The 72,089-nt window shown below is 40.5% G+C and overlaps 5 protein-coding genes and 1 pseudogene across 5 annotated transcripts; 5 read left to right on the top strand and 1 right to left on the bottom strand.

Moving 5' to 3' along the window:
* Positions 1-27,010: 27,010 nt before the first annotated feature.
* Positions 27,011-27,947, top strand: LOC138441717 (olfactory receptor 7G1-like; annotated as a pseudogene).
* A 9,073-nt stretch (positions 27,948-37,020) lies between these two features.
* Positions 37,021-37,848, top strand: LOC138441716 (olfactory receptor 7G2-like). The gene has a single exon (XM_069592806.1). The coding sequence runs from the start codon at positions 37,021-37,023 to the stop codon at positions 37,846-37,848; it is 828 nt and encodes a 275-aa protein (XP_069448907.1).
* Positions 37,849-43,497: 5,649 nt separating this feature from the next.
* LOC138441714 (olfactory receptor 7G1-like) lies at positions 43,498-44,436 on the top strand. Its single transcript, XM_069592803.1, has one exon. The coding sequence runs from the start codon at positions 43,498-43,500 to the stop codon at positions 44,434-44,436; it is 939 nt and encodes a 312-aa protein (XP_069448904.1).
* Positions 44,437-49,214: 4,778 nt separating this feature from the next.
* Positions 49,215-50,153, top strand: LOC138441715 (olfactory receptor 7G1-like). Its single transcript, XM_069592804.1, has one exon. It carries the CDS (start codon positions 49,215-49,217, stop codon positions 50,151-50,153), a length of 939 nt encoding a protein of 312 aa, XP_069448905.1.
* Positions 50,154-57,130: 6,977 nt separating this feature from the next.
* Positions 57,131-58,084, top strand: LOC138441713 (olfactory receptor 7G1-like). Its single transcript, XM_069592802.1, has one exon. It carries the CDS (start codon positions 57,131-57,133, stop codon positions 58,082-58,084), a length of 954 nt encoding a protein of 317 aa, XP_069448903.1.
* An 8,537-nt stretch (positions 58,085-66,621) lies between these two features.
* Positions 66,622-71,697, bottom strand: LOC138441712 (olfactory receptor 7G3-like). Its single transcript, XM_069592801.1, has 2 exons — positions 71,680-71,697; positions 66,622-67,542 (listed from the first exon to the last, which is right to left on the bottom strand). The coding sequence occupies exon 2, from the start codon at positions 67,537-67,539 to the stop codon at positions 66,622-66,624; it is 918 nt and encodes a 305-aa protein (XP_069448902.1). The 5' UTR covers positions 67,540-67,542; positions 71,680-71,697.
* Between the last annotated feature and the right edge of the window lie 392 nt (positions 71,698-72,089).

Below are 72,089 nucleotides of genomic sequence, written 5' to 3'. Positions count from 1 at the left end.
CAAAAGCAAGTGCATGCTCTGATTGTCAAGGTATAAAATTAGAAAGATCTCTGGAATCTCACTGGCAATAAGCTTTTCATGATAAAATCACAGAAAAATTTCCATCTTGTATAAGGAATGACATTTCTGTAACTCAAATGTTTTAGATGGGCTGGAAAATGCATTCCTATTCACAGAAAACCCTATCATCCATAATATTCATACAATAAAAGCCCCTGAAAACCACTTAGTCCATTTGTTAATTCACAGATAAACTCACCAAATCCCCAAAAGAAGAAACCCATGGTTCTACTTCCATTTGATCACCTGGGACTACAGCAGGTTTCAGAAGAAAACAAGCAATCCACTCTGGTGGGACAGAGTCCTGGGACTGGAATTGGGAGGCCCTTGTCTAAGGCCCAAACCTTTCATACACTAAATATGGAGTGTGTGTAAATCTCCCTATCTCTCTGCAAAGGTATTCCTCACATTGAAGTCAGGCCAATAACACTCATTTGTTGGACATGTAGGGTGTCAAGGAAGGGGAAATGACCCTTCTGGAGTTCTTGTGGCTGGATTAATAATAAAATCAACACAGGGCACATTAACAGGAGAAAAGGGAATCAAATATTAATATTAATTTGTGAAGATCACGTAAAAATGGAACCTAACAAGTGGCCAAAGCAGGCAGCTTTTATCCTCTTTAGATAAAGAAACAAGACATTTGTAAGAAATTGACAGGACAAAGAAACTCAGGCTTTGAGTTGCTTCATTAGCGAAGAATCTAAACAGTTTGAGCTTGAGGTCGTGTATTGAAGAAATAATGAGTTTTGTTTAAACAGATTTCTGGGCCCTAAATTCCCTATGTCTGACAATAAGGATGTCCTTCTTCCCCTAGATAAAGCTTCCCAGGTGGGTCAGTGGTAAAGAATCCATCTGCCAAGGCAGAAGATGCAAGAGACACGGGTTTGATCCCTGAGTTGGGAAGATCCCCTGGTGAAAGAAAAGGCAACTCACTCCAGTATTCTTGCCTGGGAAATCTCTGATGGACTACAGTCCATGGAGTTACAGAGTCAGACGCAACTGAACTCACACCTCCCTCTAGATACAGGGAGTGCCCCTTTCATATGAGAGATTTTCCTCCTCAGGGAGACAGAGAAGGATCAGAATTTCCTTCTTGCATTGGCTGCTTCAGAACTAACTTCATTTCAAACTGATCAATACATCATTGCACTATGCTTTGTGGCAACCCATCCTGATCTCCGTTAGAGATATCTGAAGAGGTCAGCACTTAATAAATATTCTGTCATAGGTTTTGAATCAGAAGTTGAATCATTACTGGAGTAGTTGGATATTGATGAAACACAATCCTAATAAAATTTAATGATCTTATATTCTATTTTATATAGGAGAGGTAGAAGCCTATTGAAAAATTTACATGGCTCAAAATAGCCTGGAGTTAAAACTCCCCTCCAAGTCCTCCCCACTGTTCTATGCAAAACAAAGAACTCTCTCACCCGAAGAAAAGAGTGGACATTAAGGTTGATTACCCCCAGCTCCCAGCTGGTTCAGCCTCTGGCAGATCTCCAAAATTCCGTGCCCCAGCCGTTTAAGAGATAACTACTCTGAAAAACCTTGGTAAAGAGCAGACTCCCTTAAGACAGTAACTTTCCACATACGTGCCTATATATATTTACTCTTTTCTTGGATAAGTGCAGCAGCTCACTAATCTGACTGCTGCCCCTTCTTGCCTCATTAAAGGAGATCTGTTCCTGTAGAGTGCCGGTCTTGTTCTCTTTCAGAATCTCGCCTTCTCTAACTCCCTTACCCTACATTTTTGGTGCCAAAACCTGGGAGGTTGAGGTTCCTTCTCATTCTCCAGCCAGCTCTTCACAGCGTGGAAGCCTGCCGAGCTCACTTTCCCGCCTGGGCTTTCAAGACCTCCTCGGGAGGAGACGCCCTGTGCCTTCGTGAGCAGTACAAGTCCTGCGTAAGGGCTTTATTGGTTTTCCACGTAACCCAAGGAATATTGGTCTCTCTCTCTCTCTTCCTCTTTTCTCTGCACTTTCTTTTCCACGAGACCGACCAACTCCAGGACAGAGGCCTTTTGCCATTTGACCACTCTACGTGCAACACTCCACTCGAGCCGGCCCCTAGATTAAGGTAAGATCTGGACGGTGTTCTAGAGGCGTCCTGTAACCCAGTCCTCTCCAGGTCCCGGGGACCCAGAGTGGCCTAGGGCCACTCTGTAGATGACGGTGGGGGACGCTCCATCCCCGACTCGACACAGAGCCCTCGTCTCGTAACTGCTATTGCGACTACAGGTGACAACTTGAGCTCCCAATAGGAGCCTCCGCTCGCCTTTCAATTAGCCAATCTGTCCCCAAAGATTCCCCTCTGGCCCGTGTTCTCAAAAGTCTCAAACCACTCTCACTCACTGAACTCAAAGCTAACGGCGTAAAACAACTCTGTATACAGATCTGGCCTCAATACCAATTAGACAACCAAAACCTCTGGTCTGAGTTTGGGACTTTCGATTGCAGCATTTTATCAGATCTCACTAACTTCCTCAAACAGAATGGCAAATGATCGAAGGTCCCCTATATTCAAGCCTTCTGAGACCTTAAAAGCTGTCCTTCTCTCTACAAAGACTGTTCTACCTATGAAATCCTCCTCTGCTCTCTCTCCCCCTCCATTACAAAAGAAACCAAATCTAAAGCCCCTAAAAGGCCCCCTAAACCCTCAGCCCCCAATTTTGACATAGCAGATGAGCCTCCTCCCTACCGCCCCGGAGAAAAAGCTTCTGGAGATGAGACCCCATCCTCTAGCCCTTCCTCCTCCAAAACAGAAGGCGATGACTCCAGAACCCCCAAAGAGATTTCCAGCCCCCTCCATCAGCCAGGACCTGAAGCAAACACATTTCCTCTCAGAGAGGCAGTGGGACTGGAGGGCCCTACATGGGTTCATGTGCCTTTCTCAATTTCTGATATACGCCAAATCGAAGAAAAATTGGGATCCTTTTCAAAAAATCATACTAGATACAGAAACAATTCCTCCACCCTACACAAACATATCATTTAACCTAAAATGATCTTTATTACATCCTAAATGCCACTTTAGTTTAGTCAGTTCAGTTCAGTTGCTCAGTCGTGTCCGACTGCGACCCCATGAATCGCAGCACGCCAGGCCTCCCTGTCTATCACCAACTCCTGGAGTTCACTCAGACTCACGTCCATTGAGTCCGTGATGCCATCCAGCCATCTCATCCTTGGTCGTCCCCTTCTTCTCCTGCCCCCAATCCCTCCCAGCATCAGAGTCTTTTCCAATGAGTCAACTCTTCGCATGAGGTGGCCAAAGTACTGGAGTTTCAACTTTAGCATCATTCCCTCCAAAGAAATCCCAGGGTTGATCTCCTTCAGAATGGACTGGTTGGATCTGCTTGCAGTCCAAATGCCACTTTAAGCCCTGATGGAAAGAAACGGATATGACAGCCAGCCTGGACTCATGCTGATCAGCTCCATAACCAAGATAAGACTAATCCGGTGGTTGATGATATAGTCCCTTTAACTGAGCCACGGTGGACATATCAATCAGGCGATGCTGACATCCAGTACCTGCATCATATGATCACCTGTTTATTAGAAAAAAAATACTAAAAAGCTCTCACATTCATATTAACTATGATAATATTAGAGAAATGACTCAAGAAAAAGATTAAAATCCTGCCCTTTTTCTTTCACGGCTTACTGAGGCAGTCCAAAAACACACTAATCTAGATATTTCCACCCCTGCTGACTTCTGTACCTACATGTCCAGTTCATAAGCCAGTCAGCCCCTGATATTCACTGAAAACTACGCCAGCTAGAAAAGGGCCCTGAGACCCCCCCAAAGAGACCTTCTAGAAATAGCCTTCAAGATGTTCAGTTATAGAGACAAAGAGGTTAAGAGAAAAAAAGAGACCATGAGAGAAAAGCTAAATACGCCTTTTTGGCAGCAACAATCAAGATCAGCCCAGCTGAAGTCATCCCAGACTGGAACTTAAGACTCCCTCCTAGACCCTGCTTCTGATGCAACCAGTCAGGACACTGGACAAAAACATGCCCGAACCCGCAACTCCCCCAAAAAACATGCCCAACCTGTAGTCAGTGGGGACACTGAGAGGTAGACTGAGAGGTCCACACCTCCCAGACCTGGAGAGTGAAATGTCCACAGGGACGCCCCGGCACCCCTGGAGACATACCCACTTCTCCCCAAAACGCCAGCCCGACCCTACGAGAGTTGTTCCAATGACAGGGCCCGGGTTCCAGCCCCCCAGTCTGTGTCCCGGACATGAGCTTGGAACTTAGGGTAGACGGGGTAGTGGCCAAATAAAGACCTACTTTATAGTAGACACTGGAGCTGCTTTCTCTCGGTTAACTTCCTACTCTGGCCCAACTCAAGACTCAGAACTCACAATCAAGGGGGTCTCTGGAGTTCCCTTAAGGCCAAAAATCAGCCCTCCATTACTGTCAATTTAAAAAATCAACCCTCATACACTCATTCCTCATAATGTCTCAGTTCCCTATGAAACTCCTAAAGAGAGATTTGTTATCCAAATTGGAAGTCTTTATTAACATAACCCCCCCCCCCGAAACAATCTCTACATTCTGCATGCAGATGACATCTGCTGCTGCTGCTGCTAAGTCACTTCAGTCGTGTCCGACCCCATAGATGGCAGCCCACCAGGCTCCCCGATCCCTGGGATTCTCCATGCAAGAACACTGGAGTGGGTTGCCATTTCCTTCTCTAATGCATGAAAGTGAAAAGTGAAAGTGAAGTCGCTCAGTCATGTCCGACTCTTCGTGACCCCAGGGACTGCAACCCACCAGGCTCCTCTGTCCATGAGATTTTCCAGGCAAGAGTACTGGAGTGGGGTGCCATTGCCTTCTCCGGCAGATGACATCTAGATCGTTCCTATCCCTCATCCCTGACCTTCCCTTGGATCTACCCACCTTAGACCCCCAAGTCTGGGACACTGATCACCCATCCATAGCCAAACATCATCCCCCAGTCCACATTACCCTAAAAGACCCCTCGGCTATAATCCCCCAACAACAGTACTATCTCACCCTGGAGGCCCACAAGAGACTTAAGTCTATCAAAGACTGCCTTCCTCAAGCCTCTATCTTAATTCCTACCCATTCACCACACAACACGCCTATTCTGGCGGTAAAGAAGAGACCAAACTCTTGGAGACTGGTCCAGGATCTGCAAAAAATCAATGATGCCATCACGCTGACATTCCCAGTAGTCCCTAACCCTTACACCCTTCTGTCTGCCATACCCCCCGACTGAAACCCACTTCACGGTATTAGATCTCAAAGACGCCTTTTCCACCATCCCCCTCCACCCCCTCTCCCAACCCCTTTTTGCCTTCACCTGGCAAGACCCCAAGACTCATGTTTCCCAACAATTAACATGAACAGTTCTCCCCTCAAGGGTTCAGAGACAGCCCCCACTTTTTTGGACAGGCTTTATAAAAGGACCTACAGACACTCGACCTAGCCCCAAGTCATCTCCTCCAATATGTAGATGACCTCCTCCTTTGTAGCCCAACCCAAAAACTCTGCCTCCAACATTCTGCCAAACTCCCCGGGGCCCTGGGATCCTGCAATTATCGGGTGTCCCAATCCAAGGCCGAAGTAGTACAGACAAACATTACCTCCCTGGGGCTCTCCATATCCCACCAACAAAGAACTATTCCCCCAGATAGAATCCAGGCCTTAATTAACTGTCCACTTCCAAAAACAAAAAGGGAACTCCTGTATCCTTGGCCTCCTAAACTTTTTCCATATCTGGATCCCTAACTTCCCCCTCATTACAAAGCTGCTCTATGAGACAACTAAAGGATGTCTGGATGAGCCCCTCTTAAACCCTTCCTTGCTGGCCAATCCTATTCGCCAGCTCACCCAGAGCCTCCTCCGAGTGCCAACTCTCCACCTGCCAGATCACACCGGACCATTCTTTCTCTTTGCCCATTCCAACCAAGAACAGGCCCTGAGACTTCTATGTCAGCGGGCCAGAGACATCTGGGCTCCCACAGCTTATCTACCAAAAGAGCTTGACATGGTGACCAATTTGTTTATCTTTGGCTGTGCTAGGTCTTTGTTGCTGTGGACAGGCTTTCTTCAGCTGCAATAGGCAGGGGCTACTGTCTAGTTGCAGAAGACAATTTCTCACTGTGGTGGCTTCTCTTGTTCCAGAGCACGGGCTCTAGGGTATGCGGGCTTCAGTGGCTGCAGCGCACGGGCTCAGTAGTTGTGTCATGGGCACGAGGGGTCCTCCCAGACCAGGGATCAAACCTGTGTCCCCTGCATTGGCAAGCAGACTCTTGTCCACTACATCACCAGGAAAGTCTTCCTTCTTTCTTTCATTCTCTCTCTCTTTCTCTTCCTCTCTCTCTTTTTAATTTTTGTGAGTGACTATTTTTTTTAAAAAAATAATTGAATGTTGTAGATTCTATTAAATGGAAACTGATGAGTCCCTTAGAAAGTGACACAGAGGCATACAAGCACTGTTTCATCTTTTGTCTAGTCCAGCAAGACATTGCTGGAAGGAATGAAAAAACAATCAGGAAAATGCCCAGTGCGTGGAAGTTTTATTGCCCACACTCTGCTTCTGAGAACTAAGGAAGGGTCTGTCAGTATTCAACTGAGATTTTTGTTCTTGTAGCCTATTCTGGGTAAGGAAGGAAAGGCTCTGAGGAACCTAAAATAGGTAAGTCTCAGTTGTTTCCCTATAGGCAGTCAGAATCCACTAACATAAAAAAAAAAAAAAAAGTAATATGTTGTCTCTGGCTTCCCTGGTGGCTCACTGGTAAAGAATCTGCCTGCAACACTGGAGACATTTGATCCCTGAGCCGGGAAGATCCCCTGGAGGATGAAATGGCAACCCATTCCAGTATTCTTGCCTGGAGAATTCCATGGACAGTGGAGCCTGGTGGCTACAGTCCATAGGGTTGGAAAAGTCAGATAAGACTGAGCAACTAAACAACAACAAAATGTTCTCTCAGGATCTAGGGAAAGCTAAACCTCAGATCACCGGTTATTTTAGTTAAGTAACTGGTACTTAGCCTTAAGGAGAATATTAATAATAAAACTACCTAAAATGTACTTTGCTTTAACTGTAATGCCTCCATCACACATCCAGGCATGTGTTAGAATACATTTCCTTTCATTCTTTGTCAACACAGTTGTATCAACTGGATATCAATTTAGATGGCAACATTGAGGATCAGAGATGTTAAAGACTTGCTCAGTGTTGTTCAGATAATAAATAGACAAGATTCAAACTTAGATTGTGGGTCTCTGAGGTCCATGCTCTAAGCTTGTTTACTGTTTCCCCACACTTCAGAGAGTTTAGCACAGGATCAGAAGTCTCTTCCAAGCTTTCTAAAGTACACATTTCTTGTTTCCTGCCTCAGAATACAAACCAACACCCTGATGCCATACTCTCTTAGAGAGCAAGAAGGTATAAATTACAAGAATAAAAGAGCAAGTGGACAGGGAAGCAAAACCCAAGAACAGGGACAAGAGAGAGAACTGCCTTGAATTGTGTGAGCTCATCCTTCCTGGAATCCCCACTTCCACCTTCCTTCTGGTAGTTGTTAAGCAGGTACCACGACTGTGCTTTCCACTGTGTCTACCATGAACCCCTAAAGCCTAGTGAGCAGGACATCTCTGCCTGGGATGAAAAGGAAGAGAGTTTGCTTTTTGTTCTTTTTGTTTATAGTAGCTAAGAAAAGCATCTTAAAGATGTCTCAAATCCTAAAACCTTTCAAAAAGTTGATTTCTCATCAAATCCAACCCTCTTAAGAACAACTGATAAATTTAGGACCAAAGTCAGGTATCAAACTCTAAGCTGGCCTTCTTATACCAGCTTAGGAGTTTTTCAAGTCCGTATTTCTTTAGAGAGAGTTTGCATTTCTCCTATGTTTAGTCCTGAATGCAGGCTGTATTAGCAGAGGGGGATATTTTCTAGGTGCCTTATGTATAGCGCTTCATTGTCCTCATTCACATCTGTCTTTACCCCCATTTCCACTCCATGGCCTGATAAAAATTTCATACAAATATTGTGTTCCTATCCTCAACTGTAAAGTGATGCTCATGCACGTTGTGGGAGAGGAAATGCAGATAAAAGGAAACAAGCAATAGAAAAATTTAGCTTGGCTCCTGGCAGTTGGAATCCAAAGTAAAGGTTTGTGATACTGTGGTTCCTGATATCATTTTCATCACTATCATCTCCATGATCATCTGGAGTGCTTAAGCACGGTTTAGATGGACCTATTGAATGGAAGGACAGTAAGTGTGGGATGAAATAGAATCTTAAATAAACAATATTGTAGAGCAATTGTCCTTCAATTAAAAAAATAGAAATTAAAAAAAAAAGAATTTAAAATAAGAGTTCCATGGTCCCTAACACTCACAACAAATCAGCTTCATAAGCCTTTGACCTTATCTATGTATTCTGGTTCCCTCCCACTGGCTATCTCAACCGTCCCACTGCCTTGACGGTGATCAAACATGGCTCCTCCATCCTTCCTGCATTCAGTGTCTCCCACTGCACTTGGCACTCTCTGGGCTGTGCTATGTCTCTGCTGGACCAGGACTGAAGATTACAGATTGGCTGCCCCTCTCCTACCTGCTGTTGGATGGGGGCTGAGGCTGTGTCCTCAGGACTGGCAGCAAGGCAGACTCAGGAATGGAACTCCTGGGGCAGACCACAACTCTGGGAAGCTGAGATACACAGGTATGAGACTCACTGGAATAGAGCTGGCTATTTGAAGGGTTGGGAAGCACAGGCTAATTATTTACAGTGGTGCAGCCTCGAGGTCTCCATGCGCATAGCAGATAATTAGACAAATTGGTCCATGGTCTCTCAAACTCTAAGGATTTGCTAATTTAATGGAGGATGAAAATTTCAAAAGTAAGTATTAGTAAGGATCTAGATCCTTCCTCTTTTCACAAGGAAACTGACCTCTCTTCTTATCTCTGATGTCCAAGTTGTTTATCAAAAATTTCAAAATTTCCCTTTTAAATACATATAATTTTTCAGATTCTTTTTCATTATAGATTTTTATAAGACATTGAATATAGCTCCTATGCTATACAATAGGCTCTTGTTTATTTCACATACAATAGTGTGTATATGTTAATCCCAAACTTCCAATGTATCTCTCCCCTTCCTTACCCGTTTAGTAACCATCACTTTGTTTTCTGTGTCTGTGAGTGTGTTTTGGTTTAGTAAGTAAATTCATTTGCATCATTTTTTTTAGATCCTGCACATAAGTGATGTCATATGATACTTGTCTTTCTCTAACTAGCATACTTCACTTAGCATGATAATCTCTAGGTTCGTCCATGTTACTGTGAATGGCATTATCGCATCCTTTTCTTTGACTGAGTAATATTCCATTGTACATATGTACACGTGTTCTTTATCCATTCATCTATTGATCAGTATTCAGGTTGTTTCCATGTTTTTGCTAATGTAAATAGTGCTGCAATGAATATTGGAGTGGATGTATCTTTGGAACCATGATTTTCTCTGAATATAGGCCCAGAAGTAGAATAGTTGAATTACACATTAGCTCTATTTTTAGATTTTCTAAAAGAAAATTTTGGAGTATAATTGATTTATAATACTGTGTTCATTTCTGCCGTACAGCAAAGTGAATCAGTTATACATATGCATATATCCACTTTTGGAAAGATTTTTATCTATTTCCAAAGCAGGAATAGAGAAGCAAGTGGACACGGGGCGGGCGGGCAAGGGGAGGAGGGAGGGACAAACTGGAAGGTTGGAACTGACATATATACACTATCATGTGTAAAATAGATAGTAAGTGGGAACCTGCTATAAAGCACAGGAAGCTCAGCTCGGTGTGATGACCTAGATGGGTGGGATGGGGGTGGATGGCAGGCAGATCCAAGAGGGAGGTGATATATGTGTATATATATGGCTGATTTACTTCATTGCACAGCAGAAACACAACGTAAGCAATTATACCTCAATAAAAATAAAATTGATTCCAAAATGTTATTGTTATTTTCTTATACCATGTTAAAAACAGCTTTTAAAAATATTTATTTTTGACTGTGTTGGGTCTTCTTTGCTGTGTGGGCTTTCCTCCTACTGCAGCAAGCAGGAGCTACTCTCTGGTTGTGGTGCGCAGGCTTCCATTTCTGTGGCTCCTCTCATTGCAGAGCACGGGCTCAGCGCGCCTGGACTTCAGTAGTAGTTGCAGCACGCAGGCTCCGTAGTTGCAGTATGTGAGCTCTCGGGTCTGCTAGCTCCAATAATTGTGGCACACAGGCTTAATAATTGTGGTTCATGGCCCCTAGAGCACGTGGGCTTCAGTAGCTGCAGTTCACAGGCTCTAGCTCATGGGCTCAGTAGTTGTGGCTCATGGCCTTAATTGTTTTGCAGCACATGGAATCTTCCCAGAACGAGGATCGAACCTGTGTCCCTTGCATTGGCACGCAGATCTCATCCACTGTGCTACTAGGGAAGTCATCTACTTCTGTTTTGTAAATAAGTTCACTTGTACCCATTTTTTTTTTTTTTGGATTCCACATATAAGAGTTATCACATAATATTTGTTTTTCCGTGTCTGACTTACTTCACTCAATATGACAAACTCTAAATCCATCCATGTTATTTCAAATGGCTTTATATTGTTCTTTTTTATGGCTGAGTAACATTCCAATGTATATTTGTTCCACATCTTTATCCATTCCTCTGTTGATGGACAGTTAGGTTACTTCCATATCCTGGAAGGCATGCTTCCCTGGTAGCTCAGTCAGTAAAGAATCTGCCTGCAGTGCAGGAGACCTGGGTTTGATCCCTGGGTTGGGAAGGTCCCCTGGAGAAGGAAATGGCAACCCACTCCAGTAATCTGGAAAATTCTATGGACAGAGGAGCCTGGTGGGCTACAGCCCATGAGGTTGCAAGAGTCAGACACAACTTAGTAACTAAACCACCACCACCATATCCTGACTATTGTAAATAGCTCTGCAATGGATATTGGGGTGCTTATATCTTTTTGAATTACGATTTATCAGGGAATATGCCCAGGAGTAAGATTGCTGAGTCATACGGTAGTTCTATTTTTTTGTGTTTAAAGGACCCTTTATACTCTTCTCCATAGTGGCTGTATCAATTTACATTCCTACAAATAGTGCATGAGGCTTCCTTTATCTCCACACCCTCTCTGGCCTTTATTGTTCACAGATCTTGTTGATGATGGCCATTCTGGCCTGTGTGAAGTGATAACTCATTGTAGTTTTGACTTGCTTCGTCTAATAATTAGTGATGATAAGCATCTTTTCATGTGCGTTTCAATCATTGAGCTGTCGTTATATTTGGGAAATTAATCCCTTGTCTGTTGCTTCATTTGCAAATATTTTCTCCCATTCTGAGGGTTGTCTTATTGTTTTGTTTACGATTTCCTTTGATATGAAAAATCTTTTGAATTTACTTAGATCCCACTTATTTACTTTTTTTATTTGCATTACTCTAGAAGGCAGACGGAGAAGGCGATGGCACCCCACTCCAGTACTCTTGACTGGAAAATCCCATGGATGGAGAAGCCTGGTGGGCTGCAGTCCATGGGGTCGCGAAGAGTTGGACACGACTGAGCGACTTCACTTTCACTTTTCACTTTTATGCATTGGAGAAGGCAATGGCAACCCACTCCAGTGTTCTTGCCTAGAGAATCCCAGGGACGGGGGAGCCTGGTGGGCTGCCATCTATGGGGTCGCACAGAGTCGGACACGACGGAAACGACTTAGCAGCAGCAGCAGCAGCAGGAGGCAGATGAAAAAAGATCTTTCTGCAATTTCTGTCAAAGGACGTTCTGCCTATATTTTCCCCTAAAGAATTTTATTCCTGACTTACATTTAGGTCTTTAATCTGTTTTAGTGTATTCCTGTGTATGATGTTAGGAAGTGTCTTAATTTCATTCTTTTACATGTAGCTGTCCAGTTTTCCCAGAACCACTCACTGAAGAGACTTTCCTCCATTGTATATTCTTGCCTCCTTTGTCATAGATTAGGTGACCACAGAGGGTGTGGGTTTATCTCTGGGTTTTCTATCTTGTTCCCTTGATTTATAGTTCTATTTTTGTGCCAGTAACATACTGTCTTAATTACTGTAGCTTTATAGTATAGTATAGGCTGAAGTCAGAGATACCAATTCTTCCAGCTCCATTTTTCTTGCAGATTGCTTTAGTTATTTGGGGTCATTTGTGTTTCCATAAAAATTGCAAAATTATTTGTTCTATTTCTATGAAAAGTACCATTGATAATTTGATAAGAATTGCATTGAAACTATAGATTGCTTTGAGTAGTATAGTTATTTTCACAATATTGATTCAAGCCACACAACACAGCCAAAAAGAGCAAAAAAAGATGTGGGGAGGGGACACAAACAGACAAAACCTAAGATAAATGGCAGACAAAAACAAATAAGCAGCAGCAAAAGAGTTTAAAAAAAGAAAAAGAAAACAAATGGGCAAGCAAAGCCCAAGACAAATAGTAAAAGCAAAACTAAATAAACAAAAACAAAACCATATGACCCAGCAATGCCACTACTATGCATATACCCTGCTGCTGCTGCTAAGTCACTTCAGTCATGTCCGACTCTGTGCAACCCCATGGACTGCAGCCTGCCAGGCTCCTCTGCCCATGGGATTCTCCTGGCAAGAGTACTGGAGTGGGTTGCTATTTCCTTCTCCAGCATATACCCTGAGGAAACCAGAATTGGAAAAGATACATATCCCCAGTGTTCACTGCAACACTATTTACAACAGGTTACATGGAAGTAACCTAGAAGTCCATCAGCAGATGAATGAATAAGGAAGTTGTGGTACATATACACAATTGAATATTACTAAGCTATAAAAAAAGAATGCATTTGAGTCAGTTCTAATGAGGTGGATGAACCTAGGGCCTATTTTACAGAGTGAAGTAAATCATAAAGAGAAAGACAAATATTGTATATTAACACATATTATGGAATCTAGAAGGATGGTACCAATGATCTTACATGCAAGGCAGCAAAGGAGATACAGACATAAAAAACAAACTTTTGGACTCAGTGGGAGGAAGAGAGAGTAGGGTGATTTAAGAGAATAGCATTGAAACATATAAATTGCCATGTGTAAAATGGTCAGTGGGAGTTTGGTGTATAATGCAGGGCATCCTAAGCTGATGCTCTGTGACAACCTGGAGGGATGGGGTGGGGAGGGAGGTGGGAGAGAGCTTCAGGATGGAAGGGGCACATGTATGCTTATGGCCAATTCATATTGATATATGGCAAAAACCATCTTTAATATTGTAAAGTAATTATTCTTCAGTTAAAATAAGTAAGTTTATTTTAAAAACAAAGAAGCAAAGAATATATTGATTAATTAATAAAATTAATTAATAAAAACAAAGAAAATGAAAAAAAAACAAGAGAACAACAAAAGAACCCCAAAACAAAAAAGGGAAAAAACAACAAAGAAAAGAAAAATAGAAAAAATTAAAAATATTTTTAAATTTATTTAATTAAATAAGTAAAAATAAAACAATAAGAAAAACATAGACCAAAGCAAAATAATAATATTTTCCTGGCGTCTCAGCTGTCAGTGTCTTTGCCCGCACCAGGAGCCACAGCCAACCTCTGCCTCCCCTGGAGGCACCTCTAAGCAGGTCTCTAACACCTCTAAGTAGGTCTCTGGACCCACTGTGTGCACTGTGGGGGCAGCTCAGACTCTGACCTGGGCCAGCTCCCACATGTACTTGCCCCCAGATTCCACAGCTGCTACCACTACACAGGTCTCAGTTGCAAGAACACTCATAGTCTATTCAGACTTTTCATAGATGATCATAGGAATCTAATCTGCAATTGCAAGGAAAGATTTTTGTTCCTCTTTCTTAGTTGCCACACCCCTGGGGCTCAACTGTGGTTTTAGCCCCACTTCTGTGTATTTTCTCCTGAGGCTGCCCTGGAGCTTGAATCTGCCTATAAGGACAGGGCATGGTGGTGGCAGCATAGCTGCCAGGGTTGTGGGAACCCCAGCTACAAGTGCATGGGGAAGCCAGCAGCCACAGGCATGAAAGATTCAGCTCTAGTGGGAGCCTTTACTAGCACCTGGTGGCCGGCATGATAGAGTCCCCCAGCCCTGGTCAGAAAACATACCTTTTAATTCAATTTTTAAAAGATTAAGCCTTAGGAAAATTAATCTATATTTTTTTTTCAAATTTAGACAGAGTAGAGAAATTACCAAGAAAAATCCATGAAATTCTGTTTTAAAAATCAGAATACGAAGTTTTTCTTAGAGGAGTAGCAGATCACTATTAATATAGAATGTGGCAGACACTATTAGAATATTATTGCAGAATAATATTATCATTATTAAGTAGTAAGGATAATATTATTCTTATTAAAATAGAATAATGTGTTGATATTATTATCTTTTCCCAACTAAATTGAGGCACAATTGACCAATAATGGGCTTCCCTGGTGGCTCAGATGGTAAAGAATCTCCCTGCAATGCAGGAGACCTGGGTTCAATTCCTGGGTTTGAAAGATGCCCTGGAGAAGGAAATTGCAACCAACCCCACTATTCTTGATTCTTGTCTGGAGAATCCCATGGACAGAGGAGCCTGGTGGGCTATAGTTCTTGGGGTCGCAAAAAGTCGTACACCACTAACACTTTCGCCTACACTTTGACCAGTGATATTGTATAAGTTTAAGGTTCAGAATGTGATGATTTGATACAGTAAGAAACTTTCAGTTATAAAATACAGTACGGTTAACTAAAGTCATAATTCCGTACATTCGATCCCTGGAACTTATCATCTTATAACTGAAAGTTTGTATGCTTTGACCAGCAACTCTCTATTTCTCTACCTATAGCCTCTGGTAGCCACCATTCTACTCTCTGTTTCTGTGAATTGAGTTTTTTAGATTCCACATGTAAATGAGATCATGCAATACTTGTCTTTCTTTGAGTTATGGAAAATATGCATACTATTGCATTTCACTGACATTGTATTTTATCAAAACAATTAAAATGAAGAACCATAATTTAATTCAAAGTCTGCCTAAAGTGAAGCAAAAGATACATGTAATCTATTGTGGAGAAATTGGAAAAGATGGTTATGAGTCTAAAAAAGGAGCATGAACTCTCTCTCATTGAGAATAGTCACAACTGATTCTAGAAAATATAACAGTCTACTGTGCAAAAGATATAAAACAGAAATTAAGGTAAACATTCAATGACTCTAAAGGTGAAATACCCTTAAGTGCTTGAGTTTTACATTTAACTACAAATACATTATTTGTACCCAATAGATAAACTATGTTTCACACCTAAAATTGGAATCAAGTTTTCTAATATTAGCTAGAGCTATTTCTGCTTGTAACTTTTAAAAAGTCTGAAATTAATTAGAAAAGGAGTGTGTATATATGTGTGCAAGATATATGGAAAGGAGTTGAGATGGAACAGGTGGAGAGAGCTGGCTGATAACACCTGGTCTAACAGTGTCAGGGAATAGTCATCATTCATTCTTCTCCTCTATAATCTTGGTCTTTAAGGGTTTGCACAGCCCAGGGGTAAGAATGACACTAAAAATATTTGTCTAATGAGAAGCGCTGGATATTGATTCCCCAGGGATATAGCTCTTGTAAGCGGTCAGCCTGTGAAACCTCATTCAACAGCCATTGATGACTCAGGAAACGCACACCTGAGCCTCCTCCTAGAGACGATCCTTCTTGACCAAAAGCCCATTGTTTCACTTGTTCTCCCTGCCCTTCTTGACGACAGGACTATCTCCAATATCCAGGTGTCCTGTCAAGCATCATTCTACAATGATGCCAGCCAGGTAACTCAAAGTTCCTTCTCTAATCTTTTTGTAATGAGATCAGGTGTTTTACGAAAAAGTCATCTACAAGAAGCAACGAGCAGAGCACAGGCATGAAATGACCAGAACCAAGTGGCCTATGAGGCTCCAGCTGGTCTCCTTGTTGACAAGTTCTCATGTGTATATCAATGCCCACTCAGTTCTCAATCTTCTGGGTTTTCTCAATCTTCTGGTTTATTTTCTCTAAAAAAGATGAAAAAAAAATCACTATCTTCCTGAGCAGAAATCTGCCCCTTCTGAAACAAGGTAGTTCAGTTCAGTTCAGTTGCTCAGTTTTGTCGACTCTTTGCGACCCCATGAACTGCAGCACACCAGGCCCTCCCTCCCATCACCAACTCCCAGAGTTCACCCAAACCCATGTCCATCAAATCGGTGATACCATCCAACCATCTCATCCTCTGTCATCCCCTTTTCCTCCTGCCCTCAATCAGGGTCTTTTCAAATGAGTCAGCTCTCCGCATCAGGTGGTCAAAGTACTGGAGTTTCAGCTTCAACATCAGTCCCTCCAATGAACACCCAGGACTGATCTCCTTTAGGATGGACTGGTTGGATCTCCTTGCAGTCCAAGGGACTCTCAAGAGTCTTCTCCAACACCACAGTTCAAAAGCATCAATTCTTTGGCGCTCAGCTTTCTTTATAGTCCAACTCTCACATCCATACATGACTCCTGGAAAAAACCATAGCCTTGACTAGACAGACATTTGTTGGCAAAGTAATGTCTCTGCTTTTGAATATGCTGTCTAGGTTGGTCATAACTTTCCTTCCAAGGAGTAAGTGTCTTAATTTCATGGCTGTAATCACCATCAGCAGTGATTTTGGAGCCCAGAAAAATAAAGTCTGACAGTTTCCACTGTTTCCCCATCTATTTGCCATGAAGTGATAGGACCAGATATCATGATCTTAGTTTTGTGAATGTTGAGCTTTAAGCCAACTTTTTCACTCTCCTCTTTCACTTTCATCAAGAAGCTCTTTAATTCTTCATTTTCTGCCATAAGGTTGGTGTCATCTGCATATCTGTGGTTACTGATATTTCTCCTGGCAATCTTGATTCCAGCTTATGCTTCTTCCAGCCCAGCGTTTCTCATGATGTACTCTGCATAGAAGTTAAATAAGCAGGGTGACAATATACAGCTCACAGGTTTAGTTGCGTCCCAGAATGTGGGATCTTAGTTCCCCAGCTGGCGATTGTACCTGCATGCCCTGCATTGCAAGACATTCTTAACCACTGGACCACCATGGAAGTCCCAGACATTCTGATATGTTAACTTCAAGTCATTTAAAAATATATAAAGTAAAAAATAATAATACACATACAAAAGGTATCCCTTTTGTATCCCCCTCAGTTCTTGTCCCCTCTTCTTAGAGACAGTATCACCTTGAATGTGATGGTATCTCCCACGCATTGCTTTATATTGCATATATGTTCATAAATATATGTAAAATAAAGGCATTCATCATAATACCTATCAGTTAGGAAATAAAGAAATAAAACATGATGAAACAATATAGTGAAATACTCTCTGGTATTTAAAATTAATGAAGAGGGATTAACTATATCAACAAATCTGTTCAATCCCTTTTTCCATTACTTAGTCATGCTTTTGTTTATATTTTTATTTTTGAGCTGTAGGTGTTCATTGTAATTGTAGGATATTAAACTGTTATCATCTAATTACAAACTGGCTGAATTAATCACTTTTTTCATCATTGGATTGCATTTATTTTATTTAAGAGATGATTGAGATGATCGAGATTAAGAGATGATTATTTAAGAGATGATTGACAATAATTTCTATGGTCATTTCTACTGTTATTGTATAGATACACTAATTTCTATTCTCAGCACTATTTATTGAAAGGTCAGATCCTTTTTTTGCAATGCCACATTGTTTTGAAGAAAGTGTCCAATGCCTCCCCTGTCCTCAGTAAAATTTTAATACAAGTAAGAATTTGATTGATCCTCTTTTTCTATCTGTTCCAGAACCATGCCATTTTAGTTACTATTACTCCATATCTTGATATTTGGTAAGGCAAGTACTTCACTTTTTTTCCCATATGCTAGAAATGGCAACCCACTCCAGTATTCTTGCCTGGAGAATCCCAGGGATGGCGGATCCTGGTGAGCTGCCGTCTATGGGGTCGCACAGAGTTGGACATGACTGAAGCGACTTAGCAGCAGCAGCAGCAGTAAATATTCTTTCTCTATTCTTTCTCTATTGCTTTTTCATATAAAGTTTCATGTAAATTTTCATAATATCAGCCTCTCCAATAATAATAATATTTCAGGATTTACTTTAAATCTATAAGGAAATTTGAGGAAAGTTGACATGTCTATGTTGTGTATAGCTATCCAAAATTAGAATATTCTTTCCATTTTTTAGGTTTACTTTTTTATCCTTTTATAAAACATTACAGATTTTTCTATAATATGCTTTCACATCTTTTGTTAGAATATTTCCATGTATTTATCTGATGTTTTCTCAAAGATATCTTTTAGAAATCATGCTTTCTAAATAAATTTTACTTTGTAAAACATGTGATTAATATTTGTATAGTTATTTTCATTCCAGAAAACTTTCTACATTCTATTGTTCTTTCTAATAAATTACCTATAGGTTTTTTTTTTACATTCTCTACTTAGATGCTAATATTATTTGCCAATGGTTACATGTTTATTTGTCCTCAATAACTCAAACCTACACTATGTGTTTTTGAATGAAAGTGGCATTTTTTGGCACCTGTTCTGGATTTTCAAGGGAATGTTTTGGCAGAAATAGATTCATAGATTGAGAGAACAAACTGGTGGTTTTCAGAAAAGAAGGGATGTGGAATTGGGCAAAAAAGATGAAAGGGATTAAGCAGTACAAACTTCCAGTTATAAAATATGTCACAGGGATGTCATATACAGCATGGAGAAAATAGTCAATAATATTGTAATAACTTGTTACAGATAATAACCAAGACTTATGGTGGTCATTTCATAAGGTATGGACCTAACAGAAGCAGAAGATATTAAGAAGAGATGGCAAGGATACACAGAAGAACTGTACAAAAAAGATCTTCACGACTCAGATAATCACGATGGTGTGATCACTCATCTGGAGCCAGACATCCTGGAATGTGAAGTCAAGTGGGCCTTAGAAAGCATCACTACAAACAAAGCTAGGGGAGGTGATGGAATTCCAGTAGAGCTATTTCAAATCCTGAAAATGATGCTGTGAAAGTGCTGCACTCAATATGCCAGCAAATTTGGAAAACTCAGCAGTGGCCACAGGACTGGAAAAAGTCAGTTTTCATTCCAATCCCAAAGAAAGGAAATGCCAAAGAATGCTCAAACTACCACACAAATGCACTCATCTCACATGCTAGTAAAGTAATGCTCAAAATTCTCCAAGCCAGGCTTCAGCAATACGTGAACTGTGAACTTTCTGATGTTCAAGCTGGTTTTCGAAAAGGCAGGGGAACCAGAGATCACATTGCCAACATCCGCTGGATCATGGAAAAAGCAAGAGAGTTCCAGAAAAACATCTATTTCTGCTTCCTTGACTATCCCAAAGCCTTTGACTGTGTGGATCACAATCAACTGTGGAAAATTCTGAAAGAGATGGGAATACCAGACCACCTGACCTGCCTCTTGAGAAATCTGTATGCAGGTCAGGAAGCAACAGTTAGAACTAGACATGGAACAACAGACTGGTTCCAAATAGGAAAAGGAGTACATCAAGGCTATATATTGTCACCCTGCTTATTTAACTTCTATGCAGAGTACATCATGAGAAACGCTGGGCTGGAAGAAACACAAGCTGGAATCAAGATTGTAGGGAGAAATATCAATAACCTCAGATATGCAGATAACACCACCCTTATGGCAGAAAATGAAGAACTAAAGAGCCTCTTGATGAAAGTGAAAGAGGAGAGTGAAAAAGTTGGCTTAAAGCTCAACATTCAGAAAATGAAGATCATGGCATCTGGTCCCATCACTTCATGGGAAATAGACAGGGAAACAGTAGAAACAGTCTCAGACTTTAGTTTTGGGGGCTCCAAAATCACTGCAGATGGTGACTGTAGCCATGAAATTAAAAGACACTTACTCATTGGAAGAAAAGTTATGACCAACCTAGATAGCATATCCAAAAGCAGAGACATTACGTTGCTGACTAAGGTCCATCTAATCAAGGCTATGGTTTTTCCTGCGGTCATGTATGGATGTGAGAGTTGGACTGTGAAGAAGGCTGAGCACCGAAGAATTGATGCTTTTGAACTGTGGTGTTGGGGAAGATTCTTGAGAGTCCCTTGGACTGCAAGGAGATCCAACCAGTCCATTCTGAAGGAGATCAACCCTGGGATTTCTTTGGAATGAATGATGCTAAAGCTGAAACTCCAGTACTTTGGCCACCTCACGTGAAGAGTTGACTCATTGGAAAAGATTCTGATGCTGGGAGGGATTGGGGGCAGGAGAAGGGGCCGACAGAGGATGAGATGGCTGGATGGCATCACTGACTCGATGGACGTGAGTCTGAATGAACTCCGGGAGTTGGTGAGGGACAGGGAGGCCTGGCATGCTGCGATTCATGGGGTCGCAAAGAGTTGGACACGACTGAGCAACTGAACGGAACTGAACTGATGTTTTGGAAACTAATGCTGCATTGTATGTCAGTTATAAACAAATAAGACAATAGTAAAGGAAATGTTTTGAATATTCTACCATAAATATTTCATTTACTGCTGATTATCTGAAATACCCTTTTTTTGAGTTAAGGCCATTTCTTCTATATTTGTTTCACTATTCTTTTATGAGCATGGAGGGAAATTTCATTTGAATGTTTTTTCTCCATTTATAGAGCATAATTCTATGTCTATCTCTTTATAAGTGTATTCAAGAATTCTAATACACATATTTTTTCACTTATTCATTCATTCCTTCATCAAATGTTAATTTAGAACACACTGTTGCCAGACCCTTTTGTCATGCTGATGTAGAACAGTGCACAGTTGGAAGCCCAGTGCTCAGAGAGTGTTCATCCATGAGGGGAGGTGAAATTAATAAAAAGAAAGTCTCACTAAAACAGAATCAGGAGTCCAGAAAGGGGAGCTCTCATGCAATACCACTCATGGACCATTACCCGAAGGTCTGTCAATTACAGACCCTAGCAGAATAATCATCAGCAGTAAAGAATCGACAATCACTGACCCCCAAAGAAAAAATGTACCTTGGATCTCCCACAAGGAACCGACAACCCCATCAACTCAGTGAATGAGATGCTGTCATCACCCTGAAATTTTGCTTTTCTCCAGGGGACTTTGCATTCAAAACAATTGCTCCCAACGTCTTCCTTTTGGTCTGTAAAACAAACTTTTTTCCTTTGTTTGTTGATCTTGCCTGTTGTTTTTGCTATATCGTATTTGCCATAATTGCAATGCTCTGCTATTCTCAAACAAACTACTTTTTGCTGATAAATAACTCTTTTAAACTCAAAAGAGGAAACAGGTGACATACGAGGGATATTGTGGAGGACAATGTGATATATTGATCTTATCATCTTTTAGGAGGGAAGTAATCATTGCTCCAGTGGCAGAGTGTGCTGCTGGCAAACAGCCCTTCACTGTCAACTCCCTTTGGGGCAAACTTCAGAAGAAAGCCACTGCATCCAAAGTCATTCCCTTTTCCAGGGTTGCATCTAATAGCTGACTGCTGCTGCTGCTAAGTCGCTTCGGTCGTGTCCAACTCTGTGCGACCCCATAGACAGCAGCCCACTAGGCTCCTCTGTCCCTGGGATTCTCCAGGCACTGGGATGAACTAGAGGGATGGTACAGGGAGGGAGGTGGGAGGGGGGTTCAGGATGGGGAACACGTGTACACCCATGGTGGATTCATGTTGATGTATGGCAAAACCAATACAATATTGTAAAGTAATTAGTCTCCAATTAAAATAAATAATTTTTTTAAAAAAAAACCAACAGGAAAAAAAAGAATACTGGAGTGGGTTGCCATTTCCTTCTCCAATGCATGAAAGTGAAAAGTGAAAGTGAAGTCGCTCAGTCTTGCCCGACTCTTAGCGACCCCATGGACTGCAGCCTACCAGGCTCCTCTGTCCATGGGATTTTCCAGGCAAGAGTACTGGAGTGGGGTGCCATTGCCTTCTCCAATAGCTGACTAGTAAGTTATTAAAGGTATTTAAAGTCCTTGCTCTCTTGCATCAACTTGGAATAGCTCTGAAGGGATAGTCCAGGCTTAATCTTCCTGTAGGGTCTCTGGAGCCTGACTCTCGGACTCCATTGCACCTCACTCACTTTCTCTGCCCACTCTTATTTTCTTCCCTTCTCTTCCACAAGGGTTATATCTAGGAGCACTCCCCCCAAACTCCTGCATGATAATCCCTTCTCTGTGTCTACCTCTCAGTAATCTAATTCAATGCCATAAGAAAAATGTCGACTGACAGATGGTGAAAGGTGCTATGGAGAATAGACACTTGGAAGGAAAGTTATGACAAACCTAGACAGCATACTAAAAAGTAGAGACATCATTTTTCTGACAAAGGAGCATATAGTCAAAGCTATGGTCTTCCCAGTAGTCCTGTATGGATGTGAGAATTGGACCATAAAGAAGGTTGAGTGCTGAAGAATTGATGCTTTCAAATTGTGGCGTTGGAGAAGACTCTTGACAGTCCCTTGGACCACAAGGAAATCCAACCTATCAATCCTAAAGGAAATCAATGCTAAATATTCATTGGAAGGAGTGATGCTGAATCTGAAGCTCCAATACTTTGGCCACCTGATGGCAAGAGCCTACTCATTGGAAAAGACCCTGGTGCTGGGAAAGACTAAGGGCAAAAGGAAAAGGGTGATGGGACAGAAGATGGGATGGTTAGATAGCATCACTGACTGGACATGAATTTGAGCAAACTCCAGGAGGTGGTGAAGGACAGGCAAGCCTGGTGTGCTTCAATCCATAGGGCTGCAAAGAGTCAGACACAACTTAGCGACTGCACAACAACGAATAATGGTAAAAAGACAAGAATAAGTAAATGTGTGCAATTTTACACAGAAGGGCAAGAAAGCTTGCTGAGAAATTGACATTTTAATAAAGGCTTGAAAGAGGCATGGGAGAAAAAAACATGTCTTTGTGGAGCAAAAATCAACCTTGTATTCCTGGAGGCAAATTGGATTTTTCAGAATGCACTACCCATCTTTATTCTTTGTTAGATTTAATTTTGAAAAAACAAAAAGTGTTAGTAATTTTGCAGGAGTAAGAATGCCTTGTGATTTTCCATTCTTCTAAATCTGTGTGCTTCAGGTATCCAGGTTATTTTAGCCTTATGAAATGAGATAGGGGGTATCCTTTTCTCTATTTTCTAAACTCATACCTTTATTCTATTTTATTTTATTTTTTGTTGGGTGCAGTCTTTCTCTAGTTGCAGTGAGCAGGGGCTAGTTTTGTCGCAGTGCGTGGGCCGCTCATTGCCGTAACGTCTCTCATTGTGGAGCGCAAGCTCTAGGTTCACAGGCTGCAGGAGTTGCAGCACTTAGGCTCAGTAGCTGTGGCTCATGGGCTTAGTTCTCTGTGATGTGTGCAGTCTTTCTGGACCAGGGATCAAATTCTATGTCCTCTGCATTGGCAAGGGGGATTCTTATCCAATGGACCACCAGGAAAGTCCTTACCTTTATTCTGAATATTACCTCTTCCTTGATTGCTTAGAAGAACTTGCCTCAATTCTGCTTACTTAAGGTTGTATTTCCTCATTAGTTACACTATTGCACAATTTAATTAGCACAGTGCTTCCTCATAATCATTTTCCATTTTTATTCCCATAATTGATATCTAGTTTCATACGTGGTTGGAAAAGATGCTTGATATAGTTTCTACCTTCTTAAATTTGTTGAGACATGTTTTGTGACCTGGCTGGTGATATATCCTGGAGAATGTTCTATGTGCCCTTGAAAAGAATGTGTGTTATATCACTATGTATAAAATAGACAAACAATATAGACCCACTATATAGCACAGGGAACTCCACTCAGTATTCTGTAATAACTTGTATGGGAAAAGATCTGATAAAGAATGGATATATACGTATATGTATAAATAAATCAGTTTGCAATACGCCTGAAGCTAACACATTGTAAAACAACTATATCCCAATATAAAATAAAATAAGTTTTTTAAAGAATGTGTATTCTGTTGTTTTTGGATAGAATATCATATAGATACACATTGATTGCCACTAGTCTAATGTGTCATTTAAGACCACTATTTCCTAATTGCTTTTTCTGCGTGGATAATCTGTCCACTGATGTATGTGAAGTATTAAAGTCATCTACTATTATTGTTTTATTGTGAAATTCTCCCTTTATCTGTTATTGTTTGCTTTATATATTTAGATTCTTAATTATTAGGTGCATATATGTTAATGAGTATTATATCCTCTTCTTTACTGATTTTTTGTCTTTATAATGTCCTTATTTGTCTTTTATTATAGACTTACTTTAGTCCACTTTGTCTGATATGAATATTGCTATACTAGCTTTCTTTCAATTCTATTTTTATGAATATCTTTTCCATTCCCTCACTTTCAGTCTGTGTTCTTTAGCTCTGAAGGAGTCTCTTGTAAGCAACATATAGGTGGATCTTGTTATGTTATCCAGTATGCCACCCTGTGTCTTTTGATTGGTGTATTTAGTTCATTGACATTTAAAGCTATTGATAGGTATGTAGCTGTTGTTTAGTAGCTAAGTCATGTCTGAGTCTTTTATAACCCCATGGATGATAGCCTGTCAGGCTCCTCCATTCAGGGGGGTTCCCAGGCAAGAATACTGGAGTGGGTTGCCATTCCTTCTCCAGGGGATGTTCCTAAGCTACTTGGGAACCCCTTTGATATGGATGTACTTATTGTCATTTTGTTACTTGCTTTCTGGTTGTTTTTGTAGTTCTCTATTCTTTTCATATTCTCTAAGTTTCTTCCCTTTTGGGGTGATGTTTTCATTTAGTATATGCTTGTGTTCCTATCTATTTTTTGGTATCAATAATCCAGCCACCAAGCCATCACGTAGCTTGGTTCAGTTCTGTCTGGGAGGCTTCTTTTGAAACGTTCTGTTGCTCTAAGCTCACAGTCATGGTTTCAAACAGTGTCCATAACTCTTATGTTCACTCTCATTTCTCAATAACAAATCTCCACTTCTGCTTTAGTTTCTATAAATTTTATATCTCTTTTGTTTTTCTGTTATTTTATGTGTTTGAAGGAAGTGAGGTTAAAGTAGTAAGGGATGAAGTTACAACAATATCTTGTTTCCTGTTGGTTTTACTATATCCAGAAAATTGTAGGTTAACACATTTCATACAGTAGCAGTGAACAATAGAGGAAATAAATTGATGTGTGCATGTTAAGTTGCTTCACTCGTGTCTGATTCTTTTCAACCCTATGGACTGTAGTTTGCAGGCTCCTCTGTCCATGGGATTCCCCAAACAAGAATACTGGAATGTTTGCCATGCCCTCCTCCAGGGGATCTTTATGACCCAGGGATTGAACCCATGTCTCCTATGTCTCCTGCATTGGCAGGCAGTTTCACAAGCACATGAAAATATTGAATTCTTTAAAGATGAAAGATAATTTAATTAATATTAATATGGAATACCAACCCCACTTATTACATAATGGGTAAAATCTAACTAAATGAACTGAGAGTATGCTTGCATACTAGTGTTTTGCCTTGATCTTGTAACCTCTTACAATTCTATGAAAAACTTAGAAATGGACACGAGCAGAAAAGTAGACAGTGTACAGTTGACCTCAGAGTCAGGAAAGCAGCCATCCTGAATTTTCCCATGTAGAATCTTAAGTATTTGCACTCTCATGGGATCACAGCAACATTAAATTGCTTGGTTAACAAGGAGCTTTGGAAATTGAATCTCTAGGGTCCAAGACTGCAATCTATCTGCTATCACTTCTATCCACAGTCCTTTCATTGGATATAAGCAGCAAACAGACTCCTACCATAGATGACCCTTCCTGCCCAGGAGCTGGTGATTCACTCAGACCCTTTTCTTCCTAAGGACAGATCTTTGGTTTGGTGTATCACAGATGTCAGACATCATTCCACTGCGATGCCAGCCAGGTAACCTAATGATCCTTAGTGAATGTTTGGAAATGAGGACAGGTGTTTGGGTACAAGTTTATCTTGAAAAAGCTTTAAAAAGAGTAAATACCCCAGATTTCCCTGGTGGCTCAGATGGTAAAGCGTTTGTCTACAATGCCAGAGACCCAGGTTCGATCCCTGGGAAGGGAAGATCCCCTGGAGAAAGAAATGGCAGCCCATTCCAGTACTATTGCCTGGAAAATCCAATGGACAGAGGAGCCTGGTAGGCTACAGTCCATGGGGTCGCAGAGAGTCGAACACGACTGAGCGACTCCACTTTCCACTTTCCACCCCAGATGATTAGAACCAAGCCACTTTTCATAACTTATATCATCTTCACACTTCTTTTTTATTCTGTACCAATAATTAAGCATCTCTGATTTATGAATACCAATAAATATTTTTAAAAACCAACCAAGGGGTAGGTAACCTTTTCTAGAACTGTTTATGCTCTGCTGTCATCAGCTTTGGATATTTTTATTGTTACTCAATCACTTAGTCATGTCTAACTCTGCAACCCCATGGACTGCATCATGACAGCTTCCTCTGTCCTCCACTATCTCCTGAAGTTTGCTCAAATTCATGTCCACTGAGTCAGTGATGCTATCTAACCATCTCATCCTCTGCCACCCTCTTCTCCTTTAGCCTTCAATCTTTCCCAGCATCAGGTTCTTTTCCAATGAGTCAGCTCTTTGCATCACATGGCCAAAGCACTGGAGCTTCAGCATCAGTCCTTCCAGTGAATATTCAGGATTGATTTCCTTTAGGATTTTTTTTTTTACATAACACATAAATATGCATGCAGAAGGCTTTCCTTCCCCTCCCCACTCCTTTAGTCTCTTTCCATTCCCAAGATGGTTTATGCTTCCTGTGACACCACTGCTGCTTCCCTAGTGACGACACATTTTATTGTCTTGTCACCACACCTTATTCATCAGATTCATCAACATCATGGGACCCAGAAACCAAACAGCTGTTTCTGAATTTCTTCTCATGAGACTGACAGAGAATGAAAACCTGAAGACCATCTTATTCAACCTGTTCCTGTCCATGTACCTGGTCACTGTCCTGGGAAATCTGCTCATCATCCTGGCTGTCATCTCTGACTCCCACCTCCACACCCCCATGTACTTCTTTCTCTCCCACCTGTCCTTTACAGACATTGGTTTAAGCACAACCATGATCCCAAAGATCCTGGTGAACATTCAAGCACAGAGTCCAAGCATCACTTACACGGGTTGCCTCACTCAGATCTGCTTTGTCCTGATTTTGGTTTGTTGGGAAAGTTTCCTCCTTGGAGCAATGGCCTATGACCGCTATGTGGCTATTTGTCACCCACTGAGGTACACAGTCATCATGAACCCCCACCTCCGTGTTATGCTGACTCCACTCTCCTTGTTCATTAGCATTGGGAATGCCCTGCTCCACACTCTGATGGTGCTGCCACTATTCTTCTGCAAGGAACTGGGAATCTCCCTCTTCTTCTGTGAAGTTGTTCAGGTCATCAAGCTTGCCTGCTCTGATACTCTCTTTAATAATATTCTTCTTTATTTTGCAATTAGCCTATTAGGTGGCATTCCTGTTTTTGGACTCATTTTCTCTTATACTCAAATAGTCTCCTCTATTTTGAGAGTCATCAGCGGGTGGAAAGTATAAAACCTTTTCTACCTGTGGGTCTCACCTCTCAGTTGTGTTCTTATTCTATGGGACAGGTTTTGGAGTGTACCTTTGTTCTCCAGTTCCTGACTTTTCCAGGAAAACTGCAGTGGCTTCATTGATGTACACCGTGGTCACTCCCACAATGAACCCCTTCATCTACAGTCTGAGGAACAGAGACATGAAGGGAGCTTTCAGGAAACTCTTCAGTAGAGTACCTTCTATTCTATGATTGTGTCATCTTCTAGCTCTCTGATGTTTAACATAAACTTTCCATTCTCTAATAAAATTGGTTAGAGCCAATAGAAGCTGACTCTGAGGCAGAGGTTCATGGTATAGTAATTTTGTGGGGAATGTTCCCAGCATGAGGGAAGTGGGAAGAGGTGGGTAGGTCAAGGAAAGAATTTAAACAAGTCTGTAGTCATGCAGAAATAGATTCTTCCTGATTCCTTGGATGACACCATGTAAATTGTACCCCAGAGTAAAGCATATTTACAAGACATTGTGGTTGATCTTTCACACCTCAGTTCAGGAATCTTTAAGACCAGTCACTCGTAAATTGGACATATGTTAGACAACATTAGCATCCATAACACTACTTCATTATCCATAAAATTTTGTGATTAGATTGTCTCAGCAGTTTGAAATGATTGTGGAATATTTGAAATTGAACAGTGAGGAAAATTTTCTTTCTAATAAAAGAAAGAAATCCTGACTCTTAATATGCTCAAACAATAAAGATAATTATCTTTCATCACAAGGATTTCAGAGGCAGGAAATGTGCAGGATCAGGAAATTAGAGGTTCATTCATTCCTCCATGAAGAAGCTTCATATTAGGCTGATTCCCCTCATGGACTCAGATGGCTGAAATAGATGCAGGCATATCTAGACATGATTACTGGAGACAAATAAAACTGACTGTCCTTCAGTGAGTCTGTTGTTAATTGAAGTTCTATTTATAATAGATATTTCCATGCTTCACCCATAAGGTATTACCTTCAAACTTATCACTGAGAAATGGATCATATGCCACCTACTTAATCCAATTCCTGATATTGGAAATTGATTATTCTTGAGCCTTATGCTTGCCATTTGTAGTCTAATTACTGCTGGAAAGTTAATCTCTATAAGAACAATAAACACTTAGGATGATGCCTCAATAAAATTTAATTAGTGTTATTGTGTCTCATAAGTTTCCTATACACTTGAGTCCTTGTATTTTTTCCATTGCTTCAGCAATTTGATTTTTAAAAATTTTTACTTTTTATTGTGGACCACTTTTAAAGTCTTTACTGAATCCATTACAATATTGCTTCTGTTTTATGCTTTTGTTTTTTTTTTTTTTTGGCCACAGTGCATTTGGGATCTTATCCCCTCAAGCAAGTATTGAATCTCCATCACCTGCATAATTCTTAACCACTGGGCTTCCAGGGAAGTCTTTGATTTGTTTTCTTTTATTCTTATATTTATCAGGTCTTCCCTGAAAAAATATTTGAGTATTGTTTTGTAGGCAGGGAAAATGTTTTTAATCTTCCTCTGGCATCTTATTTGCTTTGAAACTTTTTCATTGGCTTCTTCCTAAGAATGTATGTTTTCACTTCTCTTTTAGTCATCTTTTTATTTTTAGTTTTTAATTTTAATTTATTAATTTTTTAAATTGAAAGAATTGCTTTATAGAATTTTATTGTTTTCTGTCAAACATCAATAAGAATCAGTCATAGGTATACATATGTCCCCTCCCTCTCAAATCTCCCTCTCATCTCCCTCCCCATCCCACACCTCTAAATTGTTACATAGCCCCTGTTTGAGTTATTGCTGTGTTTCTTACACATTCTGGTAGAGTCAACACAGAGGAACATCATTGAATAAGTTTAACTGTGTCATGGATGTCTTAGCGTATTGGGTTCAGTCTTAGGGCTTTCATGGAAAACTTTTTCATGTGTCTCTATGAGGAAAGTTACTCTATGAAGAACTACTTGCCTTTGACAAAGAGATGTTGAGAGTAAGACAAGAGAGGAGAAAAGGGAAATAGAGAAGATCAGTGAGATCACCTTCTCAGAAGGACAAAAATTCGAGGCCATCAGTCAGAACCACATGTGGGTGAGGGGACAGAAACAGTGGAACTATCAAGGGAGAGTCCATGGAGTGGTGAAGAACTTTAAAAAGGTGAAGATTGTGTTCACTGTAGGTTGTGCTTAGTTGCGTCTGACTCTTTGTAACCCTTCTGATTGCGGTGCACTAGTCTCCTCTGTCCTTGGGATTTTTTAGGCGAGAATACTGGAGTGGGTTGCCATTCCTCCTCCAGGAGAATCTTCCCGACCCAGGAATCAAGCCTGTGTTTCCTCAGTCTTCTGCGCTGCAGGCAGATATCCTTACCCATTGAGCCAGTGGGGAAGGCAGAGGAGCAGTTTTACTTTCAGCACCACATCTGGGGAACAGCTCCCTGCTCGGCACTTGTTATCTCCAGACTTCATTGAGGTCCGCACAAGTTAAATGAAGGAAGTGACTCAGTCGCGTCCGACTCTTTGTGACCCCGTGGACTGTAGCCTACCGGGCTCCTCCATCCACGGGATTTTCCAGGCAAGAATACTGCAGTGGGTTGCCATTTCCTTCTCCAGGGGAGCTTCCTGACCCAGGGATCGAACCCAGGTCTCCCACACTATAGGCAGACGCTTTACTGTCTGAGCCACAAGGGAAGCAGAACAGTTGCAGGTTTGAATAACCTTAGAGGAAATGGCAACTGAGCGACTTCACTTTGACTTTTCACCTTCATGCATTGGAGAAGGAAATGGCAACCCACTCCAGCGTTCTTGTCTAGAGAATCCCAGAGACGGGGGAGCCTGGTGGGCTGCCGTCTATGGGGTGGCACAGAGTCGGACACGACTGAAGTGACTTAGCAGCAGCAGACCTTAGTTCAGACTTAGTTCATACCTTAGTTTCTTGATCTTTAGCAAGAACTGTGGATTTTGAGCCTCAGGGGAATGGGGCATATGAAGGATGAAAGAATTTTTAATAAACACTTGGTGAGATTATGATGACCTGAGATGCAGAACTTTCATATGAGGACATGGGGAAATATATTATCATTACATTTAGAATTAGGAATATGGAAGGATCTTTCCTCAGTTTTACTCATTAAAGTAGCATATGCAAAGTGGAGCTTAAAGTCTATGTGTAGCTCTGCGAGAATGGTTACATAATAGCCATGCATGTACCTACCCTATCCTGGAGTTAAATAAATAAAACAATCCCTTAATTATAGAATGCAATTTTTCTGCCACCTACATCACACTCTCCCCTCCCAGCGACAAACAAAATCTTGACTTTTTAATTCTTTTTCTTTCATTTGATCTTCCGTTAGGTTGACTCCTATGAATTATTGCCATTATTTGATCATGTTTGCACCATAAAACTGGCAATAGGATGAACTATCACTGCCTTATCACCTCTGTATGTATTCCTTTGCAATTTATAACTTAATGACTCAGTAAAATTTAATTGTTATGTTTTAATCTTTTATCTTGATTTTTTTTCTCATTGTTGCACTTGGGAGATTTCATTGTTATCTTGGAGTGTATCAGTAAATAATTAATTTGCAATATTCTGTATATTTACATTGTGTTTGGAGACTTCGAAATAGGTATTTTTTATTATATTGATGGAAATTTTGTAGCTAATTTTATGCTGTTATGAGTAAATCTGAGTATTCTTTTCTATTTCTCATGGCAGCATGAGGGGATCCATATAGTCATCAATGCCTAATGTAAAAATTATTTCATCAACAGACATACCTCTTATTATTACATAACTGAGAGGCTTTTGATGCATTAATTTTCTTTCAAATATCTAATTGTGATAGACCTACTGAGTTGTTCATAATTTTCTCATTAGTTCACATGAGCTTTTTTTTTTTACACAATCAAGTTGTTAGTGTTAGTTATACAAAATCAACCCTGACTATTCATTGGAAGGACTGATGCTAAAGCTGAAGCTCCAATGCTTTGGCCACCTGATGCGAAGAGCCAGCTCATCAGAAAAGACCCCTGATCCTGGTAAAGACTGAAAGCAAAAGGAGAAAAATGAGGCAGAGGATGAGATTGTTAGATAGCCACACCAACTCAATGGACATGAACTTGGGCAAACTCCAGGAGATAGTGGAAGAGAGAGGAGCCTGGTGTGCTGCAGTCCTTGGGGTCGCAAAGGGTCGAACGTAACTTAGCAGCTGAACAACAAAAACCATACCCACTGCAAAATTATTTCTTAAGTGTATGACTTCTTTTTGGATATCCTGTACAGTTTTGTTTTGTATGAACACAAGTGCTTCGTTTTAGTTACATAGTTAATAGCTGTTAATACTTTACATAATGGCATTACTTAACCGGTCTTATTTATGAAAACAACAGCTGGTAAAGAATCTGCCTGCAATGCAGGAGACCCTTGTTTGATTCATGGGTCAATAAGATTCCCTGGAGAAGGGATAGGCTACCCACTCCAGTATTCTTGGGCTTCCCTAGTGGCTCAGCTGGTAAAGAATCCACCTGCAATGCAGGAGACTTGGGTTCGAATGAAAACAATAGTACTTCAGTCTGAAGAATTCCCAGTATTGGCTTTTACATTTGAAATATTAATTTAGTTTTCCCTTTGATGTTAAGCAGGATCCAAACTCATTTTTATGTACCTGTATAAATTGCCCACTTATGTATAGATTTCTTTATGAATTCTATTTTCCAGTTGCTAGGTCTTCTATTTACCCCTGAGCCAATATAAAACATTTTAATTATTCTAGCTCACTAGACTACTAAAAATAAATTTATTGTGGTAACAGAGAAGCTTCAGACTCTGTTGATTACAATCACAAGGTACATTGTGTCAAGGTAACTTGAGTGCTTCTCTGATAACTTATGATGCAGTGTAAAAACACTGGTAATCAAGGACCAGAATTTCAATGGGTGGTTCATTATAATGAGGTCAGAATATTTAATCTACTACTTTGAAATTGGGAAAATTGATACTGAAATTCTATAAAAGGAATTGAAAATGCCTATTACATGCTCAGTCTATTTTTAAAATTTTAGTAAAATATATAACATAAAATTTCCAATCTTAATGATTTTTAAGTGTGCAGTTTTGTGGTATAATTGCATTCACCATGTTATGCTGTCAGCACCAAGATTTGTTTCCACGTGTTTTTCATCACCTCAAACTCTCCCCGACCTCAGTCCCTGGCAAACCGTAGTCTAATTTCTGTTTCTATAAGTGTTTCTATTCTAGCCATTGCATATAAATGGAATGATACAATAAATGTCTTTTTGAAAACTATTTTTTAAAAGTCTTTATTGGATTTGTTACAATATTGCTTCTCTTTTTTTAATGTTTTGGTTTTTTGGCTGTGAAGAATGTAGAATCTTAGCTTCCCAACCAGGGATTGAACCCATAACTACTGAACCATAAAGGAAGTCTGTCTTTTTCAATTTCTTACTGTGAAGTTTTTCAAACATACAGAAAAGTTGAAAAAATGATATAATGAACACCAATTTGCCCATCACCTACACTGAATAATGTTTTGCGATATTTGCTTTATTGATCTATGTACAATATTTTTTCTTTTTTGTTGTGTTTAAATACACATAACATAAAATTTACCACCTGAACCATTTCTCACAGTTTAGTAGTGTTAAGCATAAGAACATTTTAGTCTTGCAAATCAGAAACTCTATACTCTTAAAACAAGAATTCTCCTTTTCTGCCTCTTCACAGACCTAGATAACTACTGTTCTATTTTCTACTTGTATGAACTTCAATGCTTCAGATGGTTCATATAAATGAAATCTGTCTTTTTGTGACTGGCTTGTTCCACTTAGCCTAATATTCTCAATTCTCATCCATATTGTTGCATATGGCAAAATTTCTTCCCTTTCCAAGACTGAATAATTTTCCACTGTCTGTATATAGCACATTTTGTTTATCCATTCATCCATTGGGTCGCTCCCACCTCCTGATTATTATAAATTGTGTGACTATGGATGCTCAGCTGGTAAAGAATCTGATTGCAATGCAGGAGACCCCGGTTCGATTCCTGGGTTGGAAAAATCCGCTGGAGAATGGACAGGCTATCCACTCCAGTATTCTTGGGCTTCCCTGATGGTAAAGCTGGTATAGCTGGTAAAGCTGCAAAAGAATCTGCCTGCCATATGGGAGACCTGAGTTTGATCCCTGGATTGAGAAGATCCCCTGGAGAAGGAAACAGTTACCCATTCCAGTATCCTGGCCTGGAGAATTCCACGGACAGTACAGTACAGTACAGGGGGTTGCAAAGAGCCGGACACAACTGAGCCACTTTCACTTTCATGAACAAGCTCAGTTCGGTTCAGTCACTCAGTCCTGTCTGACTCTTTTTGGGTGTATGTGTGAGTTAAGGTTTATTTGGGACAAAATGAGAAGTATAGCCCAAAAGGCAGCATTTCAGATAGCTGAGAAACTGCTCCAAAGAGGTAGAGGGGAAGGTCAGTGTTACATATGATTTTAGAGAAGAGGGTACATGCAGTCAGGCATACGTTCTGGCAGAGGCTTGCGGCTAGTCTCACGTGTGACTTTACAACCCCATGGACTGCAGCACTCCAGGCTTCCCTGTCCACCACCAACTGCCAGAGCTTACTCAAACTCATGTCCAAAGTTGTGGAAATATCTCTTAGAATCTTAATTTGAAATTTTTAAAGAATCATTATTTTTTAAGTCTTTATTGAATTTATTACAGTATTGCTTCTGTTTTATGTTTTGGCTTTTTTTGGCTATGAGGCATGTTGGATCTCCATGAGAGATGGAGACCATGAGGTCTATGGAAAAGATAAGGATTTGATTCCTGTGGTAAGATCCCTGGTCGGGGAGCAAAGATTCCCCCCCATGCCTTGCAGTCAAAAAAACAAAAACATAAAAACAGAAGCAATATTGTATCAATAGCAAATTTCCACCTGGGCCCTTGGCAGCTAAAATTTTAAATATTTATATCATTTGCATTTTTCTGTTATTTTATGTGTTTGAAGCAAATGATGTTAAGAAGGTAAGGGATGACATTACCAATGCCATCTTTTCTCTTGTTAGTTTTAATATATCAATAAAATTGTAGGTTAGCATAGGCCATATTGTAGCAGTGATAAATCCATAGATACCTGAAAATATTGAATTCCTTAAAGATGAAAAATAGTTTAATCAATATTAATGTGGAGTACCACCTCCACCTATTAGATAATGGATAAATATAAATAAATGTACTCAGATTATACTTGCCCACTATTGTTTTACCATGACTTTTTAACTGCTTATGAGCCTATGAAAAATTAAGGAATGGACATGAGCAGGTACAGATGTTGAAAAGTGGGTAGTCTGTACTTAGCCTGAATTTCTCCAGTGTAGAGTCTTTTTATTTACTTGTTTGTTTGCTTATGATTTCACAGAGTCTTCATTGCTGCACGCAGTCTTTCTCTAGTGGCGAGCAGGAGCTCTTCTTTGTTGCAGCGCGCAGGCTTCTCATTGCGGTGGCTTCTCTTGCTGCAGACAGTCTCTGGGCGCATGGGCTTCAGTAGTTGTGGCTCATGGGCTCTAGAGCACAGGCTCAGCAGTTATGGTGCATGGACTTAGTTGCTCAGCGGCATGTGGGACTGTACCAGGTCAGAGATCTAACCTGAGTCCCCCACGTTGGCAGACAGATTATCCATCATACCACCAGGGAAGTCCCAGTGTCGAGTCTTGACCTACAGGTTTGCACTGTCCTGGGATCACAATGACAATAAATTGACTGGTTAATGAGGAGCTTTGGAAATTGAATCTCCGGAGTTCCAGACTGCAATCTGCCTGTGACCATCTCAATCGACAGTTCTTTCTCAGAAAAGAAACAGCACACCTGAGACGCCTCATAACAGATCCCTCTTGTCCAGGAGCTGGTGACTCACTCAGACCTTCTGTTCTTTCTAAGGACAGCTCTTCTGTACCAGACACGTGAAGCATCGTTCCACTGTGATGTCAGCCAGGTAACCTAACCTCCCTCTGTCAATGTTTGGAAATTATAGCCAGCATTTGCAATAGGTTCATCCAGGAGAAGCTGTGAAGAGCGTGCATATATTAGATGATCACAACTAAGTTATCCATGGGTCTCCTGCTGAACTGTGTCATCGTCTTCAATATTCCCTTGTACTTTGCATGAGTACTCAAAAACCTTTCATTTATTAATATTTTACTGACTCTCTGCTATGACAAGGACCATTTCTTCCTGGGTAGAAAGTTGCCCATTCTCAATCAGGGTAATTTTGAAGAATTGTCTGACATTTCTCTGTGTTTCTTGAACATGAGAAGTGTGCAAAAAAGTTGATAAATTTCACCTTATCATCCCATTCCTGGTCCTTGACACACCTAGGAATTATCTCTGTTGTTTAAGTCTGAGGTCACTGGGGATTCAGACAGAATCTTCAAATGCCTCCCTAGTCTGTTTCTTCTTATAAAATTACCAAATGTTTTAAATAATCAGACCAGCATAGATATCAATAAAATGTTGTTGCTCAGTTGCTTAGAGAAGGCAATGGCACCCCACTCCAGTACTCTTGCCTGGAAAATTCCATGGGCAGAGGAGCCTGGTAGGCTGCAGTCCATGGGGTAGTAAAGAGTCGGACACGACTGAGCGACTTCACTTTCACTTTTCACTTTCATGCATTGGAGAAGGAAATGGCAACTCACTCCAGTGTTCTTGCCTGGAGAATCCCAGGGATGGCAGAGCCTGGTGGGCTACCGTCTATGGGGTCTACCGTCTATGGGGTCTCACAGAGTCAAACATGACTGAAGCGACTTAGCAGCAGCAGACTTAGCAGCAGCAGCTCAGTTGCTAAGTTGTGTAACTCTTTTGCAACTCCATGGACTATAGCCCACCAGACTCCTCTGCCCATGTGATTTCCCAGGCAAGAATACTGGAGTGGGTTGCCATTTCCTTCTCCAGGGAATCTTCCCAAAGCAGGGATAGAACTTGTGTCTCCTGAGAGCCACCACGAAAATCCCATAGATAGACTAAAACAAGTTTAAAAAACAGTCCCCTCTTAACCATTTCCAGATTTAATTTTGATTATTGACTGTTATATCAGCTTTAGGTTCTTTTTACAGTAACAGAAAATTTTGCATCAGAAGACTTTCCTTTTTTACCACCCTCTGTTAGTCCCCTTCCCTTCCCAGGGTGGTTTCTTCCTCTTGTGATAGACCTGCTGCTTGTCTAGGGATGATATATTTCATTTTCTATGTCATCTTTTTCATCAGATTTATCAATAACATGGAGCTCAGAAACAAAACGGGTGTTTCAGGATTTCTTCTCATGGAAGTGACAGAGGATCCAAAACTGCAGTCTGTTGTCTTCAGCCTGTTCCTGTCCATGTACCTGGTCACTGTGCTGGGAAACCTGCTCATCATCCTGCTGGCCATCAACTATGACCCCCACCTCCACACCCCCATGTACTTCCTCCTCTCCAACCTCTCCTTTACTGACATCTGTTTAAGCACAACCACAATCCCAAAGATGCTGATGAACATCCACACACAGAACCAAAGCATTGCTTATGCAGGCTGCCTCATGCAGGTCCACTTTGTCCTGATGTTGGCAAGTTTGGATAGTTGTATTCTTTCAGCAATGGCTTACGATCTCTATGTGGCCGTTTGTCATCCACTGAGGTACACTGTCATCATGTACTCTCGTCTCTGTTGCTTGTTGATTCTTCTTTCTCTGTTTACTATCTTTGTGGATGCCCTGCTCCACAGTCGGATGCTCTTGCAGCTGTCCTTCTGTGCAGCTCTTGAAATCCCCCTCTTATTCTGTGAAGTTGTTCAGGTCATCAAGCTTTCATGCTCTGATACCCTCATCAACAATATCCTGATATATTTTGCATCTAGCATATTAGGTGGTATTCCTGTGTGTGGAATCATTTTCTCTTATGTTCAGATAGTGTCCTCTGTGTTGAGAATAGCATCAGCAAGTGGAAAGTATAAAGTTTTTTCCACCTGTGGGTCTCACCTCTCAATTGTGTCCTTATTTTATTGGACAGCTTTTGGTGTGTACATTAGCTCTGCTTTTACTAATTCTCCCAGAAACAGTGTGGTGCTTTGAATGAGGTACACTATGGTCCCTCAAATGATGAACCCCTTCATCTATAGCCTGAAAAACAGGAATGTGAAAGGTGCCTTGAAGAAACTTGTCAGTATCTAGGACACCTTTTCTTCTGGGATATCTCATTTGCTTTGCACTGGGGTTTCCAGAATGAGTTAAAGTGATAGAAAATCTGGGCAAACCAGAACATTTGCCTGGTTCTTCCACCACCAAATTCTTTGAAAATAACTATGTAACATGATGAAAAGTTCATTTTAACTTTGGGTTTTGATTGCTATGAGAGCCTTAGCTTGACTATATGGAGTATGACTGCTTCTAAGAAGTTCACCTTTATAAGCGCTGCTGCTGCTGCTGCTAAGTCACTTCAGTCGTCTCCGACTCTGTGCGACCCCATAGACGGCAGCCCACCAGGCTCCCCCGTCCCTGGGATTCTCCAGGCAAGAATACTGAAGTGGGTTGCCATTAAGTGCTACTTAGGACAATGCCTGGTGCCTAGTAAGTCTACAATAAAGTTAACTAGTATCACTGTGTTCCATACTTGCCTATATTCACCAGTTTTGTAAACTTAATGTTCTCACATATTTTTATCACTTACCTCAGCAACAAGATTAGTTTTCTTTCATGTTATGTTTATCAGCTGCTTTTTCTAGTCTGCATAATGAAATAAAATAAGTTGTGTTCAGGTAGTCAGGGTAATTATTGATAATCTTCTAGCATCTTATTTGCTTTGAGCTTTCTCATTGGCCTATTTATAAGAATATGTCTGAGTTTTCAGTTCTCTCCTCAGTCATCTTATATTGCTGTACTTCTGAAAAAAAAACATTAAAATGAATTGTATCATTGATGTCATAGAGGACTGGGTGCAGTCTTGGGGATCTTAATGCAAAACTTTTTTTTTCTGTTTCAATTATATTTGTTTATTTTTTACTGCACAGGGTCTTCTTTGCTTTGCACAGGCTTGCTCTGGTTGCAGCCAGCGGGGGCTGCTCTTCATTGTGATGCTAGGACTTCTTATTGTGGTGGTTTCTCTTGCTGAGGAGCACAGGCTCTAGGCTTCAGGAGTTGCAGCATATGGGCTCAGTAGTTTAGGCTTTCTGGCCCTAAAGCACAGGCTCATTAGTTGTGATACATGACCTCAGTAGTGTGGTACACAGGCTTAGTAGCTCCATGGCACATGGAACCTTCCCAGACCAGATATCGAACCCATGTCCTCTGCATTGTCAAGAGGACTCTTTTTTAAATTAATTTATTTTTAACTGAAGGATAATTGCTTTACAGAATTTTGTTGTTTTCTGTCAAACCTCAATATGAATCAGCCATAAGTATACATATGTCCCGCCCTCTTGAACTTCCTTCTCATCTCCCTCCCCATCCCAACCCTCTAGGTTGATACAGAGCCCAGCAGGGGGATTCTTATCCACTGTACCACCAGTGAAGTCCAACGCAAAGCGTTTTAATGTGTCTTTATGAGGAAATTTATTCTATGGAAAACTATATTCTTTTGAAATGGAGATGTTGTGTTAAAGACAAGAGGGGGGAAAGGGGGGAATTTGATAAGGACAGGAACATTACTTTTCCTATGAGTATAAAAAAGAAGGGCCATAAGTTAGAATTATCTCTGTGAGGATGCAGGTGAAACAATGGAGATCTCAAAGGAGAGCTGAAGTAGTGACTGTGGAACCTTCTGTTCTTGTCCTCATTGGTGGTTGAGGGGTTGTTTTATTTTCAGCACCATAACCGGGGAACAGCTCCCTGGCTGACCCGCAAGTAGAGCTTCCCCACAGAACAGATGCAGAAATAGTTTCAGGGACTTCCCCAGTGGTCCAACGGTTAAGAATCCACCTGACAATGCAGCAGACATGGGTTCAATCCCAGGAAAATCTCAAATGCTTAGAGGTAACTAAGCCGCTGCACCACACTTATACTGAGCCCATGCCCTAGAACCCATGCTCCACAACAGAAGCCACTGCAATAAGAAGCCGGTGCACCGCAACTAGAGGGTAGCCCCCGCTCACTGCAACTAGAGAAAGTCCACGCGCAACAATGAAGACCCAGCACAGCCAAAAATAAATGAACGAAAGTGTGAAAATGTTAGTTGCTCAGTTGTGTCCAACTGTTTGCGACCCCATAGATTATAGCCTGCCAGGCTCCTCCGTGCATGGGATTTTCAGGCAAGAATACTGGAGTGGGTTGCCATTTCCTTCTCCTGAGGATCTTCCCCTCCCAAGGATCAAACCTGGGTCTCCTCATTGCAGGTAGACTGTTTACCATCTTTTAATATAAAAAGAAACAGATCATCTGAGACCTTTGTACTAACTAAGACTTCTCTGACCTCCAGCAAGAACTACGGACTTTGAACATCTGGAGGAGATTTGTGGAAAACCTGCATTCATTTTTACACCCATAACTCTGTTTGATATTTTTCCAAAAGTATGACCCATTTTTATTTAAAAGTTGAAAGAATTTTTAAAACTTTTACATTGAATGAACATTTTTAATAAGAACTATGAAATTCTGATGACCTCTGAAATCTGAGATGCTTGACTTCTTCAATATTAAACAACATGGGAGAATGTGTTTAGAATTATGAAGATAGTAGGCCTTTTCCCAACTTCTTAAATATAGTATATGCTAAGTAGTGCATAAGATTTATCTGTAGTTTTGAAAGAATAGATAAGAACATGATATGAACCTATATGTAAGGGTTAAAAATAGAGCAATGTCATTACCTGAAGTGTTTCACAGTCACAACACACTCTCCTCTTCCAGTACAAACACTAGCCTTAACCTGTACTAACTTTCTTTGAAATTATTCTTTTGGGTTGAATCCTATGAAATTGCCAATATTTTATCATATTTGTCCTATGAAACTGGCAATAGAATTAAATGTCATTGTATTATCTCCCCAATATTATGTTCCTGCTCAATTTATAAATTGACTTCTTTTCAAACTTATTGAAAGTTTAATATAATGTATGAGTTTTTTTAATCTTGATTGCTTCTCTCATTATGGCACTTTGAGTTTCAATCAAGTTGTTGGGCATATCAGTAATGAATTTATTTCTAATCCTTTGTATTTTCACATTATGTATGGTGACTTTTCAAAGTAAGCATCCTGCCCAATACTGATGAAAATTTTGTTTGCAATTGTTTTTTTTTTCCACATTAAAAATAAACCTGAGTATTCTTGTATATATTTCTTGGTGGAAATGAGACAAGTTTTATGCTTGCAATGAAATTACAAGTGTAATTGGGTATGAGTGTCAGTGGGTGTGAATGTTCCTTTGAGTTGTACCAAAGAGTTCTCCTAAGTGACTGAAACAAGTACACACACTTTCTGATGAAAGTCTTTGTGATCTGTATCATAACTGATACACTTTCAAGTAAACTGATAACCTAATATAAAAATAATTTCATTAATTGACATATCTCTTTTTATTATTTGGTTGAGAGTTTCTTCCACATATTAATTTCTTTTTGTTTTAAATATATGTTTGTGATATCTCAAATGAGTAATCTTTTTTATTATTTTTCAATTTATTTGGCTGCACTTGGTCTTAGTTGTGGCATTTGGGATCTTTAGTTGCAGCATTTGGGATCCAGTTCCCTGACCAGGGATCGAACACAGGCCCCCTGCATTGGGAGCTTGGAGTCTTAGCCACGGGACCACCAGAAGTCTGTCTTTCTTTTTAATTCATATGAGTTCTTTATATAATTTCAACCCACACTCCCCTGAAATACACCGAAATGTACAGTGAAACTATTGTGAAAAGATTAGAAAAGATGGTTGTGAAAGCTAAAAAAAAAGGGGGGGTGGGGAGTATCAGGCTTTTATGTATTGACCAGAGACAATTGTCAGGAAATAAATTATTATCTGCTATAGAAATATGCTGCTGCTAAGTCGCTTCAGTTGTGTCCAACTCTGTGACCCCATAGACAGCAGCCCACTAGGCTCCCCTGTCCCTGGGATTCTCCAGGCAAGAATACTGGAGTGGGTTGCCATTTCCTTCTCCAATGCATGAAAGTGAAAAGTGAAAGTGAAGTCGCTCAGTCGTGCCCAACTCTTAGCGACCCCATGGACTGCAGCTTACCAGGCTCCTCCGTCCATGGGATTCTCCAGGTAAGAGTACTGGAGTGGGGTGCCATTGCCTTCTCCAGAAGAGACATTAGTGACTGTTGAAGAGAAAAACTCCTGAGAGTTTCCAATTTTATAATAACATTTAAAGATATACTAATTATATGCACATATATAACTATATTTTCACATATAAACTTGGTATTAGACTTTGTGATGTAACTAATTAGGTAGAGATTCCTTTGCTCATATTGCAAAAAAAGAAAACTGGAATCCAGTTAGAGAAAGATGATGTGCTCATATTTAAAGAATTAGAAAAGGAGGTGAGCAGACTCAGATGGAAAAAACTACAGGGTGTACAACTGGTCTCATAGGATCAGGAAAGCAGCTACTCTGATTCCTCCTTTCCAGAGTCTTGGCCTTTACAGATTTGCACTGCCCTGGGATCACAGCAACAATCAAATTGTTTGGCTAATGAGGAGCTTTGGAAATTGAACCTCTAGGGATACAGAGACAGTATACTGCCTGTGACCACCTCATTCAACAATCTTTTCCGAGAAAAGTTACAGCACACCTAAGCCTATTCCCATCTGTGATCCCTCTGGCCCAGGAGCTCTGGTCTCACTCAACCCTTCTGCCATTTCCGAGGACGCATCTCCTATGTGGCAAGTCAAAGAAGACATCAAGCATCATTCCACTGTGATGCCAGCCAGGTATCCTAACGTCTCTCAGTGAATGTTTGGACGTGAAGTCAGGTATTATGCAATAGGCTTATCCGAGGGGAGCTGTGAGGAGAGTACCTACATCAGACGGTTTAGAACTAAGCCACCCACGGTCCTCCTGTCTGTCAGTCAGCTTCTTTACATGTTTCTTTGCACTCGGCACCAATGCTAAAGCATCTCTCATTTACTCATATTGTACTCACTCTACTATGACCAGAAGCATCTCTTTCTGAGTAGAAATCTGTCTCTTTTAAAACAGGTTGACTGTTATAATTCTCTAACTTTCACTTGCACCTTATCATCCTCTTGCTGGTTTGGGACATACCTGTGTATTACCTCAGTTGCCTGCCTCTGATGTCTCAAGGGATCCAGATAAAATGTTCAAGCAGCCTCTCCCTGTTTCTCTTTATAAAATGACCAGGTTTTAAATAGCTAAAACAATATACACAGTGTAATTTTTTAATGACACCTGTTAACCCTTTCCAGAATTAACATTTGTTGATGCTGCTAAATCAGCTTAAGGTTTTTTTAACTGAAAAAAAAGTTTTTAAAGAAACAAAATAATTCACATACACAAGACACCTTTTATTTTTTTTGCCACACTACACAGCATGGGGGATCTTAGCTCCCTTAACAGGGATGGAACCCATGACCCCTGCATTGAAAGGGCAGAGTCTCAACCACTGGACTGCCAGAGAAGTCCCAGGCACATCTTTTTAATTTCCCTCTTTCAATCTGCTTCCCTTATTCTTTAGATGGTTTTTGCTTCTGGTGACACTCTTCCTTCTAGTCTAGAAAACACACATTTGGTTATCTTGTCATTGCACCTTTTCCATCAGATTTATCAACAGTATGGAACAGAGGAATAAAACACGTGCTTCCGATTTTCTTCTCATGGAAGTGACAGAGGATCCAGAGCTGCGGTCCTTCCTTTTCAGCCTCTTCTTGTTCATGTATCTGATCACAATCCTGGGAAATCTGCTCATCATCCTAGCCGTCAGCTCTGACTCCCACCTCCACACCCCCATGTACTTCTTTCTCTCCAATCTGTCTATTAACGACATCTGTTTAAGCACTACCACAATCCCAAAGATGCTAGTGAACATCCAAACACAGAATCAGAGCATCACTTATACAGGCTGCCTCACACAGATCTGCTTTGTCCTGGTGTTTGCTAGTTTGGAAAGTTCTCTCCTTGCAGTAATGGCCTATGACCGATATGTGGCCATTTGTCACCCACTGAGGTATACTGTCATCATGAGCCCCCGCCTCTGTGGGCTGGTGATATTACTCCCCCTGTTTATTATTATTATGGATGCCCTGCTCCACACTCTGATGGTGTTACAGCTGACCTTCTGCACAGACCTGGAAATCCCCCTCTTCTTCTGTGAAGTTGTTCAGGTCATCAAGCTTGCATGTTCTGATACCCTCATTAACAATATCCTGATATATTTGGCAACTAGCATATTTGGGGGTGTTCCTGTGTGTGGAATCATTTTCTCTTATAGTCAGATAGTGTCCTCTGTCTTGAGAATGCCATCAGCAAGTGGAAAGTATAAAGCTTTTTCCACCTGTGGCTCTCACCTCTCAGTTGTGTCCTTGTTCTATGGGACAGGTTTTGGGGTGTACATTAGTTCTGCTCTTACTAACTCGTCCAGAAACACTGCCGTGCTTTCAATGATGTACACTGTTGTTCCTCAGATGATGAACCCCTTCATTTATAGCCTGAGGAACAGGGACATGAAAGGAGCCTTGAGGAAACTCATCGTTAGGACTCCTTCTTTCCTGTGATTGTCTCTTCTGCTTTGTACTGGCATTTCTAGAAGGAACCAACATCACAAGAATGTCAGGTGAACCAGAAAGCCTGACTCTTGTCCCACCAACTTATTCTAAAATGACTAGATAACATAGTGGCTAAGTGAATTTTAACTTGAGGTTGAAACCCAACCTGCTGTTTGCTTGGCTCAGTGATGTTTCACAAATGAGTCCCATTTCCTAATCTTGTTTTCCTCCATGCATTCCTTAAGAAGCTAACAGAGGCAAGAGATACATTGATGTCTCTGGAACATCAAAAGAAGAAATGTGGAAATTTTGGATATGCCAGGGAGAGGATCTAATAAATTTGTGGACATAAGAGCCTTGAGTTTGCCTGATCTTATGGTTGGGACCAACAAAGGATATAGTGAAAACTATGGTTTTCCAGTAGTCATGTATAGATGTGAGAATTGGACCATAAGGAAGGCTGAATGTCAAAGAATTGATGCTTTCGCACTCCGGTGTTGGAGAAGACTCTTGAGAATCTCTTAAATTGCAAGGAGATCCAACCAATCAATCCTAAAGGAAATAAACCCTGAATATTCATTGGAAGGATTGATACTGAAACTGAAGCTCCAATACTTTGGCCACCTGATGGGAAGAACTGATTTACTGAAGCTAGGATGTTGGGAAATGTTGAAGGAAAAAAGAAGAGGTCAGCAGAGGATGGAATGGTTAGATGGCATCACTGACTCAATGGATACAAATCTGAGCAAACTTCAGGAGACAGTACAGGACAGAGGAGCTTGGCGTGCATGCTGCCATTCACGGGATCACAAGAGTCTGCTTGCTATTCTGATGTATCACATAATAAAATAAATATTATTTATGCAGCAAAAATGAACTCATTTCCAATACTCTGGACTTGTACAACTTAGTGACTGAACCACAGCAGAACCGCATCCCAGGCTCAAGGCTGCTGTGAGGCATGTGGATATTTGTATGCACTGCATATTTCTTTTTACATGTGATATTGCTTTTGAATATCTTTCTGTAGTTTCTTTTTCTTATGGGGGCAGGGTATGAACACAAGTCCTTATACTTTCCATAATGGTTTGTATTGCCTAGAGCAAAAATGCAAATCATCTTGGAAAATTAACTAGTATTGTTGTGTTCCATAATGTGCTTATATTCTAATCTGTAAACTTACTGGTCTCGTGTATTTTAACCACTTGCTTCAGCAATTAGATTATTGTTTTCTTTCATGTTGTATTTATCAGCTTGCTATTCTGATGTATCACATAATAAAATAAATATTATTTATGCAGCAAAAATGAACTCATTTCCAATACTCTGGACTTGTACATGTATGCTGTATCTTTTCAAAATATATATTCTTTCTGATGCTGGAAATTTCATTTCTTTGTAACTAGTTTTCTGGTGTTATAGATAAATCATTTTGAATAGTGTCTTATATGTGTCTGGTATTAATGAGAGTGTTTTGTAATTGGGATGGAAATACTGGGTATTCGATATATCAAGTCTCCTTTGGGTAGTTCCAATAAGTTTTCCTTTGAACAAATAGGCATACCCTGGAAAGTACTAGTGATCTATTTCATCACCAGTGTTTTCAAGAATACTGACAGTCTAATGGGTATAAAACTGATTTCATTAATTCATGTGTGTCTTATTATTAAATGGTTGATATTATCTTCATATACTTCTTTCCTATCTGTTGAATTTTTGCTTGTGGTATTTCTCCTGAGTTCCTTCCCTTTTCCTGATTCATGTGACTTTGTATCACCAGGTTATTATTTTCACCTGAATGCACTGCAGTTTCTTTCACATGTGTTTTCTGCTTTAGATATCTTTTTTTTTAGGTTTTTTTGGGGGGACAGGGCATGAATGCAAGTGCTTAATTTAATGCAGTGCATTTGTCAATGCCTTCCATAATGGTTTGTGCTCCCAGATGTGTTTATAAATCCCAGGGTTACTTGAATCTGAGGGATTCATCATTTTGGCTTTTATATTTGAAACAAACCCTTTCTGGAATTTAGTTTTGCCTTGATGTGAGGCAGAGATCCAAATTCATTTTTCTATCCCTGAATAAACTGTCCATTTATGCGTGGTCTTAGGCTGGGCTCTGCATTATCATCAGCAAGTCATATTTACTCCTGTACTAATTTTATAGGTCTTAATTATTGTAGCAAACCATTCAGCTAAAGAGCTTCCTCAATGGCTCAGATGTTAAAATCTGCATCTCCCTTTTTTGAACTTTTTATTTTACACCAGAGTAGAGTCAATTAATCGGCTTCCCAGGTGGCACAGTTGTAAAGAATCTGCCTGCAATGCAGGAGACCCAAGTTCAATCTCTGGGTCAGGAAGATCCCCTGGAGGAGGAAATGGCAACCCACTCCAGTATTCTTGCCTTAATCCCATGGACAGAGGAGCCTGGACTGTAGTCCATGGGATCACAAAGAGTTGAACATGACTGAGCACACACAGAGACAGAAAGTGAAGAAAACTATTAATATATATTGAAGCTATTTTGATAAATTAGAAAAGATGGCCATGATATACTGATTGATCAGAGATGGTATTGTCACAGAGAATATATTGCAATGAATAAAATTTGTGTGAAAAATACATGCTCAAGATTAAGATTCAGGAAACATGAAACCCTGACATTTTTGTTGGTTTTTTTTTTACATTAACAGGTATGTTTTTAAAGTGTTACTTGTGTGATACATAGCATATATTTTATACGTAATTATAATATACAAAACATAATATTATAGCTTATTATATTATAGGATTATATATAGTATAGATTAGTATAATATACTAAGCATTATAGAATTATATCCTTGGTCTTTAAGGATTGGCACAGTCCTGGGATCACAGTGATAAAATTGCTTGACTAATGAGGAGCTTTGGAAATTGAACCTCTAGGGAGTACAGAGATTGTGATCTGCCTGTGACCGTCCCATTCAACAGTCCTTTCCCTGAAAAGCAGTAACACACCTGAGCCTCTGTCCATAGATGACCCTTCTTGCCTTGGAGCCTGGTGGCTCACTCAGTTCCTCTGCCCCTCCTGAATACAGATCTGTATGGAACACTCAGCAGAAATGTCAACCATCATTCCACTGTGATGCCACTCAGGTAACCTAATGTCCCTCAGTAAGATTTGGAAATGAGGACAGGTGTCTCGCTATACTTATCCAGAGGAAGCTATGAGAAAAGAATATACATCAGAAGATTAGAAATAAGCTACTCCAGGCCTCCTGCCTGTCTTACATCTTCTTCTCAAGTTTCCTTGTACTTTGCACCAGTATTCAAATGCCTCTCGTTGACTAATGTTGTAGTCACTCTCTACTATAACCAAGACCAATTGTCTTGAGTTGAAATCTGCATCTCCCTTTTTTGAACTTTTTACTTTGCACTGGAGTAGAGCAGGTTAGTGGGCTTCCCAGGTGGCACAGTGGTAAAGAATCCACCTGCAATGCAGCAGATGCAAGAGACATGGTTTCCATCTCTGGGTCAAGAAGACATCTGAGAGAATGAAATGGCAACCCACTCCAGTATTCTTGCCTGAAAAATCCCATGGAGAGAGGAGCCTGGCAGGCTAGAGTCCATGGAGTCACAAGAGAGTTGGACACAACTGAGCATGGCCACACACACATACACACAACGTTGTCACCATTTAAGGTGGACAGCAAAGGCACTCAGCCATATATATACATATATCCATTCTTCCCACAACTCTCTTCCCATCTAGGCTGCCACATAACACTGAGCAGAGTTCCCTATGGTACAAAGTAGGACCTTATGGTTATTTACAAAACAGAAACAGATTCACAGACTTAGAGAACACACTTAGGGTTGCTAAGGCAGGAAGAATGAGAGGAAGGGACCGTTAGGGAGTTTGGAATCAATATTACATACACTATATTTCAAATCTGCATTTCTTAAAACAGGATAACCTTTAAAATTTTTCCAACATTCACTCGCAATCTTGTGGTGGTATGGGGTGGGTGGACAGGAAGTTTGGTAAAGTTCATCTTATCTTCTCATTCAGTTCTCGACAATTTGTTATTGCTGTTCAGTCGCTAAGCCGTGTCCAACTCTTTGCTACACTATGGACTGCGGCATGCCAGGCTTCCCTGTCCTTCACTGTCTCCCGAGGTTTGCTCAAATTCATGTCCATTGAGTCAGTGATAGTATCCAACCAACTTATCCTCTGTTGCCCACTTCTCCTCCCGTCCTCAATCTTTCCCAGCATCAGAGTCCTTTCCAAGGAGTCGACTCTTCACATCAGGTGGCTAAAATGTTGGAGCTTCAGCTTCAGCATCAGTCCTTCCAATGAATATTCGTGGTTGATTCCCTTTAGGACTGACTGGTTTGATCTCCTTGCTGTCCAAAGGAGATCAAGGTTAGTGACATACCTATGTATTATTTCAGTTTCCTGGCTCTGAGGTCTCTGGGGATCTAGACAGAATATTCAGCTGCCTCCTTAGTCTCTCTTTAGAAAATTACCAAGTGTCTCAAATAATCTAAATAGTATAGTTAGTGTATTATAAAAAGTGACTACCCCTTAAGCCCCTATGGGAATTAACAATGGATGATATCTGCTGTATCAGGTTCAGTTTTTCAAAAAAACAGAATCATATGTGTACAGAAGGAATGTTTCTTATTCTTCTCTGTCTCCATCTCATCCCAAGATAGTGTTTGCCTTTTGTGATTCTCCTGCTAGTGCAGAAAACTCACATTTGATGTTGTCAGTTTCCATCCTTCTCACCAGATTTTTCCATAACATGGGACCCAGAAACAAAACAGGAGTTTCAGAATTCCTTCTTATGGAAGTGACAGAAGATCTGGAACTGCAGCCACTCCACGTCATTCTGTTCCTGTTCATATACCTAGTCACCATTCTGGGAAACCTGCTCATTATCATGGCTGTCATCTCTGACTCCCACCTCCACACCCCCATGTACCTCTTTCTCTACAACTTGTCCTTTACTGACATTTGTTTAAGCACAACCACGATCCCAAAGATGCTAGTGAATATCCAAACACAGAATCAGAGCATCACTTATACAAGCTGCCTCATCCAGCTCTGCTTCGTCCTAATCTTTGTTAGTTTGGAAAATAGTCTTCTTGCAGTAATGGCCTATGACCAGTATGCGGCCATTTGTCACCCACTAAGGTATATTGTCATCATGAGCTCCTGCCTCTGTGGCCAGCTGATTCTATTCTCCTTGTTTATTAGCATCGTGGATGCCCTGCTCCACAGCCTGATGGTGTTGCAGCTGACCTTTTGCACAGATCTGGAAATCCCCCTCTTCTTCTGTGAAGTTGTTCAGGTCATCAAGCTTGCATGTTCTGATACCCTCATTAACAATATCCTGATATATTTGGCAACTAGCATATTTGGGGGTATTCCTGTGTGTGGAATCATTTTCTCTTATAGTCAGATAGTGTCCTCTGTCTTGAGAATGCCATCAGCAAGTGGAAAGTATAAAGCTTTTTCCACCTGTGGCTCTCACCTCTCAGTTGTGTCCTTATTCTATGGGACAGGTTTTGGGGTGTACATTAGTTCTGCTCTTACTAACTCGTCCAGAAACACTGCCGTGCTTTCAATGATGTACACTGTTGTTCCTCAGATGATGAACCCCTTCATTTATAGCCTGAGGAACAGGGACATGAAAGGAGCCTTGAGGAAACTCATCGTTAGGACTCCTTCTTTCCTGTGATTGTCTCTTCTGCTTTGTACTGGCATTTCTAGAAGGAACCAACATCACAAGAATGTCAGGTGAACCAGAAAGCCGGACTCTTGTCCCACCAACTTATTCTAAAATGACTAGATAACATAGTGGCTAAGTGAATTTTAACTTGAGGTTGAAACCCAACCTGCTGTTTGCTTGGCTCAGTGATGTTTCACAAATGAGTCCCATTTCCTAATCTTGTTTTCCTCCATGCATTCCTTAAGAAGCTAACAGCGGCAAGAGATATACTGATATCGTTGGAACATCAAAAGAAGAAATGTGGAAATTTTGGATATGTCAGGACACAAGAGCCTTGAGTTTGCCTGATCTCTTGGTTGGTTCTGAGAAAGATCTATATAGTCAAAGCTATGCTTTTTCACCAACTCAGTGGACATGAGTTTGAGCATACTCTAGGAGATATGAAGGACAGGGAAGCCTGGCTTGCTGCAGTCCATGGTGTCTCAAAGGGTCAGACAAGATTTAATGACTGAACAATAACAAGTGGTTTTTCCAGTAGTCATGTACAGATATGAGACTTAAACCATAAAGAAGGCTAACACCAAAGAATTGATGCTTTCAAACTGTGGTGCTGGAGAAGACTCTTCAGAGTTCCTTGGACTGCAAGGAGATCAAAGCAGTCAATCCTAAAGGAAATCAACCCTGAATATTCATTGGAGGGACTGATGCTGAAGCTGAAGCTCCAATGCTTTGGCTACCAGATGGGAAGAGCTGACTCACTGGAGCTGGGATGCTGGGAAAGATTGAAGACAAAAGGAGAAGGGGTCAGCAGAGGATGAAATAGTTAGATAGGATCACTGACTCAATGGACACAAATTTGAGCAAACTTCAGGAGACAGTAAAGGCCAGAGGAGCCTGATGTGCTGCAGTTCATGGGGTCACAAAGAGTCGGACACAACTTAGTGACTGAACAACGACAGAATTGCATCCCGTGGTCAGGCCTGCTGTGAAACATGTGGAGAGCTGTTCTTGCAAACTCCAACTCAGTCATTCCTGATACCGACCACAGATAGACTGTATGTGTACACGGCAACACCAGCATCCACCACAACTCAGTTTTCTGACCTCTGTAACTGCTATATTGTTGCTGTCTCAGTGGTTTGGGATGATTACAAGACATTCCATTTTGATCAGTGAGGAAGCTTTCATCTTTACTGAGATAAAGTAACCCTGATTCGAATGTGCCAAAACAATGTTCTCGTACATTGCGAAGGCTTCAGAACTGGGGAATGTAGAGAAAAGCTGTTTACTCCTCCAGGTGGTGTCTTTAACCTGGGAGCAGTTGTTTCCCTTGTGAGCCAAGACGGCTGCAACACATACAGGCATCATATCACAAAATGTTTACCAGAAACAGAAAACTGACTCAATCATATAGGTCTTAATATTTAATAGTGCATGGAGTCATCTGCAACATACACCCTTCATCCTCTTCACCATGAATAGGATCAAATGTCCCATCTGAAGCTCATCCTCAAGGTGGAGAAAATGCTTATTTTGAGAGCCTAAGCCTGACTAAAGGCAGTGCAATTTTTCCTTTGAATTCTATCCCCAGAAGCAATAAAACACCTCAGACAACTTCTGACATGTACTAAAGGACTCAGTAAGATTAACTAGCATCATTGGGTTCCATGATGTGCTTATATTCATAATTTGTAAACTTACTGTTCTCACATACTTTTACTACTTTCTTTAGCAATTAGGTTAGTTTTCCTTCATGTTGTATTATCAGCTTGTTTTTCTAATCTGTGTCATTTAATAAAAGAATTAGTATTTATGCAGCAGAAATGAACTCATTTCCAATACTCTGGACTTGTAAGTCATATGTGGTATCTCTTCAAAATATATGTTCTTTCTGATACTGCTGGAAATTTTCTTTCCTTGTGACTAGTTTTCTGGTGTTATAAATAAATCATTTTGAATAGTGCCTTATATGTGTCTGGTGTAAATAAGAGTGTTGTGTAATTGGGATGGAAATGTTGGGTACTAAAGATACCAAGTCTCTTTTGCATGGTTACAATAAGTCTTCTTTTGAACAAATTTATACATATATTGGAAAGCTGTCAGACACGACAGAGGTGGACACAACTGAGCAACTGAACTGAACTGAACTGGAAAGTTGCTGTTCAGCCTCCCAGTCATGCCTGACTTGTCATGACCCCAAGGACTGCAGTATGACAGGCCTCCCTGTCCCTCATCATCTCCCAGAGTTTGCCCAAGTTCATTGTATCAGTGATGACATCCAGTCATCTCATCTCTACACCCTCTTCTCATTCTGCCTTCAATCTTCCCCAGCATCTGGATCTTTTCCAATGAGTTGGCTGTTTGCATCAGGTGACCAAAATATTGGAGCTTCAGCTTCAGCAACAGTCCTTTCAATGAATATTCAGGGTTGATTTCCTTTAAGATTGACATTGGAAACTACTGATGATCTATATCATCACCAACAAATTTTCAAGAATACTGGCAGTCTAATGGGTATGAAAATGATTTAATAATTCATGTATATCTTATTATTAAATGATTGATAGAATTTTCAGATACTTATTTCCTTTCTGTTAAGTTTCTGTTTGTGGTGTTTCTCCTGAGTTGCTTATCTTTTTCTAATTGATTCACCTGGCTTTGTATCACCAGGTTATTATTTTCAGTTATATGCACTGCAAATTTCTTTTTGCATGTGTTTATTACTCTTGGATATTTTTTTAAAGCTTTTGGGGAGTGATGGGAAGAACACAAGTGCTTAGTTTTAATGCAGTGCACTTGTCAATACTTTCCACAATGGTTTGTGCTCCCTAGACATTTTTTAATAAAATCCAAGGTTACTTCAATCTGAGGGATTCACCATTTTAGCTTTTACATTTGAAACAATACTCTTTCTAGAATTTAGTTTTGCCTTGATGGGAGGTAAGGATCCAAATTCATTTATATGTCCCTGAATAAACTGTTCATTTATGTTCTGGTCCTTTTCTGGGCTCTATATTATCATCAACAAGTCTTATATTTACACCTGTACCAGTTTAATAGGTCTTAATTATTGTAGCACACCATTCAACTAAAGGGCTTCCTCCATAGCTCAGCAGTAAAGATTCCACATGCTATGCAGGAGACATAGGAGATGAGGGTACAGTCTCAGGGTCAGGAAGATCCCCTGGAGGAAATGACAAGCCACTCTAGTATTCTTGCCTTGATAATTCCATGGACAGAGGAGCCTGCCAGGCTACAGTCCAAGGGGTCACAGAGAGTTGGACATGACTGAGCACACATAGAGACAGAAAGCGAAGAAAACTATTAATATATATTGAAGCCATTTTGATAAATTAGAAAAAGTGGCTGTGATATAGTGATTGATCAGAGACAGGATTGTCACAGAGAATATATTGCAATTCAATTGTGTACAATATACACAATTGTGTATAAGATTAAGATTATGATCAGAAACATTTAATGACCCTTGGAGAGATAAACCCTGAAATATTTGTGTTGGTTTTTATACTAACAATTACACTTTAAAATATGCTATTTGTGTAATGTATAGCATATATTTTATAATTAATTATAATATATAAAATATAATAAAATAACATTATAAGATTTTATATATGTAGTATAGTATAGCATTACAGAATTGTATCCTTGGTCTCTAAGGATTGGCACAGTCCTGGGATCACAGTGATAATAAAATTGCTTGACTAATGAGGAGCTTTGGAAATTGAACCTCTAGGGAGTACGGAGATTGTGATCTGCCTGTGACCATCCCATTCAACAGTCCTTTCCCTGAAAAGCAGTAACACACCTGAGCCTCCTTCCATGGATGATCCCTCTTGCCCAGGAGCCTGGTGGCTCCCTCAATTCCTCTACCTCTCCTGAATACAGATGGAACACTCAGCAGAAATGTCAACCATCATTCCAGTGTGATGCCCCCCAGGTAACATGATGTCCCTCAGTAAGGTTTGGAAATGAGGGCAGGTGTCTCACTGTAGGTTTATTTGTGATGAGAGAATATGCATCAGATTATTAGAACAAAGCTATCCAGAAGGTTCCTGCCTGACTGTCCATCATCTTCATCTCATGTTTCCTTATACTTTGCACCAGTATTCAAACACCTTTCACTTACTAGTATTGTATTCACGCTCTCCCACAATCAAGACTGTTTCCTCTTGAGTTGAAATCTGCAACTCTTATTTTACCTTTTTATTTTATATTGGAGTATAGCTGATTAACACTGTTGTGATAGCTTCAGGTGGACAGCAAATGGACTCAACCATACATATACATGTATCCATTCTCCCCCCCCCAAACTCCCCTCCCATCCAGGCTGCCACATAACATTGAGCAGAGTTCCCTTTGCTGTACAGTATGACCTCATTCTTGTTCAGTCACTCAGTCACGTCTGACTCTGTGCAACTCCATGGACTGAGCATGCCAAGCTTTCCTGTCCTTCACCATCTCCTGGAACTTTCTCAAATTCATGTCCATTGAGTCCATGATGCCATCCAACCATCTCATCCTCTGTCGTCCCCTTCTCCTCCTACTTTCAGTCTTTCCCAGCATCAGGGTCTTTTCCAATGAGTCACTTCAAATCAGGTGGCCAAAGTATTGGAGTTTCAGCTTCAGCATCAGTTCTTTCAATGAATATTCAGGACTGATTTCCTTTAGGATAGACTGTTTTGATCTCCTTGAAATCCAAGGGACTCTCAAGAGTCTTCTCCAACATCACAGTTCAAAAGCATCAATTCTTCGATGTTCAGCTTTCTTTATAGGCTAACTCTCACATCCATACATGACTACTGGAAAAACCATAGCCTTGACTAGGTGGACCTTTGTTGGCAAAGTAATGTGTCTGCTTTTTAATATGCTGTTTAGGTTTGGCATAGCTTTTCTTCCAAGGAGCGGGTCTTAATTTCATGGCTGCAGTCACCATCTGCAGTGATTTTGGAGCCCAAGAAAATAGTCTGTCCTGTTTCCATTATTTCCCCATCTATTTGTCATGAAGTGATGGGACCGGATGCCATGATCTTAGTTTTTTGAATGTGGAGTTTTAAGCCAGCTTCTTCACTCTCCTCTTTGACATTTATCAAGAGGCTCTTTAGTTCCTCTTTGCTTTCTGCCATCAGGGTGGTGTCATCTGCATATCTGAGGTTATTGATATTACTCCTGGCAATCTTGATTCCAGCCTGTGCTTCATCCAGCCTGGCATTTCACATGAAGTACTCTGCATACAAGTTAAATGAACAGGGTAATGATATACAGCCTTGATATATTCCTTTGCCAATTTGGAACCAGTCTGTTGTTCCATGTCCGATTCTAACTGCTGCTTATTGACCTGCATACAGGTTTCACAGGAAGCAGATAAAATGGTCTGGCACAGTCAGAGGCTTTAGCATAGTCAATGAAGCAAAAGTAGATGCTTTTCTGGAATTCTCTTGCTTTTTCTATGATCCAACAGATGTTGGCAATTTGATCTCTGGTTCCTCTGCCTTTTTTAAATCCAGCTTCAACATCTGGAAGTTCTTGCAGCAGTTTGAACATTCTTTAGCAATGCCCTTCTTTGGGATTGGAATGAAAACTGAACTTTTCCAGTCTTGTGGCCACCGCTAAGTTTTCCAAATTTGCTGGCATATTGAGTGCATCACTATAACAGCATCATCTTCTAGGATTTGAAACAGTTCAGCTGGAATTCCATCACCTCCACTAGCTTTGTTCATAGTGATGCTTCCTAAGGACCACTTGACTTCACACTCAAGGATGTCTGGCTCTAGGTGAGTGATCACGCCATTGAGATTATCTTGGTAAATTAAGATTTTTTTTGCATAGCTCTTCTCTGTATTCTTGCCACCTCTTCTTAATATCTTCAGATGGGTTGTGGTGGAGAGTTCTGACAAAACATGGTGCCATGGAGAAGGGAATGGCAAATCACTTCAGAATTCTTGCCTTGAAAATCCCATGAAGAGTATGAAAAGGACGTTGTTGGTTATTTACAAAACAGAAATAGACTCACAGACTTAGAGAACAAACTTCTGGTTGCCAGTGGGGAAGAATGGAAGGAAGAATCCCAGTTTGGGATTGATATGTACACATTTGCTATATTTGAAATCTGCATCTCAAAAAACAGGATGACTGTTATAAAATTGTCTGACGTTTGCTTGTGATCTTTTGGTGGTGGGTAGTGGGTGGACAGGAAGTCTGGTGAAGTTCACCTTATTTTCCCACTCCTGGTTCTTGACATGTGTGCTTAGCCGCTCACCTATGTATTATTCCAGTTGCTTGGCTCTGGGGTCTCTGGGGATCGAAGCACAATGTTCAGTTGCCTCCTTAGTCTGCTTCTCTCTAAAAAATTACCAAGTAGTGTAGTATAAATAATACAATTGCTTTCCTGGTGCTTCAATGGTAAAGAACCTTTCTGCCTACTTGGGAGACATGGGTTTGATCCCTGATCCAGGAAGATCCCACACACTGTGGAGCTACTAAGGTTCATGGACCACAACTATTGAGCCTGTGCCCCAGAGCCCTAGAGCTGCAACTACTGAGCCCACACACCATGGAGCCCATGCTCTGCAAAAATATAAGCCACGGCAGTGAGAAGCCTGTGCACCACAACTAGAGAGTAGACCCTGCTGCAACTGGAGAAGAGCCCAGGCAGCAAGGAAGACCCAGCACGGCCAAAAATAAACAGAAATAAAATTATGTCTAAAATACAGTATGAATAGTGTAATATTAAAAAAATGACTACCCATTAAGCCCTTATGGGAATTAACAATGGATGACATTCTGCTTATCAGCCTCAGTTTTTAAGAAAGTATCAGAATAACATGCATACAGAAGACACGTTTCTTGTTCTTCTGTTTGTCTCCATCTCATCCCATGATAATGTTTTGCTTCCTGCTGGTGCATAAAACCCACATTTGATTGTGTTGTCAGTTTCCATCTTTCTTAGCAGATTTGTCCACAACATGGGACCCAGAAACAAAACAGGAGTTTCAGAATTCCTTCTTATGGAAGTGACAAAGGATCTGGAACTGCAGCCACTCCACTTCATTCTGTTCCTGTTCATATACCTAGTCACCATTCTGGGAAACCTGCTCATCATCATGGCTGTCATCTCTGACTCCCACCTCCACACCCCCATGTACCTCTTTCTCTACAACCTGTCCTTTACTGACATCTGTTTAAGCACGACCACGATCCCAAAGATGCTGGTGAACATCCAAACACAGAATCAGAGCATCACTTATACAGGCTGCCTCACCCAGCTCTGCTTTGTCCTGGTGTTTGCTAGTTTGGAAAGTTTTCTCCTTGCAGTAATGGCCTATGACCGGTATGTGGCCATTTGTCACCCACTGAGGTACATGGCCATCATGAACTTTCGTCTTTGTGGTTGGCTGAGTCTATTCTCCTTGTCTATTAGCATCGTGGATGCCCTGCTCCACGGCCTGATGGTGTTGCAGCTGACGTTTTGCACAGATCTGGAAATCCCCCTCTTCTTCTGTGAAGTTGTTCAGGTCATCAAGCTTGCATGCTCTGATACCCTCATCAACAATATCCTGATATATTTGGCAGCTAGCATATTTGGGGGTGTTCCTGTGTGTGGAATCATATTCTCCTATACTCAAATTGTCTCCTCAGTTTTGAGAATGCCATCAGTGAGTGGAAAGTACAAAGCTTTTTCCACCTGTGTTTCTCACCTCTCAATTGTGTCCTTATTTTATGGCACAGGCTTGGGGGTGTACATTAGCTCTGCTCTTATCAATTCTCCCAGGCAGACTGCAGTGGCTTCAGTGATTTACACAGTTGTCCCTCAAATGATGAACCCTTTCATCTATAGTTTGAGGAACAGGGACATGAAGGAAGCTTTGAGAAAACTCATCAGTAAGATACCACTGCCTTTTCAGGACTGTGTTATTTAATTGCCGCACACTTGTGTGTTTTCTAGATGTTTTTCTCTTATATAGGGCTTCCCTGGTGGTTCAGACAGTAAAGAAGCTGCCTTCAGTGCAGGAGATAGGGTTCGATCCCTGAGTTGGGAAGATCCCCTGGAGAAGACCGTGGCAACTCAGTTCAGTATTCTTGGCTGGAGAATCCCATGGATGGAGGAGACTGGTGGGCTATAGTCCATGGGGCCACAAAGAGTCAGATACAACTGAAGCACTTCAGCATGTGCACGCACATTCTCTTATATATTTCTAGATTCATACCACTGTAGTCAGAAATAATACTGTATGAGTCCAATATTTTCAAATTTATTGATACTTGCTTTGTGGCCTAAGATGTAAACTATCTAGGGAGTGTTCTATGTGCACTGGAGAGGATTGTTCTTTCTGCTTTTGTTGTGTGTAGTGTTTATATAGGGCTTTCCTGGTGTCTCAGACAGTAAAGAATCTGCCTGTAATGGGGCAGACCTGGGTTCAGTCCCTGGGTTGGGAACATCCCCTGGAGAAGGGCATGGCATCCCACTCCAGTATTCTTGCCTGGAGAGTCCCCAAGGACAAAGGAGCCTGGCAGGCTACAGTCCCTGTGTTTGCAGAGTTGGACACAACTGAGCAACTAAGCACACAGCACAGTGTTTGTGTCTCTTGGGCTTTGTTAGTTTATAGTGAGTTTTAAGCCTTCTGTGTCGTTTTTTTTGTTGTTGTTGTTGTTTATCCAGAGTTACTATCCTTTGCTGAAAATTTGCATTAAAATCTGTAAGTGTTAGTATAGACATTTGGATTTCTCACTTCACTTCCGTCAAGTTTGCTTCACATATTTTGAGGCAGTATTGTTTAGTGTATATATGTCTCTAATTGTTCTATAATCTTGATTATTAACCATTTTGTCTCTATGTGACTGTCTACCTATTTCTATCTATCTATCTTTGTCTAGTTTAACAGTTTTGACTTAAAGTCTACATTAATACTATATTAACTCTCTTTTGGTAATGATTTACCTAAATTTTTCCATTCTTCCATTTGCAATGTATTTGTGTTTGTGGATCTCCAGTGAGTCTCTTATAAATCACACATATTCACATCAGGTTTCTTTTATCTTTTTCCCAATCTCTGTCCTTCAGATTAGACCATTTAATTCACTTATTTAAAGTATCTACTGACAAGGAGATACTTAATTCTCCACCTAAAATTTACTTTCTGAATAAACCATGTTTTTCTCCAAATATATACCCAGGAGTGGAACTGCTGGCTCATATAGTAATATAATGTGTGTGTGCGCATGCTTGCTGAGTAACTTCAGTCATGTCTGACTCCCTGAAACCCTATGGACTGTAGCCAGCCAAGTTCTTCTGTCCATGGGGTTCTCGAGGCACGAATACTGGAGCAGGTTGCCATTTCCTCCTCCAGGAGATCTTCCCCACCCAGGGTTTAAACCCGCCTCTCCTGTGCCTCCTGCACTGGCAGGTGAATTCTTTACTGCTAGCGCCACCTAGGAAGTCCCAGCTACTGTCCATGGGGTCACGACTTAGCAACTAAACAACAAAACAAAGCCTCAAGCATTCCTTTCATTTTCTTTTTACCTGTGCATAAGAAAATAAAATCACCTAGAAATAAAATAAGGGGCTAAATCATCAGAAGACATAATCATCAAATGAGAATTTCCCTGGAGATCAAACGGTAAAAAAATGGATATGGTGAATGCAGAAGCGAAACAGTTCTCTTAAAGTAACAAAACATTTTGCATAGAGACAGTATTCCATTTTTATTTTCCTGCATTCCTGCCCTTCCATTCTCGGAGGCAACTACAGTCTTAACTTTAGTGTGTCTCTCGGCATTGTGTTAAGCTGTTTTTATACACATGTATGAGTATGTGTGTGCATGTGTGGTTATTTGCACGTGTATGTGTGTGTATGTGTGTGTCCCAGTGCAAATGCCCCTTGCTTCTAGAAGAAATAAACTGTGATATTTTGAGACAGGAGAATAGCATAGGGAAGTGGCATTAGTGAATCAGAATGAAATGTACTAGAATGTGTCCCCTCTTTCTGTTTCTATACATAAGCAAGATATAGTGGTCACTTCAGAACATGAATTCCTCCCTGAAATTAGAAGTTATCATCTCAGGATTGTTCTCTATATCTCTCCTCTTCTTGTTCCATCCCTCACTATCCTTCTTATAATAAACTGTGCTATTTTGTCCAGTCATGATTATGCCATAAACAAATTACTACAGCGAGATTAAGATGTCTCAGATGTCAAGCATTTGCTTGGTGATATTGTCTATTTATTTAAGTTTCCTGTGACACAGGAGCCTTCATAAGGAAATGAAGATCCAAAAAACCAGTTAATCCTGAGTATTTTTATGCTAGGTGAAAAAAGAGAAGAAAAAGACAATCATGTGCTTAACAGCTGTGAATGTCCAGGAAAAATAGATGTGCTGACAACTGCACTGGGCCTCTTGCTTGTGTCAGTCAGTCAGTCAGCTCAGTCGCTCAGTCGTGTCCGACTCTTCGCGACACCATGAGTCGCAGCACACCAGGCCTCCCTGTCCATCACCAACTCCCGGAGTTCACTCAGACTCACATCTATCAAGTCCGTGATGCCATCCAGCCATCTCATCCTCGGTCGTCCCCTTCTCCTCCTGCATCGGAGTCTTTTCCAATGAGTTAGGTCTTCGCATGAGGTGGCCAAAGTACTGGAGTTTCAGCTTCATTCCTTCCAAAGAAATCCCAGGGCTGATCTCCTTCAGAATGGACTGGTTGGATCTCCTTGCAGGCCAAGGGACTCTCAAGAGTCTTCTCCAACACCACAGTTCAAACGCATCAAATCTTCGGCGCTCAGCTTTCCTCACAGTCCAACTCTCACTTAAATAAAGGAACCACCCCCCAAAATATCAATGATGTCAAAGATCATTTGGCACGGACTTATGGTAATCTTTTTTGTGGTAGTAGCTCAGTCATGTCTGACTCTCTGCAACCCCATGGGCTGTAGCCCACCAGTCTCCTCTGTCCATAGAGTTCTCCAGGCAAGAATATCGGAGTGGGTAGCCATTCCCATCTCCAGAGGACCTTCCCGACCCAGGGGTTAAAGCCGGGTCTAAGTATATAGCAGTTAAGATAAATAACCCAACTGTTTCAACACAAATAATAAAAACTCAAAAGAGAAAAATAGTATGGTTTCCAAGGTAGCTACAGCATGAGAAAAGTTAAATGAGTGATTTTTATTTTTCACATAATTTCTGAAGGTTATACACTATTTACAGTTGTTACAAAATGCTGACTATAATCTACATGTTGCAAAATACACCCCTGTAGTCTATATTATACCCAATAGTTTGAGCCACCTATTCCCCCCACCTCTCTTTTGCCCCTCCCTCCCTCCCCCCTGGTAACCACTAATTTGTTCTCTATATCTGAGAGTCTGCTTCTTTTTAGTTACATTAACTTGTCTGTTGTATTTTTTGTATTACATACCAGTGATGCCATACAGTATCTATCATTCTCTGTCTGACTTATTTCATTCAGTATGACAAGCTCTGGGCTTCCCTGGTGGCTCAGTGGTAAAGAAACCGCCTGCCAATGCAGGAGACCTGGGTTCGATGCCTGGGTTGGGAAGATCCCCTGGAGGAGGGCATGGCAACCCACTCCAGTATTCTTGCCTGGAGAATCCCATGAACAGGGGAACCCGATGGTCCATGGGGTCCCAAGAGTTGGACACAACTTAGTGACTAAACAGCAACAACAATAATGACAATTCTAGGTAATGACAATCTCTAGGTCCATCCATGTTGCTGTAAACGGCATTATTTCATTTCTCTTTTAAATTTTATTTTTAAATTTATTATTTTTTCTTTTGTTATATTTATTTATTTTCTAATTGAAGGATAATTTTTTGCAGAAATGTGTTGGTTTCTGTCAAACATCAACATGAATCAGACATAAGTATACAATTGGGGGAAATTGCTTTACAATGTTGTATGGGTTTTCTGCTGTACAACAATGCAAATCGGCCATAATTATACAAATGTCCCCTTCCTCCTGAGCCTCTCTCCCTTCCTACCAACCCACCTCTCTAGGTCATCATAGAGCACCAGGCTGGGCTCCATGTTATATAGCAACTTCTCACTGGCTATCTGCGTTACACATGGCAGTGTATATATGTTGATGATGCTTTCTCCATTTGTCCCATTCTCTTCTTCCCCTACTGTGTCCACAAGTATTATTCATTTATTTGGCTACATCAGGTCTCAGCTGTGGCACGTGGGATCTTCACCATGTCATACTTATTCCCAGGGCAAGTGCTGCAGCGCAGTTGTGCTCAGGGCTGTCTGAGTCAAAGTCTTAGCTCGGAGGATTGATGTTGCTATGGTTACTTGTGCTGACCCCATGTTCATGGTGCAGAATTTCCCATTAATGAAGAAAATATGCCTTGGTCCATTCAGCTCTAAACATTAGTATACTAATAAGCTGTTCACACCTTGGAGACTTTCTCAAAACCATCGATTCTCAAGAAAAATGCAAAAATGTAATAAAGCAACCAGAATTTAGGGAATCAACTCTTGTCTGTTTTGGGCAATCAATAAGCACATTCTCAGGGGTCTTAACACAGGAAGTAGAAATGTCATTGAATTAATCCTGGCACATAAACTAGGGACTCCTGCAGGTGCCAGTACCCAAGCCACCCAGTCTGTAATGGGGCCCAACAGAAAAAGAGGAAGAGGATCTGACTATCATGATTGATTTTCAATATTTATTTTCCTGACATTACCTGCTAATTATACAACTGAGACAGATGTACCAAAACATAAAAGTAATAGAGAACAGATCAAGTTACTGAGTATCAGGGGATTAATTATTTCTAAATATGTCATAAAACCAGAGAAGGAAATGGCAACCCATGCTGGTATTCTTGCCCGGAGAATCCCATGGACAGCAGAGCCTGGTGGGCTATAGTCCATGGGGTCACAAAGAGTTGGGCACAACTGAAGCAACTTAGCATATGTCATAAAAACTTGGAAATAAAGGATGGGATGGGTCCCGTTGGGCTACCTACCTAGAGAATAAAGGAAAGGAAAAATAGGTCTAGAATTAATAACCTATTCATGGAGATTAATTACTACTGTTCATTTAAAATCTGAAGTAGTATGATGTCTTTTCTCATTAGCTTTCAAGTAAAAATGTGACTGACAGCTAAACAGGAAAGAGTCTGCATGTATTTATTTCATACACTGTTTTGTGTGTGGTAGGGAAGGTAAGAGATTTGATATAAGGTCTCATTTTCTCATCCAGTTGTGAGCATCTTAAACAGCAAGTCTTTTATACCAGGGGCTAAGATCCCTGCCAAGTAATTAGCACAGACTAAAATGTTTAAGATCCCACAACTACAAAAGCATTTGAAGTATCCAAGTGAACTTTGTTCAATTTCCTTTTTTCTTCTTAAGGCTAACAAGAATCTTCTCCTCTTTTTTTAATTTTTTTATCTTTTCCTCTTTTACAAAGTTTTTTTTTTTTTTTTTTTTTTTAAATTTTTGGCTGCTCCGGGTCTCCTTTGCTGCAGGTGGATTTTCACTAGTTGCAGTGAGCAGGGGCTGCTATCCTTGATAGTCTTTTCCAGTGAGTCAGCTCTTCACATCAGGTGGTCAACGTACTGAAGCTTCAGCTTCAGCATCAGTCCTTCCAATGAATATTCAAGGTTGATTTCCAATAGGATTGACTGGTTTGATCTCCTTATTGTCCAAGGAACACTCAAGAATCTTCTTCAGCACCACAGTTCGAAAATATCAATTCTCTGGCACTCAACCTTCTTTATGGTGCAACTCTAGAGTTGTTGAATGTTTTCTGTTTCTTAATTTCTCATCTCAGTTTTACAGAGCAGAATCTGATTTTCCTCTGTAATCAATCATTACTGTGGTCAATATACACAGACTTCCTACTCCCTTTTTAGACTTTCATTATCATCTTTTTTCAATTTTCACATAATAGATTCAACATACATTTTCTCCACATTGGAGAACTTTGGATTGAACTATGTCCTTCATCAGAGAAGGCAATGGCACCCCACTCCAGTACTCTTGCCTGGAAAATCCCATGGATGGAGGAGCCTGGTAGGCTGCAGTCCATGGGGTCACAAAGAGTCAGACACAACTGAGTGACTTCACTTTCACTTTTCACTTTCATGCATTGGAAAAGGAAATGGCAACCCACTCCAATGCCTGGAGAATCCCAGGGGCGGGGGAGCCTGGTGGGCTGCCATCTATGGGGTCACACAGAGTCGGACACGACTGAAGCGACTTAGCAGCAGCAGCATGTCCTTCATATTCAATTTTATTATGATTAAAAAAAGACAATGCCCATACACTAGTGTGCAGCTTTGTCCATTATTTAGTAGATTTCATGAGATTTCATCCATAATTGAAGATATAAATGATGATCCATGTTTTTAATATTCACTTAAAAACATTTTCTTTAAGAACGTCGGTATTTTCATGTGGTCATCAATTTACTTTACATTTTAATGCTTTCAATAGGAATTGTCTTAGTTTATATTTTTCAAGATATATTTTCTGAAAACAAACTAATGGCGAGGGACTTCCTTGGTGGTCCAGTGGTTAAGACTTCACTTTCCACTGCAAGGGGTGTGGGTTCAATCCCTGTGTGGAGAGCTAAGATTCCACAGGCTTTGCAGCCAAAAACCCAAAACATTAAGCAGAAGGAATATTGTAATAAATTCAATAAATACTTTAAAATTCATCCGCATCAAAAAATCTTTACAAAATAAACTAATGACAGGATGGCATTGTAATATCGCTGTTCACCATCTTAATAGCAATAAATTTTGAACATATGAATATTGAGTAAAATATGCAAAGATTCATCTGGGGCTCACAGAAAGATAAAGCTTTTCATGTTCCATGTTTTACCAAAAGACTGGAAACATTAAAGGACAGGCAAAGTGGAGCCAAGTGGCTCTGCTGATTTATCTCCATAAGTAAGTCAATACTTACTCTTTCAGGTAATATGGATTAAAAAATAAAACTTGACCCCTTTATTACACCACTCACAAAAGTCAACTCAAGCTAGATTAAATTTTTTTAATGTACCACCTGAAATGTAAAACTCCTGAAGAAAATACAGAGTTTAAGCTCTTTGATACTGGTTTTGGCAATGAATATTTGGATTTGACACCAAAAGCAAAGGCACCAGAACAAAAATAAAAAAGTAAGTGGCCCAGTGGTTAAGACTTTGCCTTCCAATGCAGGGGATTCAGATTCAATCCCTGGTCAGGGAGCTAAGCTCCCACATGCCTCACAGCCAGAAGACCAGAACATAAAACAGAAATAATATTATAACAAATTCAATAAAGACTTTTAAAATGATGCACAGTAAAAAAAAAAAAAAAAAACTTTAAGAAATAAACAAACAAGGAAGCTACCAGAAACTAAAAGCTTTTGCATAGGAAAGGAAACAAACAAAGTGAAGTGAGTGAAGTTGCTCAGTCGTGTCCGACTCTTTGCGACCCGTGGACTGTAGCCCGCCAGGCTCCTCCATCCGTGGGATTCTCCAGGCAAGAATACTGGAGTGGGTTGCCATTTCCTTCTCCAAAACAAACAAAAAAAGGACCTTAATTTGACAAATTCCTTCTTTTCTCCCAAATTCATGTTGACTGATTGTCTCACCCTGAGAAGCTAAGAGGACACTATGTTTTCCTCTCCACCTCTTTTTAAAAATACATACTGGGACTTCCCTGGTAGTCCAGTGGTTAAGAATCCACCTTCCAATTTATGGGACACAGGTTCAGTTCTTGCTGGGAGAACCAAGATCCCACATGCAGTAGGGCAACTGGCTCCATGCTCCACAACCAGAGAAAGCCTGTAGGCCATAATGTAGACCCAGTGCAGCCAAAATAAAATAAATTAGTAAATAAAAAATATATATTCATTTGAGTTGTTTAATGTGACAATTTAAATTATCCTTATTTTTAATTTAAGGGTAATTGCATTACAATATTGGTTTCATTTCTGCCATATATCAATGTTATAATTTCATTAGGTATATATAGCAAATTGTCATGTTAATTTCCACTGGCTATGTAAAACAGATAATCAATGGAAAGTAACATGATAATTTGATATATAAACCTAATGAAATTACTACTGCTGCCAGAATAATGATCATATCCATCCCTTCACATAATTACAATATTTTGTCATTAGTGTCCTCTTTCTAGCCCAACCATTCTCCTAAAAGCATTACCCTCAGTATCACTATAGAAAGAAGGCCTAATTCAGGTTCTAATTTGATAGAACCTGACCAAAAAGTTCACACACATTTCAAACATCTCATTATTAGAGAAGAGCAAAGTCAGTTTTCAAGCCTACAATGAACTGCATTAGTTATTTTGGAATTTCATCACCACAGCACTTTGAAGTAAGAGCCAGGCAATCTACTCTTCTTGTTTGTTGACTCATACTGCAGCCCAAGTACAAGGTAGGCGACACAACTACAAGAAGGAGACGTTCCTCAGGTAAGTTTGCACAAGGCTTGCTTCACATCTCTGTTCCTCAGGCTGTAGATAAAGGGGTTCAACATTGGAGGGACCACCGTGTACATCAAAGAGGCTATTGCTGTCTCCTTGGAAGAGTGTGTAAGTGCAGAACTAATGTACACTCCAAAAGCTGTCCCATAAAATAAGGAAACCACAGAGAGATGAGATCCACAGGTGGAAAAGGCTCTATATTTCCCACCAGCTGAGGGCATTCTCAGAACAGAGGAGACAATTAGAGTGTAAGAGAAGATAATGCCAAGGAGAGGAACACCACCCAATATGCTAGTCACTAAATATACCAGGATGTTATTGATGAGGGTATCAGAACAGGCCAGCTTGATGACCTGATCCAATTCACAGAAGAAATGGGGGATTTCCAGCTCTGTGCAGAAGGACAGTCGTAATACCATCAGAGTGTGGAGCAGGGCGTCTGCACTGCTAATGACCAGGGAGAGTAGAATCAACAGGCCACAGAGGCAGGGGTTCATGATGACGACGTACCTCAGTGGGTGGCAGATGGCCACATAGCGGTCATAGGCCATCGCTGCAAGGAGAAAGTTTTCCAAGCCTGCAAATAACAGGACGAAACAAACCTGGGTGAGGCAGCCTGTGTAACTGATGGATTTGCTCCGTCTTTCAATGTTCACGAGCATCTTGGGGACTGTGGTGGTGCTGAAACAGAGGTCAGTGAAGGACAGGTTGGAGAGGAAGAAGTACATGGGGGTGTGCAGGTGGGAGTCAGAGCCGATGGCCAGCATGATGAGCAGGTTGCCAAGCACAGTGACCAGGTACATGGTCAGGAATAGACCAAAGAGGAGGGGCTGCTGTTCTGGATCTTCTGAGAGACCAAGGAGGAGAAATTCTGCTACATCTGTTTGGTTTTTGGTTTCCATGTTGTGGCTGAGTCTGATGAGAAAAAAAAAATGTGAAAACAGAAACAGACTCATACACCTAGAGATCGAATTTATGGTTGCTGGGGGAAAGGGATAGTTAAGGACTTTGGGATGGAAAGGTACACACTGCTCTATTTAAAACGGATAACCAAGGACCTACTTTATGGCACAAGGAACTCTGCTCAATGTTATGTGGCAGCCTGGATGGGAGGGGGTTTGGGGGAAAATGGATACATGTATATGTATGGCTGAGTATCTTCACTGTTCACCTGAAACTATCACAACATTGTTAATCAGCTATACTCCAATTTAAAATATTTTTTTTAAAAAAGAACAAATACATGTGATAGGACACTTAATTGATGTACAAGAACCCATTCTTTTAGAACACTGTAACATCTATATTGTAAATTGAACTGAAAATATTTTTCATCTTTTTCTTTACCTTCTGTCCTTCTTTTAATCTTACTTTCTCAACCTCTTTTCTTTCTGTCCTCTGCACTCACTCTAAACTAATTTATTCTTTCCCACATTGTACCAACAAATAGAAATAAAATGCAGAACAATGTATAGCTTATTCCTTGAGAATTCTCCAAAGCTTCCAACCAGCAAGCAGGGAAAACAAAACCAAGCATAAGGAAAGGGGATGGAGGGATAAATTGGGAGAATGGGACTGACATATCCACATTGTTGTTCAGTCGTAAGTCGTGTCCAACTCTTTGTGACCCCATGGACCCTCCAGGCTTATCTGTTCATGAGGTTCTCCAGGCAAGAATACTGGAGTGGGTTGCTATTTCCTTCTCCAGGAATATACTCATTACTATATATAAACTAGTATCTATTTTATAGATAGATAAATAATATCTATTTATACATAAAAATAGATAACTAATAAGGATCTACTGTATAGCACAGGGAACTCTACTCAATACTCTGTAATGACATATATGGGAAAAGAATCTTAAAAAAAAAGAGTGGATAGGGACTCCCCTTGATGGTCCAGTGGTGAAGAATCCACCTTCCAATGCATGGGACACGGATTCAAACCCTTGTTGGGGAACTAAGATCTCACATGCCCCTGGATTACTAAGCCCACAAGACAAAACTACTGAGCCCATGCCCCACAATTACTGAGTCCTCACACCCTGGAGCCCTCACCACATAACTAAAGCCTGCATGCTGTAACTAAGGCCTGGTGCAGCCAAAAATAATAAGTAAATAAACATTTTTTAAAAGAGTGAATATATGTACAACTAATTTACTTTGCTGTACACCTCCTGAAACTAACACAACATTGTAAATCAACTACACCCCAATACAAATTTTAAAAATAAAATAGTGAAGTGAAAATCGCTCAGTCGTGTCCAGCTCTTTGCAATCGCTTGGACTATACAGTCCATGGCATTCTTCAGGCCAGGACACTGGAGTGGTTAGCCTTTCCCTTCTCCAGAAGATCTTCCCAACACAGGGATTGAACCCAGGTCTCCCACACTGCAGGCAGATTCTTTACAAGCTGAGCCACTCGGAAAGCCCCCAAATGAAATAACACACACACACAAACCATAAGCATACTAAACATGGGCTTTAGAGCAGAATTTTTCAAACTGTTTCTTGCATCAGAATCCACTGGAGTGTCTGTCCAAACCCATATTGCTGGCCCCACACTCAGAATATGAATCTCAGAAGATTGGGCATGGGACTCAAAATTTGCCTTTCTAACAAATTCCCAAATGTTGTTGTTGCTGGATTAGGTTTTACTTTGAAGACCAATCTTCTGGAGCCCAGATCAATGTGGAACTAGAAAATCAGCTCATTCACGTGTTGGTGCAGACCCAGCATATTTAATGGGGAAAACAATGGCCTGGCTCATCTGTGTTCTCTCAGTGCTCTGGGAGTTCGTGTCCAAAACTCAGTTCAACCACTCGCTTCTCAATGGTCATCAAATTCTATCCTTTCTTCTCCCTTTCCATTTCTGCCTCATTGAATTCTTATCACAAAACTGCACTATAAGCATTGTAGTTCATAATGGCATTAACAGGTATCACTGAAGTAAATCTATTATTAACGGCTCACCCTACCACCAGCACAGTGTTCTAGTGCGAGGCATACTTTTCAGCACTTTTCTCATTCTCATGAATTCTTTCTGCAAATATGTTTGATAAAGAGCTTATATTAAAAAAATTTTAAGCGCTCTTACAACTCAATAATAAAAGACAGGTAACTCAAATGTTTTAAATGGACAAGATTCTTAATAGATGTTTCTCAAAAAAAGATACATGAATGGTCAAAAAAATCACATAAAAATGTGCTGAATATCATTAGTAATTAGGAAAATGCAAATGAAAGCTTCAGTGAGATGCCACTACAACACCCACTAGATAGACTATAATAATAGTAAAGCAGACACTACTAAGTGGAGAAACTAGAGCTGCTGGGAATATAAAATAGTACAGCCACAAACAATTTCTTAAAAACTTAAGAACAAATACTATATGACTTAGCGGTCTCATGCTTAGGCATTTACCCAAGAGAAATGCAAACATGTCTTCCCATAGACATTTACATATACGAATGCTCGTAACATCATTCACAGTAGTGAAAAGTGGAAGGAACCCAAGTGCCCATTAACCAAAGAATGGAGGGGAAAAAAAATATTTCCATACAATGGAATATCATTAACAATGGAATACCATGAAGAAATTAAAGGGACAAATTGCTGATACATGTTATGAATGAACCAGAACCTTTTATACTAAGTGAAACAAGATAAAGACAAAAGACTACATATTATGTGATTCCATTGGTATGAAATGTCTCCATAAGGCAAGTTTATAGAAACAGAAAGCAGAAAAGTATTGGTCAAACTGTAAGGGTGGGAGTGAAGATTAACTGTGAAAGGCAATGAGGGAGCTTTTTCAAAGTGATGGAAATGTTCTAAACCTGGATTATGCTGATAATCGCACAACTCTATAAATTTACTAAAATCATGGACTTATACACTTACAATGGGTGATGTTGTACTATGTAAACTGCACTTCAATAAAGTTGGTAAGGGGGATTCCCAGGAGGTGCTAGTGGCAAAGAATCCACCTGCCAGTGCAAGAGATGTGGGTTTGATCCATAGGTCTGAAAGATCCCCTGGAATAGGAAATGGAAACCTGCTCCAGTATTCTTGCCTCAAAAGTTCCGTGGACAGAGGAACCTGGGGGGCTACAGTCCATGGGGTCACAAAGAGTCTGGCATGACTGAGAGACTAAGCACAAAGTTGGTAACCATTTAAAAAACAAAAAGATACAAATCAATACCAAATATTGGCAAGGACGTACTATGGCAAATCTCATACACTGTCAATATGTCATTCTAACTAATTTTATTCTCTGTTGATCTATAAGTCAGGTTCTTTTAACATCCTCCTGTTTGTCTATGGCCCCATGGAAAGATAAAGATGAGGTAAGATGAAGGTATGGATGCAAAATACTTGGCACTCCAGCAAGAGCTGGTGAAATGACTCTCACTCAGATTTCCAGACTTTAGAATTGAACTGCTGCCACTAGGTGATGCAAACGGCGGGGAGTACAGATTTATGTCTCAGAAAGGGTTGACCAAATTCCATCACTTGCCTTTGAAAATGTCCACCTAATAAATCCTTACCCTGATTTTGAAACTCTTCTAACATGTGACCACAAGGGGGGTATCTAGATGTGACAGCAACAGAAAAGAGTCCACACTCAGAACCTGAGATCAAGGTTAGAATATGATACTTGAGGACTTTGCGATTCCAGTGGTTAAGAATCCACCTGCCAATGCAGGGGATTGGGTATGATCCTGGTCTGGGAAGATCCCACATACTGCAGAGCAACTAAGCCTGCACACCACAACTGCTGAGCCCATGCTCTATGTGCCCTGCAACAAGAGAAGCCAGCAGCAATGAGAAGCCTGTGCACAGCAACAGAGAGTAGCCCCCACTTGTTGCAACTAGAGAAAGCCTGTGTTTAGCAACGAAGACCCAGTGGAGCCAAAAACAAATAACTATTTTTTTTAAAAAAGAATATGCTACCTGAAAACATAAGCTATTATGTGAATGAGACTCTCTTTTCTCCCAAGAGTATTTAACACATAATATGACGAGACTACTTATATATTCCAAAAAAGAAGAATTGGAGGAAATAGAAAGTGCATGACATTTTGAAAGTGAAGGGAAAATTAACTAAAAAGCAACAACCTGTTAGTGTGTTAAAGCACAATCCTGGGGTGAGGAAGATAAAATCTCCCAACACAAGTGCCCAGTCTGCTTGACAGAAGAATTGCTACAACAGTAGGAAGAGGGAGACAATTGTCAGTCTTAAAATGGAAAAAGCAAAGTGAGAAACTTACATCCAGATACCTGGAAACCTCGATAATCGTGGGACTTAACATTGTAATCAGTAAAAATGGCTTATTATATTCTGCATGCATGAGTGCTAAGTTGCTTCTGTGGTGTCTGACTCTTTGCGACACTATGGACTGTAACCTGCCAGGCTCCTCTGTCCTTGGGATTCTCCAGGCAAGAA

The sequence above is a fragment of the Ovis canadensis genome, chromosome 5, assembly GCF_042477335.2.
Source record: "Ovis canadensis isolate MfBH-ARS-UI-01 breed Bighorn chromosome 5, ARS-UI_OviCan_v2, whole genome shotgun sequence".
Classification (NCBI taxonomy): domain Eukaryota; kingdom Metazoa; phylum Chordata; class Mammalia; order Artiodactyla; family Bovidae; genus Ovis; species Ovis canadensis.
This window is presented reverse-complemented; position numbering and strand designations above follow the sequence as displayed.

Coding starts and splice junctions, on each gene's coding strand:
- LOC138441716 (XM_069592806.1), top strand. CDS start 37,021: ATGGAGCTCAGAAACAAAACGGGTGTTTCAGGATTTCTTCTCATGGAA.
- LOC138441714 (XM_069592803.1), top strand. CDS start 43,498: ATGGAACAGAGGAATAAAACACGTGCTTCCGATTTTCTTCTCATGGAA.
- LOC138441715 (XM_069592804.1), top strand. CDS start 49,215: ATGGGACCCAGAAACAAAACAGGAGTTTCAGAATTCCTTCTTATGGAA.
- LOC138441713 (XM_069592802.1), top strand. CDS start 57,131: ATGGGACCCAGAAACAAAACAGGAGTTTCAGAATTCCTTCTTATGGAA.
- LOC138441712 (XM_069592801.1), bottom strand. CDS start 67,539: ATGGAAACCAAAAACCAAACAGATGTAGCAGAATTTCTCCTCCTTGGT.